This window comes from Melampsora larici-populina, assembly GCF_000204055.1.
Source record: "Melampsora larici-populina 98AG31 unplaced genomic scaffold MELLAscaffold_2, whole genome shotgun sequence".
In the NCBI taxonomy this organism is placed as follows: domain Eukaryota; kingdom Fungi; phylum Basidiomycota; class Pucciniomycetes; order Pucciniales; family Melampsoraceae; genus Melampsora; species Melampsora laricis-populina.
The window spans coordinates 2,833,798-2,905,886 of NW_006768766.1; the positions used below are offsets into that span (position 1 = coordinate 2,833,798).

The following is a 72,089-nucleotide window of genomic DNA, read 5'->3' on the forward strand; positions in this document are numbered from 1 at the left end:
ACTTGAAGTAAATAACTTGAAGTAAATAACTTGAAGTAAATAACTTGAAGTAAATAACTTGAAGTAAATAACTTGAAGTAAATAACTTGAAGTAAATAACTTGAAGTAAATAACTTGAAGTAAATAACTTGAAGTAAATAACTTGAAATAGATAACTTGAAATAGATAACTTGAAATAGATAACTTGAAGTAAATAACTTGAAATAGATAAGTCGCTTGTCAATCTCTTCTATAACGATAAGGGTTTTTGATGAGAAACTTGAAGTTGATAAGTTGATTTTTGATAAGGTGATGGTTTTTGTTGATGACAAATTCGAGATATATGAGTTACTGTTCTATTGATAAGATGAAGTTTGATATAAACTTAGAATGGATGAACTTGATAACTTATCGATAACTCAAAATAGATATCTTTTTTCGATAATAAATTTGAATTACACAAGTTGATTTTCTCTCAATGACTCGATGTTTTGTAAATGAGATTGAATGTGATGAATAAGTTGATTGAATTGAGATGAAAAGACAAGTCGGTTGAGATGAAAAGACCAGTTGCTTGAGATATTGCTTGAGATGAAAATACAAGTCGCTGTGGTTTGTTATTGATTGACTTGAGATGAAAAGAATTGAAATAGATGAACCAAAACTGAACCAAAAACTGAAATTGATTAATTGAAATGAAGATATGAGTCGGAAGGAAGTTACAAGTTTTCACTTGGAGGTTGATTGCCTACAAAAGTTTAATTAGCTAGTCAGTTAGGCTATCCATCTTGCTCAAGATGTAGCAGAATGAAAACTTACACAGGTGCTAATGGAGGAAAGACTGCATCGAGGTATTGTGTGACCTCCTCGGGAGTTTTGCCACCAAGGGCAAGTTCTCGAGCAAAAGCAAATGCTGAACGTGCAGCTTCATTCTCAGCTTGTTTTTTTGCATCCAAACGGTTTGTCTTGAATGTCACTTTCTCCCATTCCAATCAACGGTTAGCCTCCTTGCTTTTCAACACCTCCACAGCCTGGCGTCGCTTGTTGTTGGTTTTGAGCTCCGTAGTTCTCGCCTGGCTACCAGTCATCAAGGCCAGAGCAATGGGATTCTTCATTTCCTTACTACGGACCGTTGAAGGATCAATAGGTGGTAGGGGATCCATCGTGCGAGATGAGAGAGTTGCTCTTCCTTTTCCATTGGCCTTCTTCTTGGGAGGGGGAGCGATTTCCGAGCTGTCGCTATTGAGAGCTAACTCGCTAGGTGTGAGACCATTCGACTTGTTTGCTCTTCTTTTTGCCGGGGCCTTCTTCTTGGGAGGGGGAGCGATTTCCGAGCTGTCGCTATCAAGAGCTAACTCGCTAGGTGTGAGACCATTCGACTTGCGAGTTCTCTTTTGGGATGCTTGTTGGGAAGGTTGAGCTTTCTTCTTGGGAGGGGGAGCGATTTCCGAGTTGTCGCTATCGAGGAGTACATCACTAGGTATGAAATTAGCTTCTACATCTTCATTCAAAAGGCGGTCAACTTCCATCTTGTCAATGTCCATTGGTTCGTTCTCTTTATCATCACCATTTTTCTCTTGATGTTCTTCAATCTCATCACTATCTTCATTTTCTTCATCTTCGGCAGGGACTGAAAAGGCTTTATAGTTGGCAGGAGGTTCAATTGGAGGTGGAAGGGGGCGAAAATCATATTGCTCTTGTTCCTCTTGCTCTTTGAAGGATTTGATGACCCGTTGTAAAGCTGAATACGATTCTTGCTGAGTTGTTGGACGAGTGTAACCATCATCGTCGTGAGCATCGTGAGCATCGTGAGCCAATCCGTTATCAGAATCAGATTTGTTGGAAGATGAGTGGTCAGAAGGCAAGCCATCGCTGTCGTTGCCTGAAGGATGATGAGGACCAGGGTCAGAGTCAGATACATGAGTAATCTCAGTGGGATGTTGAGAAGGTTCAGAAGGTGATTTTAATTGAAGAATCCACGTGCCTGGTAAGTCTTGTTGGGAATTGTCAACTCCAGAGTCCAAGATTCCAAACGCCACAACATTCGGCTTGTCTTTGAAGATGGCGTCCATTTCCTCAAAACACGGACATTTGTCTTCTAAGATCTTGTTAATCGATGTGAGATCTCTTTGGACACCATTTTCATCCGTACCTGCACCAGTCCCATCTCTCCAATTCCTTGCCTTGATATAAGCACTCTTGTACCTACCTAACCAATCCCTCAAAGTTTTTCCAGTAAGCTGCATGACCGATTTGTTTGGACGTGATTGTGAGTGTGAAAAGACTTTGTTTCTTTTGTTGTAATCTTGGTTGATCTCTTGAGCTAGAGTGTTGAGAACAGTTGTTGGGCTCATCGGTAGGCCAGTTACCTTGGTCTGCTTGCCACTACCAAAGATGATGTCGCAGATCTTGGGTTGAGACAAGTATGAAACGATATGAACGTAGTCGGCTTTCTCAAATACAGGACTGTTGACTTGCTTTGATGTTGAGGTTGCAGCAGGTGTTACTTGAGTGGAAGTGGAAGTGGAAGTAGGATGTGATTTCGATTGTGATTTCAATTTGAATGTCGCAGCAGGAGTTTGTTGAGTCACTTCTTCAGGGATCTCGGATTCCTTTCTTTGTTCTCTAGCAGCCTTGAGCGATCGTCTGACTTCGGACTTGCTGGGCTTCCCTTTCTTCTTGGAACCACTTAAATACAGATCTTCGGCAATCTGAGCCTTGGTGCGACGAACTCGAGCAGGCTGAATGAAGAGCGGAAGAAAATGAAAGAGAACAATGAAAAGGATGAAAATAGATGAAGGATAAGGATAGACAACGTACCTTTTTGCTGTCAGGTGTTTCCTTGAACAGTAACTTGCCGGAATCAGAAGGTTTCTTGTCCATTGATTTGGATTGGTTCTTTAGTGGCATGATGGAAATGAAGCCGATGAACATGAATGAAAAGACAAGATTGAAAAGCCAAGATGGTTCAATCGATTGAAATCTTGAAATAAAACTATTGAATAGAAAAGAAATCGGATTGAGAATTGAAAAGCCGAGAGAATTTGATTGAGAGATGGATTGAATAGAAAAGAAATCGGATTGAGAATTGAAAAGCCGAGAGAATTTGATCGAGAGATGGATTGAATAGAATAGAAATCAGATTGAGAATTGAAAAGCCGAGAGGTTTGATAAAGTAAAACTATTGAATAGAATAGAAATCAGATTGAGAATTGAAAAGCCGAGAGGTTTGATAAAGTAAAACTATTGAATAGAAAAGAAATCAGATTGAGAATTGAAAAGCCGAGAGAATTTGATCGAGAGATGGATTGAATAGAATAGAAATCAGATTGAGAATTGAAAAGCCGAGAGAATTTGATCGAGAGATGGATTGAATAGAATAGAAATCAGATTGAGAATTGAAAAGCCGAGAGGTTTGATAAAGTAAAACTATTGAATAGAATAGAAATCAGATTGAGAATTCAAAAGCCGAGAGGTTTGATAAAGTAAAACTATTGAATAGAATAGAAATCAGATTGAGAATTCAAAAGCCGAGAGAATTTGATCGAGAGATGGATTGAATAGAAAAGGGATGGTTGATTTGAGTCTTGAAATGAAACTATTATAATGAACTAAATGATTCAAGCTAGAGACCATACCACACCAGATCAGACAAAAGGTTTCAATCGAGAGAAGATAATGATATGAGATGTGAGGATTTGATCGAGAGAGGATTTGAATAAAAAGGGATGGTTGATCTGTTGTTGTTGTTGTTGTTGATAAGAGTTTTGATGACTGAGATTGATTTTGATGCACCGAAATCGTACGGAGAAGATTAAGTTGAGTGAGTTGGCAAGAGGATATCGTTTTTGAAATGAAGATATGCTTTTGATTTTAAAAAGGCCTTTGTTGATCTGTTGTTGTTGATATGAAACGAACCCCAACGCTTGAGTCCTCCGATTGGTGATTTTCAGCTTCCATTCATTCGGCAGTAATTAGTCCTTTTGCAGTGAATCAGTGAGTTGACGAAAGAATGTGATATGAGTGATTGGATGAGTTGACTTCTTGTTCCACCGCAGGTACGATGAGGATGGACGAGTGGGCCTTGTTTGAGGTTGTTTGAAGTTGTTTGTCACTCAGAGTGTCCCACATCTGTGACATCTGAATGTGACACAGCGATAAGATGGGCTTCTTGACCCCGACTTGTCGGGCCAAAGTCACTTATCTCTGTTGTTATGGGTTCAACAAGAGAGATAAAGCACAAAGTAGACAGTTTCAAGAGAGAGAAAATGAACAACAACCGCTTGTTTTTTTTTGACAAGACGGTTGAAGAAGTTTAGAGAAAAAAAATGGACAATAAACGCTCAAAAAGGTGGTTGAACAAGGCTTCAACTGCCAATTTTTTTTGAGCATTTTGGTCTCACAAGATCAAAAGACGTTGAGCAAAAAAAAAGGAAGTTCTCTAAAATTATAGGCATTAACTTATAATTTTAGAGCTCGCAAGTAGCTCTAGAGCTACTCGCGAGCTCTAAAACATGAGTTATAATTTATGACTTTCGAGTGATGCCTAAAAGTCATTTTAGGTCCATTTTTTTTCAACTTGAACCCGCCTAATATCCATGCATGTAGGTATACTACATCTTTGAAAGTCGGCTGTTTGGTACTGCTCTGGTAGCTCATGAGGAGATTGACACCGAGTGAGAGGTTTGAAAATTGGATGAGCTAAATTCATGCTGGGATAGATCTACATATATCACCTCACCACCAACATATCTACCTTGGATTAGAAAATCCAACATATCCTGGGATCCCAACTGTTGGACAGCATCTATCCAAGGTTTTGATCTGAGGTAATTCTCAGTGCAGAAGGATAACTTGGATAAAAACCTTGGGCAAGCTCTGAGGATTTGCCTTTGATGATGCCATGATGGCAGTGTGTCCAATGAACATACACAACAGCAAGAGCTTAAAGAAGTTGAGCTCACAGGGAAGAAAAGACCATAATAACATCCAAGTGTTATTTCACCACACTCACATACACACATAGGAATGGTAGAGAGGAGAGCCCATTGATGAGGTCAAGACTTTTGAGTTCAGCTGCAATCTATTGATCTCATGAGGAACAAAGTTGAGATCTGGAAAGCCAAAGAGTTTGATGGCATTCCCCGGCTTGGAGGCGCATGAGCTTCTCAAGCTATAGTAAAGCACATAAATTCCTTTACCACACTGTTTGATCACAGAGTCCCCATACTTGAAGTTTAACATTGTTGTTTGTGTAATTCTTGTACCATTGGCTTGTCATACAATAGGTAATATGTTGATGGACCTGTGTTTTCTCTCCTCATCTTGTTCTACATCTTGGAAGAGCTTTGGCAACACCACATGCAATAAATGGCGCCCACCACCAGTATATGATCAAGTTATGTGTGGACATATCACATGACGGGCACACCTGAGCACTATTTGTGACCTTAAGGCTGCATGTAAGCACCACTGAGTGTGTTGAGTGTACCTTGGAGTCAAACTCATCGTAATAGAGACTCTCAAATGTGCCCGGTGTACAAACCCAGAATAAAGGATGGCCTCATATCAGAGAACATGGCTGATCTGAACTGCACACCATGAGATGTAGCCAGCTACTCAGCCCATGGAGATCTTGCTGGCACACCAGATATTCCATCTGACAAATTTTGGTTTTTGACAGAAAAACAGGTCAAAGCTAACTCACGACAAACTTAACATTGTCCCTTGCAGGATGTGATACCCAAATCCTGCATAGGGACTTATGCCAAGTGTGGGTGATAAATAAGAAGAGATTGCAAGAATCATGATAAACAGCTTTTTATGTAGAAAACAAATCTCTAGATATCAGTTTGACAAACATATACAAGTTGTGACTCTCACAGGCCACATTGGGATTGGTGGCAATGAGAAATGGTTATAAGGAGCACTAGAACAAAACATAAAATGATGGGATTTGCAAATGGGTCAATGTGGATTATTAGGATAATGACTCTGTAGTGCATACAACAAAATCTGACTTCAATCAATTTAAATGTCCATGAAAATTTGAGAATGGCTAAAGATATGCAGGATCTGAATCATGGTTTATGCCTGGAAGAAGCAGGGCTTCAATGGCCAAGAGGAAATCAGCAAAGCTTTCATGTAGCAAAAGTTTCCCTTTGGGTCTGTTTTTCCTCTACTATATCTCACAGCCTCTCAGGCCAGGAGGGCCACATTCAGCATAAGTCCCTACACAGGCTTTGGGTTTTACCGCCTGCAAAGGGCTTTGTTAAATCTGGACTCACCGCTCCTTTCCAATCCCAATGAAGTAACAAAATACTGGTACAATCATTTAGCGCATTGAAACTGGTTATATTTCCGTGGGCAGTTTTAAGGAATTGACTCTGGAACTTGTGCAACGTGTCTGCAGACTTTGTTCATCCTGCTGGGAACATCAAAGTAAAGACATACTTGAGCATTTTCATGATATCCTCCTTTGTGTCAATAGGAGTTTGATTTGGCCAAAACATCACGTCATCACAGGGAATCAGGAGTTTCAGATGTGCAGCAGTCAAATTCTCAGACACGGTTGCCAAAAGCTTTTGGGCAATTGTCCAAACCGTCTTCACCATCTGTCTTCAGATAATGAGAAGGTTTGTTTCGTCATTTGGCTGTTTTCAACCCCAGTTGCCGCGCTCTAATACTTGTGTCAATATTTGATTTCTTAACTTCGTGTTGCAAAAGTTAAAGACATCAGGATCACATCATAACTGAGAGCGCTCTACGCTTGTGTCGAATCTGGAATTTTCTACGGCGTGGATTGTACAGCCACTCTTCTGGAGAGGGTATGATCCTAGAGTAGAGGTGCACCTGGAATGTGCAAGTGCGGTAGGATGGTGATGATGCAAAGGAGGTGGTGTTTAGCAGTGCAAGAGCGGTCACTGCACACATAACAATTTGACGTCCAAGAACTGAGAGGCTGGACACAGTCAACACTAGCTTGAGGGAATACAATTAAGAGTTAAATAGTTTTTTCTGCCTTTGACATGTTTGCTGCTCCTGCCCCCCGTAGTTATTCTTCATCAGTGACACCTTGGCAGAGAGGTGATAAAGATATATAGGGTGCATCTCATCGCAAATGACTCAGCCCCGAGCAGTTGGAGCTGTGAAGAGTAGTATGGAGACTCGCCGTCATATATGTAGGCAAGACTTCGAGGTATATTCAAAGAGCACAGGTGACCAAGAGTATGTAACCGGCTTTGTTGGACACGGACAAAATACAATATTTTTTAAAATCATCCCAAACAAAAAAATGGGAAACTCAATCCTCGCCTCAAATTGAGGACATCATTCGAATTCACTAGATAATAGCATCATTGAATTGAATATGTGATAATTACTTTGATTTTCATTTTGATGGAAAAGAGAAATGGCCGGAGCTGTTTCAAAGAACAAACGCCGTGTTTAGAACAAATTAGAACATGCTGTGAAATGATAAATCCTATCCCCACGCAGTTATTTTTAGCATATGCCTTCCCAGTCGCGGTGATGTCGGATGTCGAGTAGAAAGCATTTATCACTTCGTGAAGGTAAAAATTTTCTTGCTCCACAGCGTTGTCTGTCAGCCTCTGCATGTACTATGTGATACATGACTCTGCACAAAGGATACATTATTCACACCACGTCAATGGCGCGACTTCAACGGACTGGGTGATTCATTGGTAATCCCTCAGCAACCAGGGTGTGTGATTTTATTGAGCTTGGTGTCTTCAGACTGCACGAAGAACTCACATTCGGTAGCGATATGAATGCGAACAGAAACATATCAAGTTGGTGAAGTCCTCTCCACGTCGAACTAACAGATAGACGTTGATGCACCGCTGGGATCGCAAATATATACTCTCACACGCGATTCATGTAATACCGGTGTACATCCGACGTTTGCTATTATGGCTTCTTTCCCAAAGATCCAGATCGAGTTGTTTCATCTGTGTCCGAGACTGAAATAGGCAATTTGGCCGACTTGAATGATTTTCTATGATGCTGAACAATCGGTATTGGGGATATGGTCTCATGTCTGTACATTTTAATTATCACGTCTGTTCTCTCGGGACTGCGATTCGGCATGCTAGCCACCTAGCAAGAGCTGATACATAATCTCACAAGCCGACTGGTCAGATACTGTCGTTCTCGAAAAGCTTGTTCAAGTTTTCCCGCCAAATTGCTCGAGTTTTGTGGGAAAACTCGGACAAGCTTTTCGAGAACGACAGTATATAAAGCAGCAACTTCATTCCACCCAACTAACCAAACAATCTTGGATAACCCTTCCCTTCTCTAAACTGCGACATCGTTTCTTTAACTGTACGTTTAACTCAAACAGCCTATTATCTTCACCATTCATCTTCTCCATATATGTATGAATGATCTCTTCTTATGTTCTAGACTCCATCAAGGTCGTATTGTCTTGGCCAAGAAAAATCTTCATGTGAGTTGAACTTTGGCCTCATTTTCACTTGTGCTATAGCATTTTGAAAAACTTTCTAGCTGAGATGTGCAATCTCTGGAATCGTGTTACGTTTGTCCGAAGATCTTGCAAACTATTTGATACCTTCGATACCTGAGGTATCGTCAACTTCGAAATGGACATCCAGTGAGTGCAGCTCTTGACATGCTGTCGCAGTTCGGGCCCACAATTGTATGTGGCAGATCTGCCCCAGTAGTGACGCAGAGATGTACCCCTCGAGTTCGAGGAGCCTACACCATCGCTCATAGCTGAGCCTCTACATTCTACTGTAATTTCCAGCCCGGTTTCGGATTCAAGCCGTGATGACGCTAGCTACGAACCCGAAACGACAAGATCTTCACCGGCTGTCGGCAGGTCTGAGTGCAGATTCAATTCGGAACGAGGTATGTCTTTTGATGAGCTGTCTTATGCATGCTCTACCCTCATATGGCTGGTCTTGCTGCATGACAGGCGGCGATGTGCGATCTTCTATGCCGTTGATGTCAACGATATTTTGAGAGGCATCGCTTCGAAAGAAAAAGACCGCTTTATCCGCTTTGTAGCGAGTGTAGGCTTACGCGCTGTTTCGGAATGTCCGTAGATTCAAATTCACCTCTTCAACAAGACGTCCAACACAATACGTCTACGAAATGCGGGGGGTCTGAACATACTGATCGCCACAGGAGCCCACGCCAACCACGAACATATCTTACCCACACCTGTCCGTCTTACAACAAACTCAGTCCACTAGGACCTGGAGATTCTTCTTCTTTGGCTCTATTACGAGAGTTTTTCTCGCGGCCTGACGACGAGGAAGGATGCACGGATTTTTCAAGGGAAAGATTCACCCGTCGTCCGCCAAACTCACCTGGTCATAGTGAGATGCCGGATCAGCACAAGAGTGGATTGAAAGATGGATCACCTTCAATGCAGAACCGTCCTCAGCTCTCTAGCTCTGCACCACCTAGTCGACCAGAAGTCCTCACACCTAAAATGCATCGCCCGCCATCATGCACTATGTCTGAGACTAACATGGACCGTAATACCCAGAACTTCTCTATCCGTAGACTCCATCCAAAAAGCGAATTACGTCCGCCAGCTATCCCACGATTCCGAAGCAAATCAAACTCCACATACGAGGGGCGAAGTCAAGAAGGTGAAGACGTCAGTGCGCCAGTTGCAAGCAGCTCTAGAGATGTTCCAATGATGAGACCCGTACCAAGGCCAAAGAATTTGATAAGAAAACACGGAGGTGAATCGGATACATTCAGGTGCACATTTCCCTGCAAACTGATTGGCCACTCTGATCATGAAATAAAGATGGTATTGCTTACGATGTTTTCTTCTCGATATGCAATGCAGATGTCCAAATTGTACGTATAAACTTGTGTTCATCATATCGAATAGGAGACGCTGTTAACACTGACTGCAAACATTCTGTCCGGACAGGTAACAGAAGATGTAAGAGTTCAATCAGCTACGAAAAACATGATGCTTCTTGCACACATCGTATGGGTGAGTGGTTCTCGCTTCCCTTACGGGCAACATGAACTGACTTTGCTATTGAAAATACAAGGTCCATTGAGACTGGAGTGTAGGTTTTGCGGAAGGCCCTATACCTATGTGGGCTATCTGTCCAAACATGAAGCAGACTGCCAAAAAATTGATCCTGTGAGCTTTTCCCCATCAAATCTCAAGGCCATTTAGCATCTCCTGACGCGTTGTCAATCTGTAGCGTGAGCGGGTACTGTGGGGGACGCGTGTCCTTCACGAGAGTGATAGCCTCTGACAGACGCGGTGCTCTTGTTTGATATCATAGACTTCTTGGCCTGTTGCGAGATGTGTAAGCTCTTGGGTTGTTGTATTTATAGCGGTCTTGCTTTTTTTTGTATGTTCCATCCTCTCCATTATCTCCATTGAACATGTTATCATTGTACATTGGCCTTACACCTCTGTCAATACCCGAAACCATTAGAGAAGGCTTCATTCTTTGAGTTAGGTTGTCTTTCCGGTCTCACACCCTCATACTACCTAGCAAACGAGCCTAAATAATTCTCTTCAATATCTAATTATCTAATAGGGGGTTTCAAGTCGCGGCTTTTACGTTTTTTTGCAGTAAAAAAAGTTGTCTGTTGTTGCAAAATATGTTGTAAATTCTAAAAGTTCAGAAAACCATTTAGGTGTCCCTAATTGCCTAAAGATACAACAATTTGAACAAGAAAGAAAGATTTTGAGGTGGTTTTAGAGCCTTGACAAATTGAAAAAGACGAGTCAAGATCTCTTGCTCTTCATGACCAAGATTGTCTCTTTGACTTCATCACTATAAAGAAGTCTTCTTTACCTCTTTACCTCGATTGTCTTGATTCAGTTTTAGTTATCTTACGTCCTTTTTCAAGTTTTCTCTCAAATTTATTCTTTAAATCTCAAGGATTGATCAAAGATGATCAATAAGATAATTGTAGACAAATTGAGTTTGATGGATTTGGTAAAGAAAGAAAAAAATGGCACATACTTCAAGGTCAGATTTGCTCCCAACTGCAGATCATCTGGTGCAGCACTGTCCGCATACTATAGTGAGTTGTGTCAAGACTGTGGTAACAATAAGTTTTGGCTCAAAATCTACGGCCGGCCACAAATCTAGATTTTTTGAGAAACTGAATACAATTCCAAAAGACTTCATTACACTCACATTCTGAAAATGATCTCTCAGCCCCATCGAGGACATTTTTTCATATTTTCACTGGCTTTTACAGACTCACAGTCTCACAGAGTCAAAGGCGTGGAGCTACTGATTTCGAGTTACCACTGTCTTGACACAAGCAACCATATAACGGATAAATTTGCTATTTTGGGCTCTTATATTTTACAACAAGTCTAAGTTGATTTGGACAACTTTATAGATACCAGAGAACACGTGGGCATGCCTGCCACGGTTGCACTGTTCTACAATTGAATGGTACACACTCAAATGTGCTGTAAGGTTGTAATTAGCTCAACATACACCTTGCTTGGTTTATTCATAACTGCCACAATCTCAAGGTGCTATAAAGGAATTATCTATCTACATACCATTTATAACCCTCATAATCAACACAAAAGGCTGATTTTGGTATGATAAGTGGTGAGTTGTGTGGATGGCTAAATGCTAGATTCTAAAGGGTGGGTGATAAGAAGATGATTGGATAAGGAATGATAGGCATCAAATTCACAGGATATTATCTTCTTTATATACAGCAATGAAAAATAGATATAACATGAGTGGAAAGTGCAACTTTTGAAGTTAGGTTTTTAAAGGTACAAAAAAACTGAAGCAGATTTCAGACACAACTCCTAAAGTCAAGCTTTCAGAACCTCAAAAACAATAGAAATCCCAAAAGAAGTGCAAGTGGTGTCACAAAGACAAATTTTGAACTCACACTTTTCAAAGTTAATTAAGAAGGATGAAAGGTAGCTGGTAAAACAAAACAAAGGCAAAGGCAACTTGTACACTATGTTGAAATCACATTTTGAATTCAGGCAAAGGAGACTGGACAACAGAAAAAATAGCATTTTTCCACAACTGCTTGTCAAGCTTTTACCACCACGTGTTGAGCTTCTACCACAAGCACTCCTAAAACAAGAGTATGAGGGATTTGAAACAGGAACAAAGACTGTTAGACATTCAAAAATAGGGAAAAAATGGACTAGTATTGAAAAGTAACCAAAGCAACCCAATAAGTGGTGGACCAGAGGAGAACAGCATCCAACAGTACTTATTCAAATTTCAAGTACTCATCTGAGAGACAGATCTCAAAGAATGCTCATCCAAGATGGAAATGAACATTCTGCAGCAATGTACAAAAAAGTTTGAGCAAATCAGCCTGATCACCTGAGCACTTCCAAAATTGTCAATTGAAGGAATCTGAAAGAGAAGCAATCTTGTTTGGAGAATTCAGGAAAGTGTACAATGCTCACATGTATGCAAGCATCAATTTTTGCTCTCTAATTACTTTTTCTTGTTCTTTATCTATGCATCTTAATCACTAATGCTACCCAGAGTAGTGACAATCTTACAACCTGCATTCCACAAAGAATCATCTGGACCACCATAAGTTTGATATCAGAACTATAGATGTTAGTTGGCATCTAGACACAAAAAAAACAACATGAAAGCTTTTGTCAGTCAGTGTTTCTTGATAGCATCTATGATTCCAAACGTCATCTGTGCCCAATGAGATATCTGGAGGACCAGGAGAATTTGACATGTGGAGAAAGGGGAGGAAAAAGGAGCAAAATGAAATCTTTCATATTCTTTGTCTTTATCCAATGTATGCATCAAAGGATGGTACATATCCTCAACATAATGATGCCCCCAAAACAGCCTTGTGAGATATTACTTTTTCTAAAATGAATGGCACCCCTGGCCCGAGAAAAAAATATTTTTCAGCGCCGCAGTCCCCGCAGCCGGTGCAGTGATGCATACAGAATCCAGATCAGCTGGCTGACGCGGCCTGCTGAGCACTGTAATTGGCAATCACTCACCAAACTCCCTCTACGATTGGCTTTCAACACCCACTTCCTCGACATTTTTCCTGACGCCTCAAACCAATTGCTTCATCGATCACACGTAAGTCGTCCTATCAGCTTTCTAGCACACCTATTCCACGTTGACTTATAACCTTTTTTCTTTTTCTTTTTCTTTTTCTTTTTCTTTTTCTTTGACTTTGATTTTGATTTTCTCTTCTTTTTTTGACCATGTAGATCAAAGACTACCCCAACTCCTTGTTCAAACCGACACCGTCATAAGCAAAGATGATACTCACTTTTGAGATGATTTCAAGTGATTGAGGGTGGTTATGAGTGATTTGGGGTGGTCTCGTACTTGGCCTATCTCTGGTACCAGACCACCATTTCCTTTTTTTTTACAAAAAATGTGTCCTTATGATAAGTTTTGCTCTAGGATATCATAACTCATGGTTCCTGTTAATGACTTTTCAAGTTGTAGTAATTGATGCTTATGCTAGTATTTGTTCTCAGTTCTTATTTGTGGTTGTGATGACTCACACTTTTTGTTTTTGTTTTGATCAATGCAAGTTCACTGTGTTCCAAAAGTATGAGCCTACAAACTGAGAAAGTCCCATTAATCTCACTTATGATCCAACATAAATGACGCCAAACAACTTATAGTTACTCAAGCAGAACATGATCCAGCTTATTGTCTTTTTCATTCTTTGTCGCATCGACAAAAAACTTTCAATTATATTGATAATCTCAATGTTTTTCAATCAAATCTCACTAAAATAGAGGATCCAGTATCTAGTTCGTTCATCCTAAAATCTTAACTGAAATGTTAAAAGTTGTTCAAATAAATATGAACAATTTAATTTGATGTTTTGTAGATAAGTTTGGTTTTGAATGGCAAATCAAACAAAAGTTTCCTTCTTTGCATTGATTTCTGAGTCAGACAGCACAAAAATCAAGAGACGTTCAAAAGTATTAAAGAGATTCAATAAAAAAGATACATCGGGTAAAGAAACAATTGTGATATCAATCCGATCAACAGAATGATCGTGTTCGTTAACTAGATAATAAAAAATTCAATTAAATCAATGAGATCTCAATCAAATGCCCATCCCTTCTCCGTGACCTGTAGCAAAACTAGACATATGACGGTCTCTGTTTGAATCGGGGTAGTCTTTGATCTACATGGTCAAAAAAAGAAGAGAAAATCAAAATCAAAGTCAAAGTCAAAGAAAAAGAAAAAGAAAAAGAGAAAAGGTTATAAGTCAACGTGGAATAGGTGTGCTAGAAAGCTGATAGGACGACTTACGTGTGATCGATGAAGCAATTGGTTTGAGGCGTCAGGAAAAATGTCGAGGAAGTGGGTGTTGAAAGCCAATCGTAGAGGGAGTTCGGTGAGTGATTGCCAATTACAGTGCTCAGCAGGCCGCGTCAGCCAGCTGATCTGGATTCTGTATGCATCACTGCACCGGCTGCGGGGACTGCGGCGCTGAAAAATATTTTTTTCTCGGGCCAGGGGTGCCATTCATTTTAGAAAAAGTAATATCCCCTGTGCTTCATGGCAAGCAATGGTACTGTCATGCCTTTTGTTATGACCCTTATAGCACTGCCAGTACTTAGGCACTTATGTACTTAGCTGTTCTCATCATACTTGGCTCAGCGCACAGATAGTGCTTCCTCACTTAGCAATCTAATCTCATTACTAGATCACCCTTGAGGCTTCTCTTGCATCTCATCATTCCTCAAGTCCTATCACCTTTGAGTATCATCTGTCATTAACACAAGCCCTAGTTCTGCTCACAAAAAAATCAAGATATAAATTTGCAAACAAACCATATCCATTTCGAAGATCATATAAATAGTCACAGCTAAGAAGAAATCATTCATACCATTCAAGTGCTCCATAGCAAGGAATCTGATGATAGTCTGATTCAAGTATCAAGCTTTTTTATGATTTCTTAGTTTATTATTATGAATTGCACTTCTTTTCTAAAGATGAAAAAAAGTAAAAAAAAACAAAAAAAAAAACAAGTCCAGCAACAAAAAAAAAGTGGTGTAATAGAAAGAAAAAGATTAGAATCTTTAATCAAAAAAAAATAAAATCAATCTTTTTTTTTGTTGGAAAAAAAAATAAACACAATTGTGAATATATATATATATATATATTGTAATGAAAAAAAATTTATATATCATTGATTCTGTGAAATTATAAAAGAAAAAAAAATCAAACTTGACTATAAAAAAACAAAAGGATTTGAATGATACATTTGTGGGGGAGGGGAAAATGCTTCAACTGATGAAAGAAAATAAAAAGAAAGAAAAAGAGAAGCAAAAGAAAAACAACAACAAATGCAAATCAAAAATAGAAAAAAAAGAAAATCATAAGAAAAAGAAAAAAAAGAAGAGAACCAAATCAACAATATTTTTTTCATGAAATGATTATATATAAATAAAAAAGAAAAACACCAATTTTTTTCTTAATTTTTTTTTGGATTCATTTCATGTTTTTTTTTTTTGGTTTTCGTCATCATCAATCAAGTTTACTTTTCGATTTCCAATCATTAAACCTATCCAAAACCGAATCCGAAAGATATTCTCTTGCAATCAAATTAAAATGACTCTTTCTATTCAATGCATCTTCAGGTCCTAATTGATTTGCAGATAATAATAAATCGTCAGTTGCAATTGAAATTCTTTCATCTAAGAGATGATGCCACATATGATAAGCAAATTGATTGGGTTTGAAGGGTGATGGTTCTGGATCGGTTTCGGTCAAGGTTCCATGAACTTGTTTGAGACCTGGATCGTCCCATAGTGGCATGAAGAATGAGTGATGGTCTAGGACTGTGATGTGTGCTTGACTAGAAGTGGCATTCTTTGCTAGGGCCCATGGTAGGATCACTGAATGATAATTCCTGTTGATTTGATAGGGTGGTTAAGGGAGTTGAGGGAGATGATTGACGCGTTATGAAAAGATTAGATTTCGATGAAGGATAAGTCAATAAATTGCGTAATGTGATGGATAGTAAAAGGAGATCAGCCTCAAGTCTCTCTCATATCACACTTGATACTACAGGAACATAGAGAAGAGAACACGAACCAAATTCCACCGCCTCGGAAAGGTTGTCCTTCAAAAGTACGATATGAATCATACCAAACATCCAAAAACTTAGCACCTCTCTGTGCCACAATCACCGCATTACACAATCCATTCACAAGCGTAGGATGAAGTAAAGTGCCATCAGCCTTTTCGATTCCCATGACCATTTCTTCAGATCCTTTTAACAATTCGTCAAATGAATTTAGGACCAAGATATCCGTATCCAAATAAATCCCACCAAATCTCTGTAACATTTCTAATCTGATGACATCTGTTTTATGTGAGATATCTAAGATTGGATTCCCAAAGATACTCGTTCGATCTTCTGTTTCATGAATCTCTACACTTGGTAATCTTAACATCTCATCCCACCAAAAATTCGTTCCTGGTTCTGGTATTGTACCCTTAATCATATGAGCCATGGTTCGTTGAGGTGATATTTTAGTAATAGCTGATTTGATTGATAACCATTGAAGATAAGAGAATACGTTTTTTCCAGGTGGTACGATGTGTAGGATTGAAGGTATAGGATCGTTGGATGGTAATTCGCTGAGGTTTGATTCATCTGTATAACCGAATCGATTGAGTAAGAACGGAATTTGATGTGATGATGTGGCAGTATGATTCGTAGTAGTAGTAGATCTAAAATCATCTTCTAGATCAAGTAAGCGAGTTGGAGGACTTTCAAAGAAACTTGAGAATGGATGAGGTAAATCGAGATGAAAGAGAGATAAGATTAATAAGATAAGTCCAGAAGTTGAAAGAGTCAAAAAGAATAAAACCCAAAGTCTTCTAAATCTAAAATGAGATGAAGAAAAAGGTAAGGAATCGAAGAAATGATTAATGGATTGAGTTGGTTTTGAGAATGAGTTGATAGGTGTGATAAGTGAAGGTATTGATAAAGGTGAAGTTGATGAAGAAGTTGAAGAAGTTGAAGAAGAGGAAGAAGAAGAAGGATTAAAGTGATGAATCGGAGTTGTTGAAGTTGATATCGAAAGTAATAATTGGTCTTCTTTATCTTTGGTTGGTATTGGAGTATAATAACGAGGTAAGTGTTGTTGTTGTTGTTGTTGAGAATGTGATGAGATTGAAAGTCTTCTAATAGCCATTTTACGTTTGAGTTCTGATTGGTTTGGATTGAGTGGATTGATGGTTTGGGTTCTGATGAGTTGATGATGATTAATGAAAGTTGGAATTTTGTAAACTTTTGGAATCGGTTAATTTAGAACTTCATTTTATTTATAATCTTCACTTGGTCGTAGTTTCGATTTTCGGTTTCAAAATTAAAAAAAAATCAAATCATCAAATACATAAATTCATTCCCAGGACCCAAACACACGACATTCTAATTTCACACTGCGCTCATTTCGGTCGATTTGGGGCGGTTTTAGACTGCGACTCCCGAACTCGGTCCCACAGTTTGCCTCAATGGAATCCGTGAGAGGTTTGTTAGGTGGTGTGCGAAAAAAATACTCTGCAAAGATGAGCATTTGAAAATGGCACTTTGACAGAAGTCCCCAACAGGACCATGTTCAAAAATTGTGTTCATTTTTTATAATCCAATAATCCCCTAAAAATACAAATAGCGTATCACAGGATAGTCTATGGTTGGCGTGGAAGTGCACACAATCAACAAGTGTTGAAGTCTACTCATGTATGTCCTTTTTGTCACTTGGTTTATCTTCTCTGCATCCAACCTGATGATAGATATCTATGTAGTTCTATCAAGAAATCCCATCTTTCTTTTCAGAGGGACAGTATATCCTAACCAACTCTGACAGCTATGCATCTGTGCAACATGTTGTACCACTATTTGAATTATCACAATCTGGCACTCTTTCAGCATGTCAAATTCACTTCAACAGGTCAATTTCCAAAATTAGAATTGCATCAGAACATTGCAATGGCATCTTACACATGTGATTTGGATCCCTTCACAAGCTGAAACTATCAATCAGCAACTCAAAAGATGCTACATATGTATGTTATTGTATTTCTGCATGTGCAGTCATCCACAACATCCTGATTGTGGATGGATCAGCAATGGTAGTATTTGGTATCAACATGAACACTAAATTGGAAGCTGTAGACAACACTATGACCTAAGCTCAAATGTTGGCTTATTTGGATTCTTTGGAAAATCAATGCTGTAACTCTTGATTCTGTGTGTTTTGTATTGAGAAAGGGTATTATTGTTTTGATCACACCCTTATAACCTTCAAGAAATTTAACATACTTGTACTCACTCAATCTTTTTAAAGTCAATTTCAAACTTATGACCTTCAAGAGAATCAATATATTTCTACTCACTCAAAGTTTGGAAATTTAATTTGCACATATTTTATTTTATTTTAAATGTAATCTTTTTACTCAATGTCTTTATAGTCAGTCTAGACTTTATTTATTTTGAAACAAAACAATATCTTTTGATTTCTTCAGATTTCAATAGTTGAACCCAACAAAAGAGAGAAGTTCTTTTCAATTTCCAAATTTTAAGATGGCTTTAAAGTGGACCAAAAGAAGCGTATCACACACAATTTTTTCTTTTTGAGATTGTTGTAAATAAGCATATATCAGTTGGACAAGCAGCATATAACAACAGATAGAACCATTTTTTGAATTTTATAAATTTCATTTAATTGGATTGAACATAGTCGGACAAGAGACACATATCAGAGAGGAAATACAAATATAAAGGAATGTGAATCAAATCAAATTGATTGTGACATATTTGATATAAAACGTTTGATTTGAGCTCCTAGCTAGTCACTTTGGGTGGTGTGTGATTGAGAGGATATTCCTGTCTTGGGAATCTGGCAAAGCATCTTCAAGCTGATGGCAAGGTAGGGTCTCTACCCCTGTGTAAGGCACTGTGCTTCTGTTTGGACTTTGATATTATTGCCTTTGTTCAGATTTCAAGTTGAGCACTGTACTTGATTGAGTAGGCCGCCCACAGTACTCCCAAATTCTCTTAATATCTGCTTCAATTCCAGGCCCCAGGGTCACAAAATTCAGAGTAAACCCAAGACCCCTTGCCACCTGTGCCTAAAACTGATTTGATTGCATTCCAAAAGGTTATTGACTGTGAAATATGTGGTGGTATTGGAACTTGGCTGACCAACAACATTCTTGTCAAATAGACTTGTAACACAGCCTAAAACAGCCTTCCGGTTTTTGGATGATCAAGGAAAATATCACTCCAAGGAGAAAGACCAAGGAATACAATTGGTCATTGAAGAAGACTAATCCAAACCAAGCCAAGAGAAACAAGTTATTAGGAAAGAATCAAGATACAAAAAGAGTGCACATAAGATCCAAGAAAAGGATGAAAAAATGATCTGAGATGATGTGAATTCAAGAAATGGATAAAGAAATTGAAATGTTTTGAAGGGAGCTCAAACAGAATACAAGCCTTCAAACTCAGTGTAATACAGTTGCCAAGCCTTGATCCTTCACTGACAAGTAAAAAACAAATTGAACAAATGCCAATCAATTACATATGTTAAACTCAACAATGTCCCACACTGCTTCTTGCACACTTACTGCTTCTTGCACACTTTGAGGCTGCGCTCAAAAAGGAAACTGGCTCTAAAGCCTTGCTGCTCTTGAGGCTACCACACTTGTAACTAATTGTACCAAAGTGTCATATTGGAATTAAGTCAAGATCTGGACCAAACCATGGCATCATCTAATGGTGTAAATTCATACCTCTTTGCCTTTCTTTTCTTGCTTGCTTGTAACCTGTAAGGAACATAGTCAGAAGAAAGAACAGCTATGCCCACCCTCAATCCTAATTTTCCTGGTTGATCTGGTGGTTGGTAATAGATGTTCAAGTGGAGTGTTCAGTGGTGTGAGTTTTGTCTTTGAACAGTTGCCTGCTCTTCTGAGCTCAAAGGACATTTTGCCACTTGTCCTGTCCTAAAGAAACATGCAGACATGGATGTGTGCCAGATTCTATGGTTCTCAGAGTTGTGCTGGTTTTTTGGTTGGGACACACCTCATTACAAATGTCTTTTTGTGGAGTGTGGGAAAACTTTCATCTTCTTACGGACACGCACTCTGATGCTGAAGCTACGCAATCCAATGCTATCAAGTGGAAGAAAGCATACAATGCTTAGATGAATATTGTGAACAAGATGAAATTATGGAAGGTAATGAACCTGAAAACTTAGTACCAATTGATCTCAAGTTGGTTTTGTGAAAAAATGTGGATGAAAGAAATCCAATCAAATTCAAAGCTAGACTAGTAGCAAAAGGATTCAACCAAAAAGAAGGCATTGAATATACCAAACCTTTTGAACCAACTGCAACTTTTGCAGGTCTGAGGATTGTGTTAACCATCACATTGTGCAAAAAGTGGCCTGTACAATCATTTGATATCACCTCAGTGTAGTTACATAGCACCATGGGTTCATTGATTTATCTCTCACCAACCTCACTCCTGACTGGATACATGAGTGAATCCCCAAAGAAAAAATCAAGTTTTACAAGCACTTCAAACACTATATGGTATCAAACAATTAGGAGTGTCATGCTGGTGGAAACACTTTGACACCATCTGGAGAGCACTAGGATATTAAATTCAGGCTTGTTTACACATTTCTTACTATCCTACTAGTTCCTATTGAGTCATTTGGTCTATTTGTTTCTGTTGTTCCGTGTTACCATTCTGTATTGCCACTAACGCTAATGTGGTGTGTGTGTGAGTCACAAAATTTAAGTGTTTGTTAACCTACGTCTAGATCAGATTGTTCTACTATATAAAGAGATGCCCACATTGTTTTGTTGTTTGCTCACTCAAACTTCTTTACTTATTTTACTCGCCACCTTCCAACAGGTGCAGACTTTCTCTCATTATTTCTATGTGATCTCAGGCCTTAAAGCACCCTTACTCACATTTATTGTGACTCTTTCAGTATCACCATCTATTATTGGATTCACATCTAGCCAATACACCCAGTCCTTATACATCTACCAACGTAAGAGGAAAACTGTTATCATCTGGCTTCACAGAAATGATAGTGCAGTGACTGGAACATCTGACAATTTCCTCTTTGAAATTGCTCAAGAACTGAAAGAGAAACTGTTGATCAAGTGGGAAAACAAATTGGATCAAATCATTGAAGTGAATGTCAATAGGAACAAAGATTGTAGCTTCACTTTGTGGCAGCCAGGTCTAACTATTTTTTAAACTCATCTCTACCTGAAAACAGGACTGTTAAGACCCCAGTGGACATCCAAAAAACACCAGCCTCTCTAGACAATGAAAAAGAACACATGGGTACTTAACATTACTTATTAGCAATTTGCAGTCCCAGTTACTTGTTTTGCAGCCACACACCCAGATATCACATATATGGTGTAGTAACTTTAGTGTAACAGACAGCAAACTATAAAGTTTCACAGAACCTTTTGTCTCAAATGACAAATGCAGAGTAAAGCTAATTGCTGAAAGAAAATGAATACATGGGGGCACAGGATTCCGCGTGAGACTATAGCTACTCTGCTAGTCTACAACAAGATCGAGAAGGAATGACCTAAGAAGGTTCAGTATCAACAAAATTAAAAGAAAGAATCAGATAAAAGAACAACTACTACTAAGTTATGAGAAAAAAAATTAAATACCTGTGTGCTTGAAAAAGAATGTAAAGAGCACGCAGTAAAGAACAGTTCAGTTTTAAGAACAAAAATTGACAGATCTTAAAATGCCACCAAGAAGAAAAAGCAAAATGGAGTAATATGATTTGTAAAGATTGAAATTGAGGGAAAAACTTTTGCTATGATAAAGAGAAGGACTCGCCAATCCTTTTTGACAATGAAAGAATCAAAAAGAGAAAGGGGGGAAACAAGAACATGAATTAGATAGGGAGAGACCCAGAAAACTTTTTCCAACACCGCTTGATTTGACCAATGTAAGTGCTAACCCCTTGTGTGTTAGTACATTTACCAACAATAACCAAGTATCACAACAGTTACACCGTACACTGCTCACGAGTCACACCTACACACCACTTCCTAGTTGAGAAATGATCTTTGAGCAACAACACAAGATGCCATATATAGAAATAAACAGTACTTGAAAGGAGGTTTCTAACACTAATATATGATATACAGTCTCAGAGGTGCCCAAAAGGCTACCCAATAGAGGAACTCAAGGGAATGATGAATGCTTCAGAATTCTACTTTGACTACCTCCATTGCTTTAAAGCTCATGATGAAGTAACCCTCAACAGAAATATAGATGTTATTCCCAGGTTGGTTTTACGCAACAAAAGACCAGCAACTGATTTTTTTTTTAAAAAAAAGAGAAAAAAAGAACCACTACGCTAACTGATATCAAATATCTCCCTTGTTGGAGGGGGCAAATTTTCAAAGCTAACAGAGAACACACAAGTATTCTGATGTAAGTAATAGCCACTGTTCTGTTGGTGATGAGGAAAGAAAGAAAAGAAAATATTAAAACAATGCCTAGAGAAGGCTCTGTATATAATGTTTTTAGTACTCCAACAACAAGAAAAAATACAACACAGCCATGTCCACTTCCCACTTCCCACTTCCCTGATTACAATTAAAAAAACTGTTTCAATCATACTCTGGCTACAAACCATTCATTTGATAAGCCTTCACTTATTTTATTTCTTCAACACTTCCTTCCTTCTATTTTTGGTGCTTCCTCCCATGATAATACATTTGTGGGATACAAAGTAGAAGCCTGGAATCAAATCCGGGTTTTTTCACAATTTGTCTTGGCTGTAGAATTAGTTTGCCCATTTTCCCAAACTAGTCCTCCAGCCAAAAAAACACTGGGGAAAGACCTGTGAATTTAGTCTGGGTTTCTACTTTGTATCCCATGATTGTACTTGCTTCCGCTTTTTTTAAAAAAAATCATCCCCTCAACATACTCTCAACTACTTGACTTCCCCAAACCCCAACACTTTCTACCCTTCTTATCCCCTATCTGACACTTGCTCTTTTGTTTCATATTCCACCCTGTGACTTCAAGGTTTGATTTACAATTTTGGTAGGCTTGTTGGCCTCTTTTCTAAGTTCTTCATTTTTTCTTTCTAAGTTTGTCACAATCATTCACCGGTTTCTTATCCTGTCCTCTCCTACTTGCCCTAGTTTTTTCACCCCATCTCTACTTATAATCTACACATTGTTATGTATACCAATATGTAGCAAAATAAAAAGGGTAAAAAAAGAAAGTTTAAATCTGAGTATATGGTTTTAGACTGTACATGTTCCTCAACTACAACTTCTACAATAATGGAGTGTGTAAATGTTAATAATTTATCAACAGATTGGGTCAAAGTTTTCAATAAGAACTATGGCAGTAGCTCTGCTGTAACCATACCACAGATCCTGAGATGATATGTTGATGTTATTGATTTCATCCTCAAGGAGTATTTTGCCTTAGACTAGTTTATGCATAACCTTTTGACTCATTTGTTTGTTCAGGATGGTTATTCAGTTGTTATGTAAAGAATAGCTGTGTTCAAACCTAACCCGGTTGCACAAAAACCCAGTATGTACACCCGGTCAACCTTTTGGCTGGACTCTGTCAAGAGCTGTCAACGGGTGTACCAGGTTTCTGTGTCAATGGGGTTAGGTTTGATTACAGCTAATATAAAAGGAAACCCCGCTTGACAATAAATTTTGCTCACCACAATGGTGAACTACCTGGCACAATTCTCCTCTGATCCACATTGTCAGCACTGCAACACAATTGAACACATCATGAGAAACATCAACACTACCAGTATCAAGAGGCTAATCATCAAACTCATTAAAATAACAGTTAACACATCTATTCACACTTATGTAGATGCCAACTGGGGTGGCAAGGGAGCACAATTTTCACATGGATTTATCACCTATTTTCTGAACTGTCCAATCTCTTGGACATCAAAAAGCTACATGCCATGTAGAACATGGACTGCAAGCTGTGATGCTGTTTGGTTGAGAAATTTAATTGAGGAATTGACTGGTGTTGGTAATGTAATAGATATGATTTGTGATGACACATGTCCACTATCCATGTTGCTAAAGATAACCCATCTAATAAAAGAACACATCATACAGATAGAAAATTTTATTACATTAACAAACAAATCTAAAACAGGCAAATGTTTCTACATTGGATCAATACCAAATCTCAACATGCAGAGATCTTCACCAAACCATTGGGACCATCACTTAACAGACAAACCTCAAAAAACCTAACACTCACCTGAACAAATTAAAACTACATTCAAATAATTTAAACATGATCCATCAATTTCATTTTATATTTTTCTATTTGATATATTTTCTTTCTTATTCAATTTTCAATTTTGTTTTTTGTTTTGCTTAAATTTCTTTGTACAGACACTGCTTCTGGTGGAAATTAATCTGTTGACAAGGTAAACAATTCCAGCCTGGCTAGCTGGTCCAAAGAATTCTCTGTTGCGGTAAGACAAATTCCAGATAACAGCTGTTCTTATATCGATATAATCTTTTGTTGTTTTCTCTTATTTTTGGTTTCACTTTTTTCACCTCGATGTCTGTGAATTGTCATGAGGGTGGTGGTCTATGTAGTCACATGACTGGCATGACTGCAGCACAGCCATATTTCATGCTGGAGGCAACAAAACTTCTCATCTCTGAATCTGAGCTTCCACATCATTTGTGGAATTCAGTTTGTTTATTTTGAATATTTATTCTTCACATCAGGTAGGAATATATCAATTGTGGAATTCAGTTTGTTTGTTTTTTGTACTCATGCATCTCTGAATATTTTTTCTTCACATCAGCTGATCTGACTGCAATACTGGTGATGGGACAGTGGGTGGCGGCGGGCTGGTGAGACTCGCGCTTCGGTCGGAGCTTTGTGTTGTAGTCTGTTCTCACGCCTACGTGGCACGACCGCGGCGCAGTCCCGATCGGTCCACTATAAGAGCTGGCAGCTCAGCATCAGCTCCGGTTCCACATCTATCTCTTGTGGAACTCGGAGCTCCTGAAGCTGAGCCTGTCTCTTATAGGTTATGATCCCTTGCTCCCATGCGTCTCGCTGAGCATTGTAATTGTCGATTATTTCGACTCTGTCTGTTGATTTTTCAACTCTGTTACCGTCAAGTTTTTGACTCCGTCAATCTGTTACCGTCGATTTTTCGACTCTGTCATCCGTATCACGTCTGTTACCGTCGACCATTCGACTCTGTTATCGTCAATCATATTTGACTCTGTTTTATCTCATCTAAATCATTATATGAAGAACTTCTCCAAGTATGCGATGTACTCCACCCGTCACACGCAATCGAGGAAGCCAACAAGGCTCACCTTCTCAACGAGGATCACCGTCTATTCGTGGGTCATCATCTCGTGGATCTCGTGGCCGAGTCAACACTCGACCTGGTGCGGAATCAGCACCACCAGGAATACCAACTAATCAGCAAGGTGAACGTTCACCTACACTCTCGGTTGGCAATCAAAACAATCCAGTCGGCAATCTACACAATCAAAGCCCACCTTTTGCTGACAATGATCAGACCATGAGACAAGACCCAGAAAATCTGTTCTCCTCAACACCTGTTGATCATAGACAACCTCCTCCTCATCCTCACTTGACTCGGACCCTTCACCCGCAGCCAGTGAGACCCCACCCTTTATCGTTTGATAACTTTATTGGCGAATCTGCCGATCAAGTTGTACATACCAGATCCGACATCCAGCTCTGATTACAACGTCTCGACAAACTCGCTCCCACTGTTGAGAACTTTACCAAGACGATGGCAAAATTGGATAGTGATGGAACCAATTTCCATACTTGGTTAGAGGAAGCAAATGCCAATATTTATTTTTTGATTGGGAAGGCGGACTACCTTAACACTCCTTCAAACCCTTCAAATCTACTTCATCCTGACATTGATCACGCTGAAAACACCATAGCGTATCGTGTAGTTTATTACTCTGTAACGACAGATCTACGAACGGTAATACGCCGTGAACAGCAATCGTTCCTTGCTCACGACGCATATCTCATCCTGTCAAATCAATTCAACAAGGCGGGAAGATCTTCTCAGCTAGCTACCTGGCAATCCATGATGAGTTCTCAAATGGACATCTTCAAGACGTCACTCTCTCAGCATCTAGAATCTTTAGATCGTTTGGCCGACGCCCTGGATCGTGATGGCTTTGTATGGACACGAGACTCGGTTATGAGTTTGGTTTATCAAGCTTCAATGCCTGATAAACCTGAGCTCAATTTTGATGCGGCCAACGCAACTCTTGACTTACGCTGGTCCTACGACAAACGTCCATACAGCAGCACGGAGATCCGAGCCGCTTTACAAACCACTCTTCTCAATCTTAAACGTCATCATACAATTAGGGTATACAAAGTTTGTTCTGGAAATTTCCAGATATCTTTTTCCAGAACACCTGAGACCTCCTGCTCTTCTGGAAAACATGCAGTGTTGGTTGTTCTAAGCTTCAGAATACCATAAGTTTAGAACACCCCCAAAAAAAAACTTCTGGTGTTCTGGGGAAACACTTCTGGAAATTTCCAGAACCATATTTGTATACCCTAAATGGATGAAGTTACCGATTCAATCTCATTATTAAGTGTATCAAAAGAAGATTCAGTTTGTCATTACTGTAATAAAACAGGCCACTGGAAAAATGAATGTCCTAGAAAGCGAGTCTCTTTTGCTCATCACTCCTCAACATCAAGCTCCAATACAACTAGACCAAATAAACACCAACCAAATTTGCCTGATCACTCGAGAAACGATCGAAAATCAAATTCAACTGAATCAAGCTCGAACACTTCAAAAACACCCTTGGCTCACACTGTTTCCGTCGATCCCGCTTATGAAGAAATCCCTATGAATCCAGATGGAACATTTCCAGGATTCTTTTCATCAGAAGGTTATATTCCACCTTCCGCTATGTCCATTCAAATTTCACCAGAAGCTTTTCTCGAAACTGAAGCTGCGGCTCGCGAAAAAGCTGAAGGATCGGACATCCCGATTGAATACTTTATGTGACACTCTTGTCATCATTTTTTTGGATCTTTACTTGTTTTTTTGTGCTTGGTCTTGATTTTCTTATTTGTCCTGAGTGTTGTCAATTTTTTTCTTTCTTTGATCTCGAAGTTATCATTTTAGAACGCCGTTATTTAAGACGTGTTTTTTTTCTAACTTTTTTTTGATCGTTTTTTATGATTTCTGTCTCTGCAATCACAACTTCCTTCCTACGTTGTTTAAAAAGGGGGATCAGTTTTTTTTCTTTTGTTTCTTTGTACGGTTGTACGCGCCTTGTCGTGGGGGGGGTGTTGTAGTCTGTTCTCACGCCTACGTGGCACGACCGCGGCGCAGTCCCGATCGGTCCACTATAAGAGCCGGCAGCTCAGCATCAGCTCCGGTTCCACATCTATCTCTTGTGGAACTCGGAGCTCCTGAAGCTGAGCCTGTCTCTTATAGGTATGCAATACATAGATCTATCTCTTGTGGAACTCGGAGCTCCTGAAGCTGAGCCTGTCTCTTATACTTTGTTCACTCTCGCGCTTGAAGCGTGCGGGAACTGAAGCACGAGAAGCAGCGGCTGTGTGAGACTTTGTTGGGTTCAGTCAGGTTCAGTCTCACCTCTGAATCTTCGATTGAGCCCTGTGCATCGGAAGAGGGGCTTATGTTAAGTCTCCAACCGGCTCGGAGTCGGCTCGGCGGGGGAAAAGTTTGGTTGTTGACGTAAGTATGTATTTATACTGATCTCATGAAGTTTGGTACTTAGGAGTTCCGCGCCAATTTGCTTGAGTGCTATTAAAGAAAACTTGGCCAAGCGTTATGAAATTGAGGGTACTGATATAAGACTGCTGATGGTTTATGAACCTACCTCTTCCTCCCTCACTTGATCACATTCACATCTCTTTTTCGTCAACCTTAACCTTCAGGTAAGTGCTTCAGCCTTTCTCCCACTCAATTCCACTTTCATCGAGCTAGCTCACTGATCTGCCTTTCCACTTTTCTCAACTCGAAAATCATATTGCTTAACATAGAATTCTTTCTGTGGAAGTCATCAACCTTTCCAAGAAACGTGATCCTTCAACAAACTCCTTCATCCAGCCATGAAATCGATAACCATATTATCGTCCATGTTACCCGCTGTTTTCCTCCTTTTCTGTCACCAGCAGATTGTTCAGGGAGAATGCATAGACTTTTGCTTGATCGACAACCAATGTTCCCCGAAGGGTAATGTCTGTTGCTTGCATGGTCAGTGTTGCATCAATGACCCATCCATATGTTACTGTTCTGACTTCAGGTTACAATTTCTAGTCGGAGAGTCACCTGAGACATTTCCCAATCAGATGTGCCCCACAGACATGCCGCTGGTGTGTCTCAGTTGCGACAACGGCGGTTGTTGTTTTTGTCCATAGTAGTAGTGGTGTCCATTGGTTGCATGATGTATATTGTTATATGCGTAGTTCCTTCCTAACATCATGACGTCACATATTGTATTCGATGATTTAACTCATACAACATTTTTTTCCCGCTTGTTGTTCTTTCTTCATCGATTTCAGTATTGTTTTCCTACAATCTCTTCTTTAGATTGTGGATCATAAGACTGGAATCTCGTCCCATTCTTTATCAGACAGGCTTCCAGAATCCACAACCCAGTTGGTCAGAGATCATCTTGCACTCCGTGTAGCTTGCTAGATAGGAATTTCTTTGTCTTCAGATCCACATTATGATCTCCTCAACATTTGTCTCATGTGCGCTCAAGTCAATATTGGCCGAAGTATTGAGCAATCCCACCTAAGCGCTTGCATGCCTATAAAATTCCAGCCCTCCTTGCAGCTAATCTCCACAAAGTTATCTCTTTGCAACTTTATAGCATTGATACTTATTGAAACAAGAAAGGTCAAAGCATCAAAGCAATTGAATATCCAAAGAAATAGAAAGAAGGATTGAATAGATTATCAAGGAGACCATGAGGATGGAACTTTGAGAACCATAGTAAGATTGAAGAAGAGTTATAATCACTATTATCATTTCAAAATGTAATTCAGTAGTTCTGTTTCACTTGAATCAGCTACTTGTGAAAGGACATATTTGTCTCAGTGCATGTGTATCAGCTTCAAGTCTTGGAATAGCACTTTCTGAGAGCGTTGAGAATAAGATCCATTATTTTTGTTACCAGAAGAACACTCATAAAATGCTGAGAACATGTTCTCTGGTACCAGCAGCAGCAGTGTCTTTTCTGTTTATTTTCAAGAGAGTATACACCAGACAGCTTTGGCTGTTAAATTATCTGCTTATCTTTTGTTATTGATTTTCACCTCTTGCAGTGGTGAGACTTTTTCAGTTCATTCATTGGATACTACACTTTTCCCTTGTACTGCCATAGTTCCAGCTTTCCTGAAGATCTCATAAGTATCAGTAGGACATTTTCAAGTAGTTCTGAATCCTGCCATAATTTCTCAAGACAAAGCAGACTCAGGAATCTCCTGGCCTGGCATTTATTTATGTTGGTCTCTAAATGTTAGACCATCACATCATGTTGCTGGGTAAGACATGGCAAGAGGAATCTTCAGAAAGTGGTACCCACTGTTAAACTGATACAACACATCTGAGGATACCATGTTGGCAGTAGAGTTGATCATGTAACAATTCAAAGTGCATATTATGGTTGGCCAGGATTGATTGCTTGGAAAAAAATGGGATTTATCAGACATCATGCTGTTGCAAGTTTCTTTTTGTGACTTCTGTTTGATTTCATCCAGATCTCATTTTGGACCTGGTGAACCAAAGGTCCAAAGTGACAGGTAACAGGTTACAGATGGGCGAAATATGCTTAAAACGGGTATTGCTGCGTTCATATGCTTTTAGAGATTGTCAGCCCAGATTCCACACTGCTGAGTTTTACTTTTTTTTGACAACGCACACACCCCGCTCCTCCAAGCAGATCTCAGCCATCTCATTCAATCTGTCATCGTCCTTACAGAGCCTGTCCGCCAGGAACTTCTTCATTCGATTTAAATCACCTTATAACTCTTTCTTGACGCAGTTTCAACTTAATCGGTCATGCCTCCAAAAAAAAATCAAAAGAAGTCCAACCAGGGCTCAAAATCAGCTTCAAAAGTTGTTTCGAAGGCAGCAACTCCTCAGACGCCTGGTACACCTTTAGAAGCCATCCCACCTCCAAAGCCCAGTACTATCGTGGTAGGAATCAACTTTGGTCAAACTGCCAGTAGCGTTTCCCTCATCAACAAAGTAAGTGCAACCACCAAATGTCATTTGATCTCGTTTTGTTTTCTTCACATATGCTGATTATGCTTCAAACATCTTTTGCCAGGACGGATCGGCTGATTGTATTGCCAACGATGATGGAGAAAGGCAGATACCCAGTGTTGTTTCTTACTCTGGTGCCCAAGTCGTACGTTACGCGGTACTCGATCATTTCTTTCCGCAGTCATTCAACGACTGATTTTGGTTTTCTGGCCCACCCAGTACATCGGTAATCCAGCTCGTCTTCAACTGGTCAGGAATCAGGCAAACACCATCGTCGGTTTCAGAAACTTGTTAGGCAAAACGTAAGTGATTGGATATATTTCATGTCCGTTCGTCTTTGCTTCCACGTCTCACGATCATGGCTGTTTGGATTGTAGCTATGAGCAGGTCAAAGACGTCAAACCTCTTTACAACTCTGCTCCATTAATCAACAAGGACGGTCAACCTGCTTACTCGATCAAGATCCAAGCCGATGAAGACTCGCCTGAATCAGCCCAAGAACATATCAAAACAGTCACTGAGATCAACACTAAATACTTGGAGACCTTGTTACAATATGCACAAGATTTCGTTGGTCGCAAACCAGACGCAGCTGTCTTCTCGATCCCAAGTTACTTTGATGCCGCCCAAATCGAAGCCCTTCGATCAATTGCGGAAGATAAACTAGGCGTCAAGGTCTTACAGTTTATCGATGAAGCTACTGCGACTGCCATTGCATATGACCTGGCCGACCTCAAGTCTGGCCGACGTGAAGCACAATCGAACGTGATTGTTTTGGATATCGGGGGTAGCACATCCACAGCGACGGCCTTATGCCGCCGGCACGGTTTATATGTTCCTCTAGCCTCTAGCACTGATACACGGATAGGTGGAAACCAATTTGACAACCAATTAATGGAATATTTCATCAAAGAGTTTAACAAGAAAAACAAAACCAATTTGAACATGTCCGACGATCAGAATCATCGTTCTTTAGTGAAACTAAGGCTTGCGGCCGAAGTTGCGAAGAAAACGCTCTCAGCGTCGAATTCAGCAAACTGTAGTGTTGACAGCTTGTTTGATGGATACGATTTCAGTGGAAGCATCAACCGTATGCGTTGCGATTTGCTTCTCAACAAACATTATGCTGGAATTGTGACTTTGATCAATGAGACCATTTCGAAGAGCGGATTGGAGAAAGAGGACTTTCACGAGGTTAGTTTTACCATTGATCATCGTGGTTGAATGGTTTGACTGACTGGCATGTCCATTGGTCAACAGCTGATTCTCGCAGGTGGCTCCGCGAAGCTGCCAAAACTTTACGATCTCGCACAAGCCCTCAATCCCCACATCCAAGTTCAATCCGCAATCGAACCGGACGAAGTCGTAGCTATCGGATGTACATTACAAGCAAGACTCAACGTGCAAAACTATCCGCTCGATTCTGAAAAATTCAAAGCCGAATTTACATCTACCTTAACGCCAGAGTGCTCTGCAGTTGAATGTTTATCGAAACCTATCGGTTTACTACTACCATCAGATGACCTCACCTCACCTCATGTGAAAGACGGCAAGCGATTTGTCACACTACTCGATGCCTTTACACCTCTCCCGATCAAACAGTCATTCCAAATTGCATTATCTAAAACTGGACAGAGTGGTCAAATCCCTATTGACATCTGGCAAGGGGTCCAGTCGTTCAAGGTCGAAGAGCCTAAGCCAAACGGACACGGTAAGAATGAGGCAGATGATGAAGAGGATGAGGATGATGAAGACGAAGAGCCTGTACGGACTCGTGTTGTTCACCCAGAGTGTGCAGTTGCTCATGTGGATGTTCAGAATGTTCAAGCTGGAGAGAACATCACAATCGTCCTGACAATCGAAAACAGACAGGGTAAAGTTCAAGTCTCAACTGGCTCAAAGGGTACTGAAAACAGTGTACAGGCTGAGTTCAGCTTAGGTTCATAATCTTGATATCCTATCTCGGTTGGCTGTGTTGTGGAACTCGGCATCTTATTTGTTCGTCCTTTAAAGAAAAATCCTATTTGTCATAGAGGGTACCTGATCTTGGGGAGTGTAATTCAATGTGAGGAATAGATGATCCTAATGAAATTGTGGAAAGTTGCAATGAAGGTACACACTCGTTCATTTGTTGGAAAAGCCGTGTGTACTCAAAACCGGGAGTTGTTACCACATGAACCACACATGTTGGATCCAAGACTTCCCATCTTGTGATTGATGGTTATCTTCTAACCAAAAATGTCTGTTGCCAAGCAGAGGGCATCGTGCATCAAAGTAGATGTCCGGACTCCAATCCTTTTGACACCAGACCATATAGATAACATACAAACAAACGGCAAGATTCTTGGCTTATAGGTGACAGCAAGAATCAATTAATTGCACTTTTTTAAAAAAAATGTCCAAGTCGCTAAAAGCATTCAAAAGACAAAGTGAGAGGAATTTGAGTTCCTCTGAGTCTTGTTGAGGGCTATTCAAAACTATCCTCAGCGGACCACATTTCGAATTTCTTGTTTTTTGCAACTTTTATAAGACTGAGGAATCTGGGTTTTGTGTTGTTGTGATTACAAGATACTGGGTCCGCGGTTTCGTGTTTCTTGCCCTGCCATACACGTATATCTTTTCACTCCAGCAAGACTCATCTCAGAGCATCCGGCTATACATAGTTTGCTTATTTTAGCGTAGAATTTTTGTTCACCAAGTCCACTTGATGCATGTGGATCACTACATATCCAGACGCTTCTCAACACCAATAAGATGTTGAATGAGAGATTAAACATGTGCCAGTCCCACTGGTATATTGAAGCCTAGGCAAGGTTTATCTGCAGGCACTTTCATTTTGATCACCCTCAACAAATTGAAGTATGTTCTGGAACCTTGGGTTGTAATTGAATATCCAGATAGTGTCAATGTAAAATTCATTGCACTTGTTGAAGACCATCTCACAGCATATTAGGCTTTCTTGACCATCCTCAACAAGATAAAGTGTCTTCTGGGATTGAAGATGTGAATTGCTTCAAGCCAGGTTGGAGTATGTTTGTACAGAATATGAAAGTTCAAAAACAAATGGTCCACTAGGGGGTTTCAAGTCAGGATATTTTTGCATGAAATCTTTATGGAATGGCCAAGTTTTGAAATTTTCTGTTTTTTTTTCTGCAAATATACAGTTGACTGTGACAGCATTTCAATTTTTTTTTACATTCATGGTGAATTTTACCATCTTGGAGAAGTTGTTGTACTGTAAAAATGCCATAAAAAATTCGACTTGAAACCCCCTACTGTGGACACAAATATTTGAAGGCCAGATTGATAATTACAGCCAACTATGCAAAAGTCAGACTTTTCAATTTTATGAAAAGTTTGCTGTGTATGGTGGCTGTGAGGTGCCACTTGAGTCAAAACCACAAAATGTTCAAGTTACATCTGAAACATTGTCCAAACGCCCTGTTGAGCGTATTCCATGCTTGAGTCCGCTGCGCTGGCACCACCAACATATTTACCTTGGATCATTTAATACAAGGTATCCTTGGATCCCAACCCTTGGAGAAAACGTTTCCGAGGTTTTGATCCAAGGTAATCCTCAGTGCAAAAGAATACCTTAGTTCACAACCTTGAATAAAGTCTGTCCAAGGATTTGCCTCCAATGATGCTTTGGATTTCTCGACCCAAGGCATCTATGTTGGCAGTGTGGACAACACTTTGTCCATTGTCACCTCCCATGTGTGGTCAATTTGACACAGCCAACCAAATCACCACTTCCACTTGTTGTTTGCTTTATTTTGGCTACAAAGCATTAGCGGTGTACAAACCTACGACCCATCACGAAAACCCATGTCAAAAACCCATAAAAACCCAACTTTTTTTTGGGTTTTTTTCTTGGGTTTTCGTGATGGGTCTCTCTGTAAAGGTTTGAACGCCCCACCTGCCATCACATCCCAAAACATGCCTAGGGTCACAGGCCGCAGGCAGCTCCTGTCCTCACTTGATGCTTTGATACTACTACACGTCTCTCTTCTTGCATCCACCACAACCCTGACTCCGCCCACTACCTAAGTTTCCTTCCAAATTTAATTGCTTGTTTGACGATGGTGTCCTTCATGAAAACCAACCACAACGATGACGATGAAGATACCAATGACGATGATTCAGACGACAATATCGGATACGAAGAACAACTCATCATCTTTGCTTACACTGTCATGATGATATTATCCATGAACCACCGTGACTACATCCAACGGCAGAAGAGACGATTGGAAGACGATGGATCGATTTTAGATGTTCTATTGATGGTACGCGAAGAAGCCAAAAGAAGACGCTACCCACTGCCCAGACATCGCCGACCTCGTTGTAGTCAGAAGGCTCGAACGTTCCAAGCTTGGTTCGATGAGTCTGATCGTACTTGGTTCATGGCCGTAAGCTCAAGTTTCCAAGTATATACAACCTTCTGCGAATTCTATAGTTGATTGTCTTCCTTTTCCAACTTAGGCACGCATGTCAAAGGACGCCTTTACAAAACTTCTCCACCGAATCGGATGGTGTCCTATCTTTCACAATAACTCGTCTTGTAATCAGGCACCGGTCCAGTGGCAGCTGCTGGTTGCTTTGGCTAATTTAGGGTTATATGGAAATGGCGGATCCTGTAGTATGAAGGCAAAGTCATTTGACTTGTCAGGTTTGTCCGAAATCTTCTGTACTAATTTCCTGGTTCATTTTGGAACTGACGTTGGTATTTTGATTTTTGAAAGAGGGCAGCGTAGAGAATTATACTAAACACTGTATCTATGCGATCTTGGAGCTTGAGGAAGAATTTGTAAGATGGCCAGATGCAGATGAGCGAGCTGAAATTAAACAACGCATTGGTCAATCATCTTGGTTCCAAGATTGCATTGGTTTTATTGATGGAACATTAGTACCATTAGCATACGCTCCCTCGAAAAACAAGGAAGATTACTACACTCAAAAGTCCATCTACGCTTTGAACTCACTTATAATATGTGATGACCGTCGAAAAATAATGTACGCTCATCATGGTTGGTGTGGAAGTGCACACAATCAACGAGTTTTGAAGTCAACTCGTGTATGTCATTTTCTTCAGGAGCTTTATCCTATCGTCATCCGAACTGACTATAGATGTTTTAGTTCTATAAGGATATCTCATCTTTTTTTCCAAAGGAGAGTATATTGTAGCAGACTCTGGCTATGCATCAGTGGAGCATATTGTACCGGTTTATAAACGAACACAATCTGGCCCGCTTTCACCTGCTCAAACTCACTTCAACAGGTCACTTTCCAAAATTCGAATTGCCTCAGAACATTGCAATGGCATGTTACAGATGAGATTTGGATCCCTTCACGAGTTGCGACTATCGATCGGCAACTCAAAAGAAGCAAAGTATGTATGTGATTGGATTTCTGCATGCGTGGTCATTCACAACTTCCTCATTGTGGATGGGTCAGCAATGGTAGGACTTCGTATGAACACCAACTTGGAAGCTGTAGACAACACTGTCAGTCAAGCTCGCAGGTTGGCGTATTTAGACTCTTTGGGAGTGTCGCATCGTGATTGTTTGTTCCGTGCTTTTTGTATAGATAAAGGTTATTCTTGAAGTTTTTTGTGTGAGATAAGACAACATCTTTTGAAGTTTTTCCTCACTTTTCAACTCTCATCTCTCAGTTTTACAAGTTAACTTAGACACGTTTTTGTTTTAAATCGAAGATTTCTAGTTTTTTTTTGAAATCAAAAGTTGCGAAATTACTGAACCTCTTTCAGACTCGATATATTTCAAATTTAAGAGAGAGAAACTTGGACTACATCATACATCAGGTAGAGAGCCAATAGAATGATCTTCATCATTCCAATACGTTTTGGTTTTTTTCAATCAAGACTATTCAGAAAACAAAAGAACAAAAGCACTACAGATGAAGGTGAATCATAAAATCACTTCTTCGATTTCACACTTAATTTTATATTTAAGCAATTTCAGACGTGTGCATTTGAGATGCCGTTGAAGAGGAATTAGTCTCAGACAATTGATTTGAGCTATGAGAAGCCTGAACATCTGGTAACGATCGCAAAGCAAGGGCCTCCGCCTCGACGGGGTCCATGTTCCCACGGATAAGATCCACTACCATCTTGCTACGAGCGATTCTTAGCTCTACATTCATCTTTGAGATTGCAATGTTTTCCTTTGAGGCCAATTCCGCAGCTCGGTTGGTGGTCATCATCTTCAACATTTCTTTGGTGAACTGGGACGTCATTCGTTCTTGGGATTGATTAGCACGGTTTTCCATTTCTTCTCGATCTTCTTTCGTGGGGAGACGATTCAGCATTGAAAAAACATCTGTAGACATTTGAGGGGACTCTTTTGTGTTGGTAGAGAAAGGGATATCCCTCGGGTTGCTTCGGAGACGCTTGCTAGACGGATTACAAGGAGTGTTTGGCCGAGACTGTTTGGTTTGAGTGCCTTGAAGGCTCGGTCGGGCTAGTTCTTGCGAAGATGGCAGATCGTCTTCAATTTGAAGACGTGGTGGTGTATCTTCCCACGTGGGGGACACACTGCTCCCGGTGGGACTGTAAAATGGCTCATCTTGATTTAAAATCGAAGTTGATCGCTGTTCCTGGTCCCCTAGCGAATCTCTAGAAGCCAGAGGGCTGGCAGAAGGGCGATCTCAAAGTATGGGCTCCAGCTCCTTGTACCAGGGACATCGACGTAGGATCTGACTATTTCAGAAACATAGTCTTTCAGTATGAAATAAGCAAAGACCCAGATAGACACACGTACCATCAAGACTTCCGCCTTCTTCTTCACCTTTCTTAACCCTCCTCTTATTCCACTTGAACACAGCAAGCTCCTCCTTTGAAACAGTGAACTCGATATCTGCTTCGTGATTGCCTTCTCCAGTCGCTTTTCGGAGATCATCAGCGTGGTGGAACCACGCTACAAGGGCCCCAATCTACATATCGAGATGAAAAGGTAAGACAAATGATGATCCAGTGACTTGAATCCCGCACACTTACTTTCTTTTCACACTCTCTACCTCCTCTGTCTGCATGCCCCTTGGAAACAAGGTAAGCAGCAACTCGTTCACGAACCACACTCTTCTGTTGTGTTCGCCAAGCGTTGTAGTTCTCAAACACGCTGCACCATTCAGCAATTAAATCTATGTCTGATTTACCGTCACTTTCTTCAGGGGTGAACCAACATTTTCTCGGCTTGGTGTCTCCGTTATGATCATTTTGAGTATTGGATTGAGAGTCTGGTGTAGTTTCACTTTGATTCTCGGACTTAGGTGGGGACACTTGCTTGGCTTTGGGTTTTGGAATAGGCTTTTGAGAAGGTGGTGCTGGTGTTTTTCGAGGTCGTCCTCGTGGCTTCTTAGGGGGGTCAGGAGTAGCCATGATAGGATTGGAGGTTGTAGTCTGGCTGGCTGATGGTTTGGACAAGGTGACAACTTGCTGAAGATGTGCCCAATCCGCTGGGGAAAGGGTTGGTATTACAAAGGCAGTTGAAGTTAGACTACCGTGAGAATCTGCCGTGTTGGTGCCGATCGAAATGGAAGGGTTTTGAACAGAGCTTGACAGAGGCGGAGTTGGTGTGGACGTGGGACTGTTGTCTGGAAGGTTGTGGACACTTTGGACGTGTGGCGTTGACATGGAAGGGGTAGTTGAGTCCATCTTGAACTCAACTATCTGTTTTTCTTTGATGGGTGGTCAGATCTACCAATTTCAACCCATGTGAAAAAACCTGTCGAAAAAAACCCAAAAAAAAGTTGGGTTTTTATGGGTTTTTGACATGGGTTTTTGTGATGGGTCGTAGGTTTGTACACCGCTATTGTTTTGACTTTTTAAAATTGATATTTACAGTACTCAAAGTTGTGTATACTTTGCTGTGCATAGTTTTCTTTTCTTTTTTCACAAATTCACACAACCAGGGAAGATCTTAATGACAAGATGAACCGGTAGATAAGGTCCTGATGATTCATTTAGAGAACTATTATTGTTATGACAATACTCATGATGATGCATTCAAAAATCATTGTCATCTGAAGGAAGGCATTTTTTGTAGGCCATGGGCAGAACAAATAAATTGGTTCTAGGATTCAGTTCAATACATCAGACTCTTTTTCTATGGATGGTGATCTGGACAAGGAGGCATAATGAAGCATAGCACATCAAAGGGGAAAGAAAGATGAATGGATTAACAAAATCATTCTGTCCAGTGCAGCGGACTCAGACTCTGCCCGCTCAACAGGGCTTTTGGGGGATGGTTCAATTGCAATTTTCCTTACGCCGCGAGCCCCGAGCACACGCAAGTTGGCCGTCCAAAGACCTAACCTAATGTATCTCACGCACCCACAGGCTGGCCAAACGGGCTGTCAGGCCACCACGGTTTTTTTGGAAGGTGACCTATAAAAGCTTCGGCGGCTCGATACCGTTCGCTCTTCCCAACGCCATCATCACTCTTCACCTCCTTTGCAATTCAGGCCAGACGATCGTCAATGAGTTAATCGATCATCAAATCTCACCCTCGTCCCACCATTCCTCCTCTCGGCATACTTTCCGATCCCGATCCCGATTCCTTATCTCCTTCATCATTCCCTTTCCTCATCATCCCTTTCTCTCTTTTTCTCCGAGTAAGAAACTCCACGCCAGTCAGGTTGCTCCGCACGCTTGCTGAAAGGGTCAAACCTCAATTAAATTTGATTTGACCAAAAAAAACTTTTGGAATTGATAGCCATATTGCGGACTGACCGTTACAGGTGTGGAAGATTAAATGAATAGCTCCTTGAGTTGAAGCTCGAGTACCGATTTGAATCGGAAATGCTTAGTTCTGTCATGGGATTTGGCGTTGGTGCGAACTTCTTAGTTACGGAGCTCATATTCAAATCTTTTCTTTCTTTGTTTTTTTATGATCATAATGTATTATAACTTTTATATTGTATTAAGCATTTTGAAGATAACGAAATCCCACTCTTGATCTTGCTAGAATTTCCAGCAGGATGACCATGATTTCATCCCTGGCCACAAAGCTTTTCTTCCCATCGAATATTTAAGCCGGGCAACGCTGCCCTACTCATCGCTTTCCAGCTCATCTTCAAAAGAGCGTAATCATTACAATTGGCGACTTGAGAGTGAACTTGATGAGACGACCACTTGCTCCCAACCCCTTTCCTGTCCTTGATTTCCGTGGCCCCCTATCGTTCCCAGAACATTCAGGGATTCACGTGACGTGCTAGGTGATATACCATTAAGTCCAACACGATAATGGCTACTTACGTTCCGCCGACACTTATAAAAGTTAACTCCTCAGTGATGTTTGAATTTTTCAATAGGACCTGTGGATTTGTAAGAAGGAGTTTAGGCACCTCCGATTTTAAGGCAATGATTCAAAATGGACAAGCTTGGAATTTGTCTGTGGATCGCACCTCGTGTCAATGTATAAGTATAGATCTTTAGCTGGGCGTATTTTGACCAATGAGTACCACTATTGATCAAGTGATCAAAGTTCATAATGAACAATTAAAGACATATCTTCCAAGCACATCAACATGAAAGGCACATCAATTGAAGGTGTTCTCCAATTAGACCTCTTGAATCAAGTGTAATCCAAGTAGGTAAACCTTCCAAAAAATCCTTCTCAAACAATCTGTTTTGTTAAACAAACCAAACAAATCCATCATCTCAAGCTTCAGTTTCCCAAAACTCTTTCTCTTCAACCAATTCCATCCAGTACCAACCAAATCCTTTTTCTCATACTCTTTACAAATATAAATCAATCCAATTCAATTAAAATAAAATAAATTCTAACCCTTTGATTTTGTTACAAGAAATCGAATAAATCAAGAAAAAAAAAACGAGTTCAACTAAACAAATTCCAATTCTCTTTTGAAAGATTAAATAAATTAAAGATATATATAATGAAATGAAGTAACAAAAATCTTCAACCGTTTGATCAATATGTATGAACGATTTTTTTTTCTGTTGTTTTGTGTATCCTATTTTACAAGATCCCCAAGAAAAAACCAAGAAATCCCCACAAGAAAGATCGCTCCTCGAAAGAATCAAAATAATTTACCTTCAATAAATCAATAAATCATGACCCAATAAATAATTCCAAACCCAAATCCTTTTTCATCACCAAAGATCCAAATCCAACTTTTTTACTTTGATTTTTTCAAACCTTCATCCAAAATACTCACGATCCAAATCAATCATAAACCAAAACCTAGTATCATTCATCAATCTATCCAATTCATCATTCATCGGATCCTCAATCACTCCAATCATCTTTTCATGATCTTTTAAATCTTTATCAATCCTTTCAATTGATGATTCAATCAAATCTAAATATTCACAATTCTTATTAAAATCAATCGAATGTAATCTACCAATCAAATTTCGATTAGATTGTAAATTTATATAACCTGGTATTAATTGTGAAATCCAAAGTATAAATCCTGTAGCTAATCCTAATCTAAAAAAATCAATTCCAATTCCAAAAGATAGACATCAGTTTTCATCAGATTCAAGCATCAAATCTTTCCAAAACAATCAACTCTCAATACTCACGTCACTTTATGATACTCAACATTGATTCCCAACTCTTGCATTTCTTTTCCACTCTCACCTTTCATTTTAAGATGCGGATCTAATCTACCACTAATAGTAGTCGATAAGATCGCTTCTGCATACCTACATCCTTCTCTTGCCCAATGTAATCTTGAAGTATCCATCACAATCACTTTTCCATCTTGACAAGGCCAAACTCCTGCATGCTATCATTCGCAGCCAATTGTTTTCCATTCCAAGTTCAATCACCACCACCAAAAAGAATCAAGTTTATCAATTTGAATGATAAGAAGCAAAAAACAGTTTGTTGAAAGTTGGGATTTCAAAAAAAAAACTTCACATACCATTATATAAAGATAAACATACTGATGTGGACTTCTAAGACCGAAAAACAATTCAGGTGTTTCTTCTCTCCAATGTGTAAGCCAATCATCCAATTCCTTCACTAAACCAAAAACTTCAGGTGCCACATATTTAGCTCGACGTTCATGTAACGGACCTGGATATCGTCTGCTATCTAATTTATCCTGTACATGTGCAAGTACTAAGACTAGTTCAACATGTCTAAAAATTTATCCAAAGACAAAAAGGAGAAACCAAAGATCTTAGATCGACATTCGTTCATGGGTTTTTGATAATCAACTAAGAAAAAAATCACAAACGCTTGAATCAATTTATCTGAATCGTTTGACCATTTTGACGATCTCAAAAGTTTCGCATGATCCGTAATAACTCTTCTAGGTGAACAAATCAAATACATCTTATTACTAAAAATACAAAACCTATTTCATATCATTCAAACAAAATTCATGTTAAACTTCAATCATAAATTTTCTTTCCCAACGAAAAAACTGATCATCATCAACTTACAAATGACTATAAATCACAACCAAAAGCCAAAGTCTACCTTTCTCTACCAATTCGATTTCTTTGGTATTCCTAGTATAATGAAAAGATCAAAGTCAACATCCAAAACTCAACATCAAAAGATCTAGGGTGAGATATGAAAGATTGAACAAACCCTCTTAGACTAGGATCAGTTAATTTAACAAAGACTTTATGTAAATTCAATGTTAAAGAAAGTGTCACAAAATGAGCACAGATACTATGAATACCTACGTAACCAAACATAAAAAAATCAACCATCATCACGATTTATGCATCATAACTCATTTCAAAAGGAAGATGGCTTACCATGATAGATAGCTAGGGTCATGATCCCTTTCACATCTTGATGATTATGATTTCTATTTTTTTGTTTTTTAACAAAGAATGAAGATCACAATCAAAAAGAATTCGAATGTTCTAAACTCAAAATCACATACCTGGTAGGGAACATCGTACATCTCGTCAATGTTTTCGCTTCATCTAAACAAGTTTCGAAAATCGCATTATGACCCAACACTTTAGCCGACACACTCAGTACAGAAGCCAACAATAAATCCGATACAGATCTAATACTATCAATCTCTTCTCGATCCTTTTAAAAAGAAAAGGACACGAAAAAAAAAGGCACAAAAGCATCAAGTTTTCAAACCTCTTTGAAAGTTTTCAAAAAAGAAAAAAAAAACTTGTGGAAAAAGAAATGACAAACTGATTGACACCAAGTGAGTCGATTAGAATGTTTTTGAAAAAATAAATCCCAATAAGCTTGAGCATGATAACAAGTAACTCTTCCAGTTCCAATCAAATCATTAGCTCTTAATTCTAAAGGTTCATTGGGTGATCGCCCATTCAGATTTCGATAACCACTCCCAGGAATCGGAACTGTTCTTCTGTACAGTGTAGGTGGTGGTACTGAATTTAACAAAAGATGATCATTTTTCAAATTGGTCATTTTGGTGAAAACAAAAACAAACAAGATATGAACCGCTAATAGAGTATCTCAGTCTTACCTTGAGCTGTTGAATTCTCATTAACCTGTTGTGATCTTTCTGAATTCAAAGTAGGTTGATCAGATGGACGCCTATGATGGTTTTGATCGGGATGACTATTCTGATTTGATTGATGTGAATTTAAAGGACTTAGATTGCTATAAGATGAAGGAGGTGGAGTTGAATCACGAATCGTTTCTTTTGCTGGATTCATAGACGGATTCAAAAGGAATGAAATCGAATGAGCCTGTTGACCTCTTTGAGGACAGTTGATGATTTCTTCCATTGTCGGATTCAACCCGACTGGAGCAATCGCTTTTGGGATGGTAGGGTCATGACCAGGTGAAGGTCCCCTGAGAGGGTACCCTACCAAGACTCGAGCAGGTAATGATGGTCGTGGTTTAGGTGTGATAGTACTGTGATGATGATGATGATGAGAATTGAGATTATGAATTGAAGTTGAAGTTGAGAATTGATTTGAGTGCATGAGATGATTTGAATGCTGAGATGATGATTGATTGAATCTGGTAGGTTGATGAGAGTTTTGATAGATTGAGTAAGCCGAGGTAGGAGAGAATTGATCGAGTAAACTGATTTGGTTTTGAATGATTTGAATTTGATGATGTTGTCTTTCGATGACGTTCTTTAATTTTTCAGCTCTAGTATCGAGATTATATTGAGATTCGGTTGGATTAAGTTTGAGTTGATGATGAAGATGTTTTGATGATGTCGATGTCGATCGATTCTGATTTAGAACGCTTTCGAAGTTTTGAGAATTAAGCTGAGAAGTTTGATCTAAAAATGAATCATTTAAAGTTGAATGAAATCGAGGTGAGATCGATCTAGGATGTTTTTTGTTAGCATTAGTATTAGATTTCGATGCTGAAGTTGAAGTTGAGGATGAGGTGTTGAAGTGATGATGATGATGATGATTAGTAATCTGGTAAGTATTTTCCTCTTGGTTCGGTTGTGATTCCGATTTGATATTGAAACCTTGATCGATGAATTGCTTTGAATTGTCTTTAATCATCTTTTCCTTTCCTTATTTAATCCCCTATCCAATCCAAATCACATTTACAAACTTTTTCACTTCACTTCACTTCACTCGATTCATTCAATTAAATAGTGTAATCTTCTTTTTTTTTTTTTCTTTTGTAGAGATTTTAATTTTTCTATCAGATTGAAGAGTTTAAAGAATTGTTTTAAATTGTAAGTCGAATCGAATTTAAGTTGTGTAGAGTCAGAGTGGTTTGATAACTTTCTAAATTCTGTTGGGTAAACTAAATCACTTGAAATCCTATCGATCCAATCAATCAATCGATCAAATTGAATTCTAAATCAGATTTCTAAATCGTCACTTTACAAACTCTTGCTTGATCGATCGATTTTCAATTCAGTCTCAATCTGATTCTACCATACTTTCACTCAAACCGATTCATTAATCTTCTCTGTTTTCCATCTCATTACGTTTTGAATTCTTAAAGTTGTTTGGACTTCGCTTCGTTTTCGATTTCCAACCCCAATTTCCTTGATAAATCAAATCGATTCCTTCTTCTATGTATTGTAGTATCTTCAAAATTGTATTTCACGTAAGTATGTATCCGCAGGTGAAATCAGAGAGATGAGGACCCTGGAAAGCTCCTGGAGAACAAACCGTCCTGAGGGGGTTTTCGGATACCGGTGTTTTGTGAAGTCATGTCACATGGTACCAGAGATGTGACAGGTGCAAAAGATGCGCCTCAACGAGGGCTATCAGATGGTACACATGTCTGACCCTGAACATGACTGGTGGCTTGGGAAATGTGTGATTTGTAACTTTTGCCCCCCCAGACCGACGAAAATCCATACCGGCTCGGGTCGGGTACTTACATACGGATATCTCGGTGATTACACGTGGTACAAAACTGAAAGTATATGTAATCGAGAGCCCTGATCAAGGCGCTTCTCCTACCACCGAGAAATCCATGTTAACCCACCTCTCCTCGGGGCAAATAGTGAAAGTGTGAGGGCCGGGGCCGGAATGGATCGAGGACGGTTTGTTCTCCAGGAGCTTTCCGGGGTCCTGAGAGATGCCATCATGCATGCATGTACATTTTGTACAATAAGCAACAATGTGATGCTCACAAAGTGTGATGCAAGGTGATGTATCAATGCCTCGGAGGTCCAAACGCACAACGACTTCCGATGACCCGAAAAGCTTGTTTGGCCCGAGTACCGAGTCACCCTCCAATAAGATTGGTTTTAGAACTTCAGTAGAGTTTCCCCAACGCTTTTCATAAACCGCTAAACCAAGTTGCTCAGCAAGCTAAGCCAAAAACTCAGCAAAACTGCATGCATACAATTTTTTTTTCTGCCAAAAGGCGCTTCAAAGATATTCAAATTGATTAATAAAAGAATCAAATAATTGTCAGACATTAGAAAACTCAGATATAAACTTGAATATAAGGAATAGTAAGGTCTAAGAACAATGCGCTAGTGTAGTAAGTATAAAGTGCAGATGTATAGGTTCAAAATCAATTTAGAGTAGACCAAAGCAACATATATCAAAGAACAAATGGGCAGGGTAATAGAAGAAATGAAGATGGAAATAACGGAAATTGAACTGAAGAAGATAACTTTGAGTGAGAGTAAACTTCATCAATTTCAATTCCTTTCTTTATAGGTCTTATACAAATTTAAATTTTCTACTATATAAAGTTCTTAATAAGAATACCTCTAGAAAATTTTTGATTAATTCCAATTAAAGATCAATAAGGGAGCTGCATAATAATTGAGGAATAATTAAATAAGTGAAATCAAGATATATTTGAGTTTATATTGATATAATTGATGAAAGAATTCCGGTTTGAAACCAAATAGGGCACTGAATATTCAAAGAAGATGTGTCAGTGTGGTTGCTTTAATAAAAAGACTAATAATTTCATATGATCAAAAGTGTTAACTTCATTCGGGTATATAGAAAACCGAAAAAAGAACAGGAAAGAAAATCTGATTGTGTGAACAAATCATCATAAATATAAATTTAATTTTTGAACATAAAATTTGATAATAAATAATCAAGATGATATTTACATATGTAGATTCTTATAAGGAATGGAAATCCAATTGATTTTTGGAAGTGGGTGCTGTATATGATGTTAAATTGTTTTCAGATCGTGGATTGAGTTCCGAAGAGATTGAAGACATAGATGAACGTACAATAATATAATACCGGTTATGAATCTCATGAGGGAGCTGTAAAGAGATGATGGATTATTTAATATTCCGGAGTGTGTCCCGATTAAGAGTAATTGCATGATAAACATTGGAAGAATGTTTTAAAAAATCCAAAAAGAGGAAAGCCTATATACTTGTAAGAAATATAGGATACGAGGAAAGTTCAAAAAGATAATTGAATTGATAAACAGATGAAGAGATGAGTGAAATAGTTATAAGATGATGTTGATACTGACATTTGTGAAACCAATCAAGTTATATCTAATTATGTTATCTGCAAAGAAAATGATCAAAAAGAAAGGAGAAGTTAGAATTCCACAAAAAATGGTCATTATCAATAAGAAAAGCATTTAAGAGAGATGAGACAGTGAAATTAGAAATGTGACAGGCCGGTTATTCACAGGGCATGGTGGTAAATAAGACAGATGAGAGAGAGGTGAGGAATTATTGAAAAGAATAGGATCCCACTATTTAGAGCCCCCTTGGCTGATATCCGGAGGCCCCCGGGTTTCTACCAAAACCCGCGTAACTCAAAGGCACCCCGTCATTTTCAGCCTATATAATGCATGATCGGACCTCAAGGGCTTATCAAGGGCTCCCTAACCGGGCACCAAAACACGAATGAGCCCCTTTTGGAACGTCAATTAACTTCTTTCGAGCCCCTTCACCATTGATGGGGCTCGAAATATGAAGACAACAACTGCAAGGGCTCCCAAATTGCTTGGCGCCCGGACCGGCCCCTGCATGTCGGACATCACTGGCCCTTCGGCCATACCCTTCATATAGAAGTTCCTCCGCTCTCCCTCACAATACTTTCCTTGTCCAATTTTCTTCCCTTCCTCAATTTCCTTGATTTTCTTACTTCTATCACTTAATCCCAACTTTAAACCACCGAACCCTGTAATAACTCAGTTCATACATACCTGTTCAAACCATCTCACTCTCAACACAGATTCCATTCACTTGAACGCACAATCTTTCCAACTTTAACACTTGATATAGTGTACAGTATGGACCACCCAAACCCCGTTCCCCCACAACAGCCGGTGACATTCAAAGCTGTACATGTACATGCACATCCAAATTCTCATTTGATTCAAACAAACCACATGATCCATCCACATCCAAGTCCAACTCCGAGCGGAATCATACCATCACATCTTGACACTTGCTTTCCTACCCCGCAATTACCATACCCTCCCTCCGCTAGGCAAGATATATCAGGTGCACCACCACCACCAACTAATTTGTACTGTCAACCTCCTCCACCTTCTTTGTATTCTCACCCTCCCCCGATTTCTTCTTTTCTTTTGTATTCTCAAGGTCCTTCACCTCACTCGCACTTTTACTCTCAAGCACCTCCTTTTCCTGGCTCGTATTCTCAAGCTCCGCCGAACGTCTCATACTCTCAAGCTCCTCCTCTTACTGGCTCGTATTCTCAAGCTCCTGGCTTCTACGCTCAAGGTCAAGAAAGCTCGTACACTCCACACTCTCGACCTACTGCTCAAGCTCAACACTCGTACTCTCACCAAGCCTCGTATCATCAAACCGCTCCTGGAGGTTCAATGTGTCTACCAAACTACGGAACCCCTCATCATCATTACCATCACCCTCCTATCGAAAATCTACCATGGAAACCACCAATTACTCAATCTCAATCTCAATCTCTTTCTCACCATCCGCCTATGAACCCGCACTTACCTGTCACAACTCACTCGGCTTTATCTACTCAAAATGAAGGGACTGCTAGTGCTAGCATTGATGCCGCAACTCCCGGAGCTCTAACTTTGAATCAGACTAGTACATCCTCTTCAACATCAAACCAATCAAACCATTTGGAAACAACTCACAACGTGCAAACACCTCCATTGGCCTTAAACAATGTTGATGTGGCCGATGTAGATGTAGATGAAGCAGCCCTCGATGAAAGAGACATTGACTGGCCTCCCCTCGGTATGTTTGAGAAGATCACTGTTTTGTGTTCACTTCGCACCTTTTTTTTCACTTCCTTACAAGCTAATGTTATGTTTGTATATGTTCTATTCAACAGGTGCAACTCCTGTTTGCTCACTCACCGGACCCAAAATAGGTAAACAGTTCATTGAAAGGGAGAACGGTGTGATGTACATCAACGCAGTTGCTTGACACCAAGGTTACGCTGTGGCCATCAAAAGTCATAAGAAACTTAGAGAACACACTATTTGAGTTTATCTATGATGCTCCCTGGGCAACAAAGTACCTTCCGTCGCTCAAAAGCGCTCGTCGTCTTCCAAAAAGACTGGGTGTCCTTTCAAAGTGTCTCTCAATTATTGAACCAATGTAGATCGCTGGGTTGTATGTCAAGACGTGAAGAAATCCGACAAACAGACGCACAACCATGAACCATTCGATAATCCTCACAACATGTCCATTTACCAAAGATTCAATCCAACGGCCAATCAACAAATTGATCTCCTTTCTTCAGCAGGTGTTCGCGCAGCTCACATAAGATCCCTCATCAATGTTGAACCGGGTTCTCAACCGTTGTTGCGCAACATACACAATGTTTGGACCTGCTTGAGGGACAATTGGCTCAACGGTCGAACGCTGATTCAGGGCTTATTCGATCTCATCGTGTCCAGTCATTGGGCCCATCGCACATTAACATCACCCAATGGTACACTTCTAAACCTATTTTTCGCTAGTCCCTCCGGCATCCAATTGGCTCGAAGATTCTCAACCGTCTTAAGTATGGATTGCACTTATAAAACCAACCGCTTTAATCTACCACTCTTACATATTGTCGGCACGACAAACACTCATCGTTCATTTACGGTGGCCATGTGCTTTCTAACTAATGAAAAGCAAGAACAATACGAATGGGCTTTAAAGCAACTCGCCAAAATTCTTTATCAAGACGAGGATGAAAACACCACCGTCAAAATGCCCGAAACGTTTGCCACAGATGCAGAGACTGCGCTAATCAATGCTATCGCCACCGTCTTTCCCCAATCAGTGCACATACTTTGTGTATGGCACATCAATCACAATGTTGCTAAAAATTGTGAGGGTAAATTTTCCGATGCGGAATGGACCACTTTTATGAAACTTTGGAATTCATTTGTATCTTCAACGTCAACTGCGGATTACAACGTTAACCTCGAGGCGGTTTCCAAAATGGCCAGAGCTCATGATGTCTTTGCCTATTTGGAAAGCACATGGCTTGGTAGAACTGATAAGTTTGTTACGTTATTCACATCCCAGACGCCTCATTTTGGAAATTCATCCACCTCTCGTATGGAGGGCAGTCATTATCGTGCAAAACGGTTCCTCTATGGTCGCCACAACGATTTTATCACATGCTTCAATGCCTTCAAGCGGTTCGAAGAACATCAAATGAGCGAAATCATGATCTTGGTCAGCATTGAGGAAACCAAGACTCTTCAAGGTCTTCCTCAGTTCTTCAAAGACCTGCACGGTGTTATCTTGCATTTCGCCCTGAAGAGGCTCAAACTCCAGTACGATTTATTACCAGAAGCACTTGAAAGACCATGCACTCACACTTTTTGTGGAGCCTGGGGCCTACCCTGTTCACACGAACTTGCTTCACAAAGAGACAATGTCGATTATCTCTCTCCTGACGTGATTCATTCTCAATGGAAACTAGTGATGGAAGTTACCCCAGATACTCATGACGGCCTCGTGGCTGCGGCACGCGTCAAGTTCCAACAATTACTAGAGCTACCCAAACATACCCTTCGAAAAGTGTTTGGCAAAATAGGCCTGATCCAAACAGGCCAATATTCTCTTGTTCCAATCATGAACGCGGAGGTTAAAACCGACACTTGAGGCCGACCTCGAGCTGCAGATGCCAAAGGGAAGCGGCAAGTCTCTCCTGAAGGTTGATGGAAATCGAATATGGAGCTCGATGATGCCGCCAAACGGCCTCGAGTTGTCAGATGCAGCCTGTGCCTCACTGCTGGACACAAAATCACCACTTGTCCTCTTCGTCGCACGCCTACTTCAGCACCTGCAACTACGGTTGCGTCGACCAGCACAATCTTGTTGTCAAATCCTGCTACGTTGGTCGATTTACCTCTCATTTCCAAAGAACAAGCTCTGTTGAATGATTACTATTACATGATTGATGAGGACAACGTGGACCAATCTGACTCTGCCTCTGCAGAGTCATTTGATTTGTTTGATGAATCAGACGTCGATCATGTGTTAGAACAAGAAGATTAAGTGCCCAAATGTCCTTTCTGCGAAGAACCCCTCCCCGCCAAGCCTTTGAAGAAACTCATCGATCTGAAAGCTGTTCTCTTGGCCATGCCAAATTCTCACCAATTGTCGGTAAGTTTTTCTTACTTTAATGTTAATCATAAGATAAGATGCTCAACTGGTGTGTTTCTCAGTGGACCCAAACGGCCAAATTTTGTCAATTACATCAAGCTGAATGTGAGACTATCCCTCTTGGTGTAAGCAAAGGATGGCCTACTGTCATTGATTTCAACGGTTTGCAAGAGTAAGTACAATCAATTGTGTCCCATCCAAACCAATCATCTCTCTGATGTTGATGGTTTATACACATAGCCGTATCAATCAATATACAGGTGTATTGAGCAATATAATCAACAGGACTGAAGTATTGTCTTACCTCATTTGCGCTGAGAAAAGAGGGCAAAACCGTGGTCATCTTGACAGCATGATTGAGGTCGAGCAGCCTGGATAGTGAGTACTTCACTGATTATGTCGGGTAGTGCTAGTTTCTAACAATTTTGTTCTCAATAGCTATGGATATGAAGGCTATGAAGTGATTGTAAGAAGCCTTGAGGTTATCTTCATCAACGACAAATCATCGCCCCATCACCTTGATGGACATAAAGCTGCGCCTCCCACGCCGGACTCATTTCTTCGACAAGTCCTCATTCACAAAGTCGCGACTTGTTTAATTGCTGAAGATTTACACTTTGAACGCACGGACCCACGAGTGAAAGTGACTTTGGAAACCAGCCGAGGTTTTGGGGTGGCAGTATTTCCAATGCCCCAAGATCTAACCGAATTGAGCAAGAGGAAAATCAAACGCATTACGTCGGTGGTCTCCAGTGCTCGACCTCACACTTCTGCGCCTGTCCGCGTTCTGGAAAAGAGCGCGCTGGTGAAGCCAGCCGAACAAAGAATATTGAAGCAATTGCCTAGTATCATTATACCACACATTAAGTCTATCTACAATCCTCCACCCTATGGCAACTGTGGGTTTTACGCAATTGCTAATGCCCTGCGATGTAATAAAGGGGATGCTTATGTATTAGTTCTTCGACACTTACGCGAAGAACTGTTCAAGAATTGTGACATCCATGAACAGCTTATATTGACTTCCCCCGGAATGCAATCTCGCCGTAAGGTGACTTGACAAACGGCACCAGCGGCTACCAAAATAGTTGATGATCTCCTGCATCGACTTCAGCCCCAAGACACCACTTGTGGTGAAGAGTATTGGATGTGCATGCCTTACTTAGGCTATGTAATTGCGAGTGTTTATGAGTGCCCGGTGATTCTCTTCAATCCAATCAAATCCAATTGTTACACCTTTTTCCCTTATCGCACGGCACCCAACAGGAATAATCCTATCATTCTTGGCTTTGTCAACCGTGGTCACTTTGTCAATTTTAGTGTGGCGGCGGGGGCACTTCCATTTCCCAAAATATATGGTAACTCCCTCTCACCTACAATAACTGTGACCAACATTCCCGGTTGGATTAGCAAGTATCAAGTGCAATTGCGTCTTTGGGCTCAGAGTGAATAATTTGATTCTTATATGTGGTATTGTTCATATAATTCACTGTGCCAACCAGGTGTTTTTGTATGTAGTTGTTACCTGTCCTGTTTCTCATATTTTTCTTGTTTGTGATATTTTTCTTGTTTGTGTATGCCCCACACCTTCCTTCATTCTTTTGTCCTGTTTCTCATCTCTTTCTTGTTTGTGTATGCCCAACACCTTCAATTTTTTATGACTATATGCCCGTGAGGGGCCAAATCCCCCTCCATCTATGCTATCTTTGCCTTGTCAAATTGTCTATGCATTGTCAATTCATGATTGTTTATGCCAATGTGCTTGTGTGCGGAGTCTTCGAGAGAGAGATCCTGCTCTACGGTGATATCTCATCTTGTTCAAGAGCGAGGCTTGCTCAAAGTGAGGTGACCAACCATCTCATGAAGTCAATGTTTAAATCTTTGTTAATTAGGATCGATCCATTACTTATGGAGTCATTGTCATTGGGTAGTCGGTCACGGTCAACATGATGAGCAAGCATGAAAATGAAGGAAGAAATTTAATAAAATTAAATCGAGGCCCTTGAGGAGCCCCCTTGCGGAGCCCCTTCTCGTAAATAGGGCGCCTGATTTATTTGGAGCCCCAGATCCAACCCAAAATGGGGCTTCGGATATTGTTCCGAGGGCTCTAAATAGTGGGATCCAAAGAATAATAGGTACAGGTGTGGTGGTGACGTAGCCACAACAATAGCCACAACGAGCGATATAAGTGTTCACATGTTGGGTGATTTGTGCTTTCCACTTCTCCAAAATATCTTAAATCCCTCATTACCATATTTCAATGAAGATGCTCTTCACCTTCACGATGATCATATATAATTGTGGATGATCACAAACTCCGCTTCTTCCCACTTTTGATTTGTGAGTTTAGCTCAGATCACCACAAACTCCCAAACCTATCATTTTGACTCTACAGTTGCAAAAGTTAAGAGACCAGTTGAAATGCCAACAGGAAAACCAGTCAATCATCTATTACCATCATTATCTAAATCTTTCAACAATTTAATAATTCTAGAGATAAGCACATACATACCAGTCTCAATTTTTGACCTTGAATAGATAACAAATGATCAGGATTACATGCATAGTAAATGGCAACCTGAATCATCATGTACCTCTGATACTATCCCATATATATATGACTGGAGTACCCCCATGGATGGTGTTTAAATTTTGGTGCCTGGCCAGGCAGATTTGACTTAATGGTTAGATATCATTGAGAAATTGATGATAAAGTACCATGTCAAGACCCATCAGCTCCAACATTAGCAGGACATAAAAAGAGCGTAATGAAAATTAAGGAAGATAGGAGAGGAGCTTGGACATTTAGATATGATATGTCATATAAAATAGGAAGAGTACATGTGAGCTCAAAGACTGTTTATTTGTGTGGTAAGAAGTTATGGTGGGTTGAAAAACTCCCTAGCCAAAATTTTCTTGCTCACATGCCAACTTCTGTGGATAACCCATAAGTCCCTCTTTGGCGGGCTTGTTTGCCAAGAGGCCCTTTTCTAGGCTAGGGCAAGAATGTAAAAGACAGGGAAATTGGAAATGTAATACAGAAAATCAAAAAGGTCATACATAAAGGGTAATCTGATATACAGGCACCCTTTGAGCACCCACTATGGTTTCATTAACAACACAATTTTGCATCAGTTTGACACTAAATCATACACAGGTCCACTGTGGGCCTGTCTTAGACTCATGCTCACTGTGATCAATGTGTCAAATCATGCATGAGGGTTGTCTACATCTACGCACACCTAAATAAAGTCTTATCATAGACTTTTAGCACATCAAATGAGTCATGAACAGCCATCCATCCAGCTTTACATCCAACACCTTTACTTGACAACTTCCCTCTGATCTTGAGATACCAACATATCAACAGTGGTTCTTCCCTCTGAAGTTAAACCTTCCAAATCATATTGTGCTTGTTTTTTCAAGAAAAAAACTTGCCCAATTGATTTTACTGAAGTCAAGTAACACAGTCTTGTTGCTCATGATCACCATATGAAACGGGGAGGGGGAATTTTACACCGACTCCTTTCACTGCAGACATTATTCGGGTTCCCCAAGTGGGCAGGGAAAAATGATTGGGAGTATGATTTGTCATAAAATGGTCTATCACTCCACACCTGAGCCATAACACCCACACTACATATGTGTAGCAGGCTCAGTGAATATGTGGTTATCATGTACATACAGTTCTGCTCAGTTATCTGCTCATCAGGACAAGTTATTCATATGTAATACATGCTGTAACTTCTTTCAGATTGAAAAAAGCTTCCAAAAGATTGACTACATACACTGACTCAATGTTTTGGTGTGATCTCATCAACTCAACTGCATGTAACACACTTTCTGTTACTAAGACATAGCTTCAACAATATTGCCTGAGCAGCTACAGAATTATATGTAGTGAATTTTTGGGAAAAAAATTTCAAAGTCAAAAAAGTTACATGTGGTATAACATGTGATTTATTTATTCTGATGGGCAAAAAACTGAGCAGACCTGTATGTACATGATAGACAACTATTGACTTAGCTTGCTGCACATATGTAGTGTGGGTGAAATGGCCCAGGTGTGCAGTATTAGATTCTTTTATGAAAAACTGTACTATTAATCATTTTCCTCTGCCAAATTGGGGAAGTTGAATGATGTTTACAGTGTTTACACCAAATCATCATGTGTAAAAGCAAGTCAGTGTAAAATTCCAAAAAAAGCGGGGGTTCTTAGATTTTTACACCTCTTTCGAATTTTTTATTTCGGTGTTAAAAAATACGGTGTAAAATATCCAGTGTAAAATTCATGTGGCCGGTGGTGAGGTTGAATTTTACATTGAAATCTTTACACATGTTACGGCGGTGTAAAAAATCTCAGTGTAAATTTCAAGTCTACACATGCAAAGTACAATTTTGCACGTCTCATCTTTACACCGGGAATGCCTGTGTAAGCAGGCCATGTGCAAAAATCAAATTTTGGCACGCCTGAATTGATTTTTGCACCGAATATGTTACGCAGACTTGAGAAAAAAAACATGCGAGATAAACACGCAAGACACCATGTTTTGGGTTTATAGTCGACACACAGGGAGACAGCAAAGAAAAGGAAGTTCTTTCATGTCTGAGAAAGAACAATAAGCACCACAGGCTAACCATTTAAGGCATTTGTTTGTTTGTCTGTTTCAAACAAAACTACTCCCTCAACTTCTTAAGCCGCTCGCGGTTCTCCGCTGCAGCCTGGAGCCCCTTTGCAAGCTGTAGCCTTGCGCTTATCCGCTGTTGCCTTTCGTTTAGCCGCTGAAGAGCTGTCATCCGCTTGCGAGGCATCAGCCTTCTTTGTAGCATTGCGCGTGCGCTTGCTCCCTGTATGCAGCACATATGAGGTCAGTGTCCTACAGTACTGCAAAGAACAAAGAGAGTGTAGTGAAGGAAGGCAACTTACGTGGTTGGACCTCTGTGGAGGCTACTGGTGGTGAAAGGGCCTCCTCTTCAATTGACGGATTCAACTTTGGTATGGCCAACTTGATCTTCAATTTGACAGGGTCCAAAGGGGTCTTGATTTCCTCAGAAGGTTGATGAGATAGCTCATCAACCTCAATGTCGGCCTCTTTGGTTCCTATGACATCCACATCATCCAGAGGTACAATATTGCCGTAGAGAAGCTTGTCATTATCGTGCTGAGGTTCTTCACGGTTGAGCCCGACGTAGAGAACGTCATCGTTGTCATTTAAGATTTCTTCATCTGCATCAGCGTCATTGCGAACTGGCAAAGAAGGCTCTTCGGGCAAGGTTGTGGTCAAAATGGCGTTGTCAGTTTCTTCAAGAGAAGGAAGGCCTCCTCCGAATGGCATCGTGCTGGTAGGCATTGTGAAAGGTATTGAGAGGTGTCGATCTGGAAACTTCTTCATCATGTCCAGAAGGGCATGTTTGATCTTGACAGTTTCCGCTTTGAAAGGGACCCGCATGTAACACGTCCAGCTGGTGTTAGCAATACAACCAGAAAGGCTGTCCATGTCGCGGGATATGAGCTGGGAAAATCCTCCATTCTTGAGCTCGTCATAATGCCATACACCCAAGACACCTTCTACTGACCGCACCACTTGGCACCAATAATGGTTACCACCCCAGAAACCACGGGTGACCATCTGATATTTGGCTTCACCTATATCTAGACGCGCTGGCCAGTTGGTGTCTCCCATGTAACGTCCTCGTTCCTTGGAATCTAAGGCCATGATGTTGTCCATGAGAAAATAGAGATGCAAAGGTAAGGATGTATCTTCAATCTTCATACATTGATCATATAACGTCGGGTCCTCTTGCTCGTGGCCTTTTTCCTTAATTGGATGACATCCACGGCATACAAGGCCGGGTTCGGTTAGGACACCTTCAGAGAATAACTGTTTTAGCAAAATGTCCAGTTGACCATAAGCAACACCAGACTCCCTGAACATCGATGGGAAAAGCCGGAAACCACCTAAAGATCTGTTTGTAGCTCGGTTGTGTTTGTCATTGCGATGACATATTAATGTCTTAGTCACGTTGATAGCAAAAAGAGGCCTTGTGTGCGGGTGGTCTACTATCATGTCCATGAAACCATCGGCAGAACAAAACTTGTCGGACGTGTATGACTCGGGTTTGAGAGCTTGGATGGCCTTGTGAATAATGTTCTGCCCGCGTTTCAATAAACTCCCGAGGTGTTTGCCTTCATTCATTTCGCCATCGCAACGTCCGGTGAAATGTCAAATGATGATCGTGGGCAAAGATGTCCCATTGACGTGCGTGTGGTCACTCCAAAGTGGACCCCACAGAGCGTAGAGGGATTCCAGCGTGGCAGTCTGCCAGCATCAATTAAGCGTGCCAATGGGGGTGCCTGACGTATAAGACTTGTAGGTTGTCAAAGCACTTCGATTGATGTTCAAAGATCCTCGAGGACATCCAGGACCTTTCTTCTTGGAGGGTTTGCCGGATTTAGCCTCAGCACCGTCAAGCAGTTCTTTGGTGGTGTCCGGTGCACGGCCGTCGTTTGCAACGTATCGGCGTTTGGTGGGTTTGGCCATGCCTAAAGACGTAACAATATCTTGCCAATTTTGATTGCTGGAACTGTAAGTCACCGAGATACCTTTGCATCTGGCCTCGTAGTCGCGCTCTAAACTCGAAACAAATGCAAATAGTTGAATCATCCCGGCGATGATCCCACACTTGCCATCACTAACACCAACATTTGACAAAATTGTTCAATGTTAGACTCGTTACGATTATATGGTAGAACGCTTTGATAAATACCTACCAGAGCATGTAGTAGACCCGGTGTAAGGATTCTTGCGCATTGGTCGTCTTCGGTAAATCAGCGCGCCGGCGTGGTTGAGCTTGTTCTTTGTCATCTGATTCTTCTTCAGGTAATGGCGGGTCATCTTCAGGAATAAGCTTCCGCGCCCGGAAGAGCATGGCTTGGACATCCGCCGCATACCACCAGTTAATCCTTTTTTTCGCCAAAGGAAATAATCTTTGCAAATCTTTGAATCTTTGTTCAAGATTGGGACGTCCAGACGTTCATCCGGGAGAAGAAGCTCTCGGCACAGTGTCTTCCAAGTACCCTGCGTGTCAAAGGTACATGAAAAACGTAGATTAATTAGATGAATTAAATCAAAACAATGGGACAGTTAATCAATGTCCAAAGAATGGGAACTGACCACCATATTAACCTTCACGATTTTGTGATTTTTCGAAATGCGAGTGACCGCCTGTTGATAATGCTGTTCGCAGCCGTGCAACTTAGAAAAGGCAATTTTACAATCATGTACCTTGAATACCTCCATGTATGCATCTATGAATCCATTTTTCTGAGCTGCAGAAAAATCAACAACCTGTTTGACCAGGCGTCTCTTTTCTCTGTCTGATAAGTCAGTCTTCTGGATTTGTTTGAAGAGAGTGGCGAAATGAGTTTTTTAGTGTAAGGTAGACAGTCCTCCGAGCCACGACAGTAGGATCGGTATCCAGCTCTGGAGCTTCTCATTGTACATCGACGTGGTTAATAGGTAACCGTTAAGGAAGAATTTGTATGTGACATCAGAGAGGAGGCCGCCAGAGTAGGCCTCCCCGTCTTCTTGTTTGAGTACTAGCATTTTGGCCATCCACTTTGTTTGGAAGGTAAAATGGTCATCGTCGTCCATTGTAACCAACACAATTTTCATTCCTTTCCTGTTGGAGGAAAAAGAGGATATATCAGCCATGTATAGTCTTTAGCCACGTCAAAAGGATGAAAGGAATGGAATACAAAAGGATACGAAAATATGAAAGACTGGGAGTACGAAATAAATTCATCAATACTGACCTGGACCAATGTTTGATCTGTGTATACCACCTGTCACATCCTTCCTTGTCATTCTTATCGTCCATCAACCCGTGTTTGGCGAGAATTTCACAGCGCAAATAGCCGAGGCGGTTGGTATGTCCAAAAGATGAATGGATATCTGTTATTGAAGCAATAGGTTGGGTTCCAAGACGGGCACGTCCAACCTTTCAGAGAGCAAACAGCGAGAGTGAGTATGTGCTTCATGCTCTTCTGTGAACACAAGAGGACATTCTTACATACCTTCATACCAAGTGGTCCCAATTTCGGATCATTCAACACGGCCTCTTCCAGCTTTTCCTTTGCAAGAGGATCAGCCTTTTTGGGGTCAGGCCATTGGTGGGTGTGTTGTCCTTGGTGTTGCAACAAACACCATTTTTCGACCGTGTCCTCGTCAACCCGACAGCGGGCATAACACGCCAAGTGATTCACAAGGCCAGGACATCCAGAGACAGTTGTTAATGTTCAATCAACTCACAATAATTCCTCGACTCAAAACTATTGAGTCAGACTTACTTAATTCAAATTAGTCCTTGCGTATCCATCCCTGAGAAATCAATCAAATGCCAAAATGCCAAGCGCGTCTAAGGTAAAGCAATAGAGACGCAAGATCAGTAAAGTTCACTCAGTTGATTGACGGAAGGGGATAGTGATTTTGTTTAGTTTATTGTTTTTTCATTCTTTTCTTTGTTCTCACTTATAACTTGTCGAGCGTGTTGTAGAGTTACTCTTTCCCCATCTTTGGAAAGAGAACCTTTGTCCCCCATTGATCGCATACTCAAGCTTATTCTCCTATTTGCTTCTCACTCATATCTACTGAACCGCTATAGGTACATTTCTGTGTTCACTTCATTTATGTTTGGTTCATTTCATTTACTAGTCTCTTATGTTGTAGGTCAGCGCACATCCACAAGTGTAGGATTTCGTGGTAGCCATATCTAACATTGAATCTTTATCAGGTAATTAAAATTGATCTTTGGAAAGAGAACCTTTGTCCCCCATTGATCGCATACTCAAGCTTATTCTCCTATTTGCTTCTCACTCATATCTACTGAACCGCTATAGGTCAGCGCACATCCACAAGTGTAGGATTTCGTGGTAGCCATATCTAACATTGCATCTTTATCAGGTCAGCGCACATCCACAAGTGTAGGATTTCGTGGTAGCCATATCTAACATTGCATCTTTATCAGTTTCTTATCACAGGTGTTGTTAGAGCTATTTCAAAGCACTCACACATTTTCATGGTAGCGAGAGAGACGTATCTCATTCGATCCGTAATCATCCTAATTGGATGAGTGATAACGAACAATTTGCAACATCCGCCGAAAATCTGCCTCCATCAGAAAATCACTCTGAATCCGAGGAAGAAGGCGACCAGACTCTATTGCATATATCTCAACTATTAAATCCACCCAATTCTAATCCTACTACCTATCTTGATTCAATACTTTCACATCCACAAGTCCACATCATGTCAGCTCCAGCAAACCAGCCACCAATGCAAGGCACCAACAAACAACTTCAAGCCATATTTGTTAATCAAGCATTGAGTAAGATTCGTCCTGAGAAACCTTTATCAGACGAAAATTACTTTGTGTGGTCATCAGAAATTCGATGTGGTCTGGATTCAATGTATTATCTAGAATATATTGAAACAGACGACATTAGTGATGAACCCGGTTCAATTGCTCACGAAGTCGCTCGGAAATTTCTCACATCATGGCTACTCCAACAGTTAGATTCAACTAACCGAGCTAGGTTTGAGCCCAAGATTACCACCTACTCCGCCACGGGAGCTAAAACCGAAAGCTTACCAGCGAAATTATGGAAGTCTATTGATGAACATCATGCTGGGAGATCAAACGAAATCCGACTATTATTGGAAAGATCCCTCAATCTCATCACTCAATCCTCTTCTACTCCATTACTAAAACACTTGGAGAACTTTCAACTTGCTGTGACTAAATTCAAAGGTGCTGGAGGTACCATATCCAATGACGACATGGGCCAAAAGCTGCTAATTTCCCTCAACAACGCCCATTTTGAGGACGCGAAGGCCATTGCGGACAAGGACATCTTGAATTACGATGAAGTTGTTACTGCCCTGAAGAAACGCATGACGACTGTAGCTATGCTACGAGGAAATCGACATGAACGACAATTGCCTGTTTCAATCCTGCCCGAAGCCAGCGCTGTATCTCGGGCTAATCGATTTGCGAACAAATGCACCAAGAAGCGATGTCTTGGCATAAATCATTCCCCAAATGAATGTTTCAAGAGACCTGGGAATGAACATCTGCAAAAAGAATGGATAGCTGAACGTATTAAGCTTGGTCAATGGAAAGGGGAGGTCCCGCCGAATCTTCCTGAAGCTTCGGCAATCACCGCCCTCGAAGAACCTTCAATCGAAGATCTCGAGGCATCTTTCAACCGTATGAATGCATCAGCTAGCCACGCCACTGCCGCCCATCTTTCGCCAACTGAGTCATCTGCTGAGCGGGATGCAGAAACCGCCTTAATTGACACAGCGGCTTCTCATCACATGTTTAAACATCAAGCTTCCTTTAGTACCTATGAAGATATAATTCACCTCAAGGAATCACTGAATCTTGCGGGTGGAACGAGCACGTTGCCAATTCATGGTCGGGGATCCGTCTTCATCAAGGGTCCTGCCGGTAACACGTTTGAATTTGATGACTGCTTACACGTGCCGGATCTCAAGCACAGCCTGATTTGTGGAACTCTCTTGCTCAAAGAAGATTTCGTTACCGTTAAAAATGGCGACTCTTTCGCTATTTCTCAAGCAGGCAAAGTGGCATTTGTCGGGAACTTCATCAAGAACGTCAACCTCTTACAAGTCAAAGTGAGGAATACATCACAACTCTCGCCAGCACAAGCATCATTTACTGACGCTACCTCCCTCCATCGGCGTCTAGGCCATCCCAACATCCACTATCTGAAAACTATGTTAACGGAAGGCAGTGTGCTAGGGATTGGGGATGTTAAATCTGTTACTTTTCCTGATTCATTTGATTGCAATGCATGTGACCTTGCGAAAGGTCACAAAGTTTCTCATTCGTACACTCGAGAACGTAGCAAAGTCATGTTGGAAAATATACACATCGACTTGAGCGGTATCATTCGAACGCCCGCGTTATGTGGGAGCGCCTATTTCATTCTTTTTACCGACGATCATTCAAGCTATCGAGATGTAGCAGGTCTCTCTTCCAAATCAGCGGATGTCGTGTTCGAAAAGATCCATCAGTACATTGCGTTAGTTGAACGGCAATGTGATGCCAAAGTCAAGAATCTTACTTTAGACAACGGCACAGAGTTCATCAATGACTTATTGGTACCGTACTGTGAAGCGCGTGGCATCTACATGAGGACCACCGCTGCCTACACACCAGAAGAAAACGGTGTGGCAGAGCGGGGCAACAGATCAGTGAAGGAGAAGTCCCGAGCCTTGATGATCAAAGCTAATATGCCAATTCGATTCTGGCTCTATGCGGTCAAAGCCGCTGTTTATCTCATCAATCGCACAGTTTCTTCTTCGCTTCCAAAAGGGAAGACGCCTTATGAGTTGAAACACAAGAAGAAGCCTGACATGACACACGTAAGAACCTTTGGCTGCTTGACTTACGTTTTGATTCGCAAACCGCTTCGAAATGGAGGTTTTGGTCAAGTCGCTAGGCCTGCAGTCCTTATCGGACACACACCTCACAACCACAATTATGAAGTCTTCATAGTCGAGTCCAACACCATAGTTTTGTCTCATGACATTACTTTTAAGGAACACATTTTCCCTTTTCGCAAACTCAAATCCTTCGATATCAATCATCTCTCAGCCGACGATGAGGATAGTGAACTTTTACCGGATCCTTCCACCCTTGTTTCTCCTAATGAGCAGGGTGACGACGTACCAGTCCCTGGTGGTGAAGGAATGCACCAGGACCTAGAACCTCTACTGAATCTTAATCAAAATGAGGATATGAATCAGATCAACAATCAACTTGAAGAGCTCGACTTGACTCATCAACAGGATGCCATGCCGAGAAGATCGGAACGGAACCGCCAACCTGTAGACCGATACACGCCGTCAGCAAGTTACGCTTTCTGGGAAGACCCCTCTGCTTTCACCGACGTCTACGATTCTTTTGGCTATGCTTTCGCGACGGGTCCAATTTTTCGTTTGATTAAAGAACCAGCTACCTACAAGATGGCCATGAAGCTTCCCGACAAAGACGACTGGACCGTTGCCTGTCAGAAGGAAATGAAAAACATGTCGGATCGGGGCGTGTGGCGTTTGGTTCCGCGACCAACTGATCATCCGGTTGTCGGTAGCAAGTGGCACTTGAAAATTAAGATGAATGTCGACGGCACCATCAACAAGCGGAAAGCTCGTATTGTCGCAAAAGGGTACACCCAGACTTATGGTGTAGATTACTTTGACACCTTTGCGCCCACAGGCAAGCCAGTATCTTACCGCGTACTGGTGGTTTATGCCACGATTTTTGGGTTACCTATTCATTCCATGGACACCATCGCCGCCTTCCTAAACGGTAGGCTCAAAGAACGAATCTTTATGGAACAGCCGGAAGGTTTTGAAGAAGGAGGTGACGCGGATCTTGTGTGTGAATTATATCAGACTATTTATGGCCTAAAACAACTCGAGAATGGAATGACGAGTTCAAAACTAAGTGTGTGGCGGCGGGTTTCAGGCAATCAGTCGCAGATGAGTGTGTCTACCTTCGGTTCCGAGAGAAGGACATATGTATCTTTTACTTGCATGTGGATGACCTAGCCATCACCGGCAATAACATTGAAAGTTTTAAGGCCGAAATCATGACTTTTTGGGCAATGGAAGATTTAGGGGTATCAACGTGCGTGGTTGGTATTCAGATAGCTCGAAAAGGCCCGAATCACTACGCTCTGGGACAAGAATCTTATGCAAAGTCAATCTTGGAGAGGTTTGGGATGAGTGATTGTAAAGCGGCATCAACACCTTTTCTAGGCGGTACTAAATTGAGAAAGTCAACTGATGAAGACGTGTTGTCCTTTAAACGATCCAACCTCCCTTACCGACAGGGGGTGGGAAGCCTTATGTATTTATCCCAATGCACCCGGCCGGACCTAGCTTATGCGGTAGGGTGTCTATCCCAGCATTTAGAGAATCCTAACAAGCATCACTGGGAGGCCTTCCAGCACGTATTGCGTTGTTTGAAAGGAACCACGTCCCTCTGTATTCATTATAAATACGACCTGACCTTACCAACCGAGATCTCCGGTAACAACAGCTGGACTCTACCGACCTATTTTTCGGACGCGGATTGGGCGGGAGACAGGAGTACAAGGCGTTCAACAACTGGTTATGTGTTTTTAATGGCGGGAGGTGCGATTAGTTGGAGGAGTAGGCTGCAGCAGACGGTTGCAAAGTCTTCAACTGAGGCTGAGTATCGAGCAGCGAATGAGGCGGGTGACGAGGTTATTTGGCTCAACTTATTATTAGAAAGCATTGGTATCAAGCAATCTTTGCCCTTTCACTTAAATTGTGACTGCTTGAGCGCTATAGATTTATCTGAGAATGCAGTTTACCATGGCAGAACTAAAGCAATAGAGATTCATTTTCACTGGTTACGGGAAAAGGTTAAGGAAGGTATTTTTTTGCTCCGGCATGTGGATTCGGAGGACATGTTGGCGGACCTATTGACTAAGCCATTACATCCAGGTCCGTTTAGAAGTTTCAGAGATAGAATTGGGTTACGAGAGTTAGAAGAAGATATACATTTCAAAGCTGTCGATTGAGGGGGGGTGTTAATGTTCAATCGACTCACAATAATTCCTCGACTCAAAACTATTGAGTCAGACTTACTTAATTCAAATTAGTCCTTGCGTATCCATCCCTGAGAAATCAATCAAATGCCAAAATGCCAAGCGCGTCTAAGGTAAAGCAATAGAGACGCAAGATCAGTAAAGTTCACTCAGTTGATTGACGGAAGGGGATAGTGATTTTGTTTAGTTTATTGTTTTTTCATTCTTTTCTTTGTTCTCACTTATAACTTGTCGAGCGTGTTGTAGAGTTACTCTTTCCCCATCTTTGGAAAGAGAACCTTTGTCCCCCATTGATCGCATACTCAAGCTTATTCTCCTATTTGCTTCTCACTCATATCTACTGAACCGCTATAGGTACATTTCTGTGTTCACTTCATTTATGTTTGGTTCATTTCATTTACTAGTCTCTTATGTTGTAGGTCAGCGCACATCCACAAGTGTAGGATTTCGTGGTAGCCATATCTAACATTGCATCTTTATCAGGTAATTAAAATTGATCTTTGGAAAGAGAACCTTTGTCCCCCATTGATCGCATACTCAAGCTTATTCTCCTATTTGCTTCTCACTCATATCTACTGAACCACTATAGGTCAGCGCACATCCACAAGTGTAGGATTTCGTGGTAGCCATATCTAACATTGCATCTTTATCAGGTCAGCGCACATCCACAAGTGTAGGATTTCGTGGTAGCCATATCTAACATTGCATCTTTATCAGTTTCTTATCACAGGTGTTAGAGCTATTTCAAAGCACTCACACATTTTCAACAGTGCAATTGGGAAACCTACCCAATAACCAACAGAATCAACTTAGTTATTTGTCATATGATGATAAGTTTGAGATGACGTACTTTGCGAGATATTTCTCTATTCCCTTGTGCCCGGTGGGAGGCGATCCCGCCAGTTGGAAGCCTTTCTCAGAGCAAATCAAAATCCCAAGGCAGTAATAACGTCTAATAGTCCACTCATTGTTGTGTTCAGTCCGCATTGTGTGAGTCCACGCAATGGTTGCAATCCCCTTTTTAAAGTTAGTGATTTGATCCTCGGCATTCTTCACAAACATCGTTTCGCCGTTAGGATATATGGGATATCCCTGTTCGTCGAGCTCACTGCCTTCATCAATCCATGTGGTGAACTTCCGTTTGTTGAGGGGAAGCTGCAATTGCCGGGTTTTGACTGGCCCAACGTCTTCATCGTCAGTAGTTTCACTAACATGAGATATGTTGTTGACGTCTTCGAAAACATCTTGGATATTGGTGACTAGTTCAGATTTGGCTGACATTGTGATTACGCGTGGATCTTTATGATATCAACTACGACTAGATTTTAATGGAGTAGTTTCTAAGGAACTTGATTGTAAGGGATCCAAAGAAGATTCAGAGCAGTCTGAAGTCGAAATAATGGTAAATGGAGAGCTAGGAGTGGTAGTGAACAGATTTTCCAAAGTGATATCGTGAATAGCTTCTGAGGTATGATGCGAAGACACATATGGGCACAAGTCCTCTTCTCCCTCTCCCGTATTTTCCAAGGGAGCGGCCGATGAAATGGAGAATGTCTGCCCCATGGTGGAAGTGATAGAAACCAAGTTGAAAGTACAAAAGCCTTAATTCAAAAGTACAAAAGCGTCAAGGAATGCTTTAAATGTAACCAATAGGAAGGGACAAAAGCGTCATCAAGAGATGCTTCAAGTCAAGATCAAAAGAGACTAGGAACTAAAGGTTGTCAAAACCAAGAAACGGTTGTCAAGAAAAGCGAGAAGTCTTTGAAATGTTCGTCGTGCAATCCAAAAGTGGTTGGAATTCCTATTTACAATCCGGATTGATTCTGTTCATATGATCAGAACCGTAATCATATCACGTGGGCCTCCACTCCATGGATATGTGGATATGTGGGAATGTGGGAATGGTGAAAGGGCGGCATTTTGTTTTTTTCGAAAGGCTTTTGCATGCCTTTGATACCTTGCCAAACATCAGGTATATACGTCTGATGTTTGGGTTGTGTGGTGTCCGTTTGGCATTCCATCATCTGAAGTTTGTGCGTTGAAGTGTCGGTCAGATGTGGTGTAAAACATCGGTGTAAAATTGAAGGTGAGCTCAGCAGAATGGGATTTTTGCACCAACCAGATCTTACACATGGCAATTTAGTGTAGCCGGCTCGGTGTAAAAATACACTTCGGGTCGGGGCCCGTGATTATTACACTGACTTTTTTTACACAGCCGTGCCATGTGTAACAAATTCTGTGTAAAATTCAATCTCGCCACCGGCCACAAGAATTTTACACTGTTTTTTTACACTGTTTTTTTAACACAGACAAAAAAAATTGAAAGAGGTGTAAAATTCTAAGAACCCAACCACCTTTTGGAATTTTACACCGACTCGGTTTTACACAGAATGATCCGGTGTAAACGAGTCTGTGTAAAAATCACCTACCCCATATGAAACCTGTAGTCAACAGGCATCAATCTGTCTAGTCACAAGAGCAGTCATTAGTGATGAATGAGTTGCATGAGTTGGGTAAGATCCAATACTTTGATCAGTGATTTTGCCATTAGCTGTAGCTTGTTCCAAGACCAGATCGTCTTTGGTAAACCAGACAGTAAAGTAGCAGCTCATAGTGGATTTCATGTGTTTACCAATTTAGTTGTTCAACTTACATGTATGATTAAATGTTGAGGTCAGGAAGGCAAAACTTACAATAAAACACTCTTATGATGATAGTAGATTCTCTTACAACACAAAGACACTTTTGAGCAGAAGGGCATCAGGATTGTCCAAAATCATATGCTTCCATCTGCACCCCCGTTTGAGCTGTCCCCTGGATGTCAGTGCACACAGACGTCACAGTCTGTGGCACATACTCAGGATTCCTGGCTGGGCATACATTTAAATAGGAACACCCTTGAAATTCCATGGGATGTCCCAAATTCCAATTCTGATCCAGGCGCCTTGAATTGGTTTTGTCAGGATACCCCTTCCCCTGCAAAAACCTGGTTGCCTAGGACATCTGTGTGTCCTTGTGGTGTAGTGATCTAATACAATCTCAGTTTCAGTTCAATCTTTCAACTTTTGTTTGTATGAAAAGTTAAAGATTACAAGCCCTTTAAACCCTAACCCCTAACCCCTAACCCCCAACTGCCAAGTTAATCAAAATGAACAATCATTGTAGGGAAGACATAGGATATCCATATCTTTTGAAACCATGTATCAGTTCACACCCAAAAATTCAAAGAATCTTGCTGTTGTGATCAAAAAGGAGACCAGAATGCTGAATGATAAAAAAAAGCTTTATATTTCTTTCACAAATCAAATGTTGTACTATATACAGTCGATCCAGAATAGCTTGATAAAATGATTTTTTTTTTTAATTTCACAGCAATACAGCCCAATACAGGCATTCTTATAAGCATATGTAGCCTACAGTCGAGAAACCCTTGATTGAATTTGGGCTGCTTACCGTTTCACCTCTTTACCCTTGATCCCACCACCTCTTTCCCATCGATACCTTCCAATACCTCTTGTTTCCCATCGATACCTTCCAATACCTATTCCAAACCACCAGTATACCATCATGCCCACCAGAAAAACAAAGAAACAACTTGCTGAGGAAGAAGAGGCCAGAAAGAAAGATTTGTGAGTATTTTGAACCGTTTCCTTCTTTCGATACTTGTTACTGACCATCTTATTTGTAGTGCGCGACACCGAGCCCGTCAGGCTGGGCCAGAAGGCCTTAGTCCTGATCCCGGCAGGACTGGGACTCCTTGTTATTTTGACAAGTGAGTTCCTTTTCTTTTTTTCTCTTTCATCGTCTTCAAGTCTGATCAGCTTCTGTTTGGTTTTCAGACCCGGTCATCATTGGGAGGACCGTCAATACGGCAGACGCCAATACCTCAACACCGATTTAGTCCACATCGATCCCTTCGCCGAGCCAGGCTTCCAGGAATTTCCTTGCCCTTTCCAATTTCGTCCCGGTGAGTTCTTTTTTTTAAATCTCACTTCCTTCTCATTTCAATATCAACTGACCTTCGATTGATTTGTAAAAATCAATGTTGATGCTGGTATCGCACCAATACTTCTTCCAATAGCCCACCAAGGCTTTGGAATGCCTATGGCGGCTGTTGGAGAACATCAACACGATTTAGATGTCCATCGGGACCCTCTCTTTGGCGTTCAAGAGGCCAGAAATCGAGTTGCTGAAAGTAAGCTTTTACCTTATCTATCAGAAGCTACTGAAAAGAAAACAACTGATCTCTTTATCATTAGATCCACATCGATATGTGGATCTAACTCAATCACCAAGCCCAGGCCCTGGAGAAGCTGATCACCAAGTCGAACCCGTGGAGCGCAAACCAATCCCGGCCAAGTTCTACTTCAACCTTTTCCTTGCTAATCCCCTCACTGACGCCGACAAACGATCCGGTGTGCCCATCTCGTACATCGAATATGGCATCCCGGTCAAGACCCCTTTGGACATCATGATCCAAGTCGATGGACAATCACTTGGGCAGGTCAAGTCGTCTCTTTTCGATGCGTGCGACAGCCACAAGAAGGGATGTGGCAAGATGTTGAGGGTAGCTGACAGTGAAGGAAGAGTGATACTTAAGGGTTACGTGACTACTGGTGGCATCTTTGGTAAGAGCATCTCCTATCGTTTGAGTAAATTTACAGTAAATTTTCGGTACATACTCACTCGGTACAGTATCATCAGATACAGAACAGTAGAAATCCACTATCGTTGCATTATTTCGGACAAAGTACAGTCCGTACGGTACAGAAATGCCTTGTTCCCACTATCGTACATTCACAAAAAACTGCAAATCTCATACTTGAGGTTTCAAAAACTTATGATTGGAGGATGTTCTATCAGAAAACAATCATTTCAAGAACAAACAGCTTGAAAACAAAACAATTGATCTAATAATGAGTGATTTCAGAACAATTACTTTGAAATCGGCCGATTGATTTGATAACAATCGATTTGAAAACAAGAAGATTGGTTTCTGAACAATCGGGTTGAAAACAAGACGGATGAGTTGATAACAATCAATATGGAAACGATCGATCTGAAACTGATTGCTTTGAAGATGACTTTTTTAAAACCAAACAGTGTATCAAAATGACTGATCTGAAAAGATCAAGAATTGTACAAGATGTGATAGGTATTGTGATGTACCTAGATACCGGTGTATGTGGTGGGACAGAGGGGAGAAGTCGAGCACATTTGCAGATACAGACCTCTGCAGAATTGGTAGAGGTCCAGTAAATTTGCACAGAATTTTGACCGATTCTGTAGCTACCGATGTGTGTTTTTGACACGATTGGGGATTTTGACCCTTGGTACGGTAAAATTTACCGTACCGAAGCCCTTTACCGAGACGATAGAAGATGCTCTAAGACTGCAATGCCAAAAATTTCATCCGAGGATATTTTGAAGGAGTTCCAAGCCATGATCATCTTGAAGAAGGGGAAGGAGGTTGGCTTCAGTCTCTTCATGGACAACCCAAAGAAAACCGCCAAAAACGATTCCAAAGTAAGCCCTTTTCGTCTTTCTTATTCTTCTCATTCTCAATTTGGTATTGATTTTGTTTAAATCAATTGAACAGACAGTGGATTTTAATCGGGCGTTGCAACACCAACTTCCAAATGTGTTGAACAATGATCAAGTCGATGAGATGGAGATGGCGTAAGTTTTTTTTGATTTTTTCAATGTTTCAATTGATTCTTATCAATCTTCTCAAACAGGCTATACACGTTGAACCGGATGTTCAGGCCCTTCGAGTGACTCTAATGACGATGTATGGCTGTGTTTCAATTGGAGGTAAAGAGTGTATGGGTATTATCAACCCAGCCAACACCAACGAGGCAATGCATCTCTCGCATTTGGCGATGGACATATGGGCAGAACTCCTTGTAAGTCACTTTCTACCCCTAAAAATTGTTCTTTCAAGATACTGACACTGATTAATGTGCGTTGATCATTTAAATTTAGGCCATTCATAAGCCTGGAGTCACCTTAATGAGACCACCTACCGGACCCGAGTTTCGATGGTTGCCGATCAGCAAGTTACATTCCAGAAAGGCTTCAACCGCCAGCTCTGTTCAGTCAACCTCTCAAGTCCCAATAGTCTCACACCACAAGTCTACACCCCGATCAGATTCCCCAGCCCCAAGGCCACTCCCTCACTTTGACTGTTACCTTGACTATTGTTCGATTGAGAAGGACAATCAAGAAACTCGCGATTTGCTCAAGAAATACAACATCGTCAATTTTGAGATGTTTCTATCCTCTGAGCTTAGCTGCGCAGTGATGGCAGGTTTTGGGTTTGGCTTTGGACAACGTGTCCGACTCCATGAAAATGCCATATCATATCGACAGCATCTCAAGGATGAAGCTAATCCTACTTTCTAAACCTCACATCCCACCTCCAATCAAAAAAAACATGTACTGGCCTCCTTGTGTTAAAGAGAAACATTTTTATGCTGTAGCCACAGTATACTATAGCAAAATGACTCGCTATCTATTATTGTTGTTTGTTGTGAAAGAAATATGCTGTAATCAAACTGTTGTTTAGTAAAAAACAAAGCTCCAAGTGTGATTGAGATTCCAAATGAGAGTGGATTTTAAAAAAAAGCTCCAAGTGTGATCGAGATTCCAAATGAGAGTGGATTTCTGCAAAGGTAATCCTTATGCCTCTCACTCAAATCAAGATCAAACCAATCATGGGATTTTTCTTGTTTTACGTTTCTCAAAATATCTTATAATCTATCTCATGTTTCTCAAAACATGAGATAGAAGAATCTCATTTCCTTGAGTGTTCCATCAATTCGATTCACCTCCACAATTTTACAGTCAATTTCACTGGCGATTCTAATAAGACAATATCTTTCTTTGCATATTTTCAATATCTCGATTTAAGCAGTACAACAACATTTTTTTTAAAACTCATTGTCATCATCTTTAGGTCTGTAACCACCAGTCTTGTAAAGATTGACAATGAAATAGCTGGTACAAACTTGGCTCATTACTCTTTTCAAACATTTCAACTTATCGATAGCCTCAGCAAAAATCCCGTTCCGACGAAGGGCATCCTTGAATACCTTGAATACGCGCTCGATTGGGTTGAAGTCAGGAGAGCAAGGTGAAAGATAGACCAATAATACCCCAACTGCCTCGCACAACGCTAGTATTCCACCACGGCGATGGATAGTTGCGTTATCCATCACCAAAACCGAGTTTCGATTTGGGAAGCGACCCATGACAGGGAGCTTGAATAGAATTGAGCGCATCAGCTCATTATTCATGATCGATTTTGATAGAAACAGTCACTTACCAAGATGTGTTTCAAAAAGGCCTGGAACTCATCTCGACAATAGCCATTGACCTTGGCGTTGACTGCGAGTAAGCCCAATTCACAGATGGCAGCCAGCACAGTATAGTGATTCCCCGCCCTCGTACGCTTCAAAGACTTGGGTCTTTCACCTTTCTTGGACCTAACGTGGTTTCGTTCGACATCCTGTGGTCGAAGCCCGGTCTCATCTTCATGATGGATGAAAGGATAATCAGATCAAGTATTGAAGAAGATAGAAGTGTTGGAATAATGAACTGCTTACCTAAGAAGACCAGACACTCTGGTGGAAGATGGGCAACTTGACCCGAGTATGCTGCTCGTAGCTCGGTTGATTGGTTGCTATCAACCTTCGCAACCTTGTGAACGGTGAGGTAAAGTCGCTCCTTGAGGTCGTTGGCAATAGTTTGTCAACAAGCGAGTAGATCGGTATGATCATACATCGCTTCCTGGACCTCGTCCAGGAACATGCACGGATCGGCTTCGATAAGTTCAAGCATGAACTGTCGGTCTTGATCGGAATAAATAGTCGGACGTCCTTGTTTATCATATGAATTCGGATCTCTGATGACCGCATGAGTAAGGTCGTAGAGTTCTTTCCAACGTGTGAAGGTTTGCGCTGAGATCGAAGTGAGGAGATCATTGTTGATGGAGGCAACCGGTTGACCTGATATGAACTTATTGAGAGCGATAACCTTCAACTGAGGGGAGTATTTGACATATGGCATAACGGATATGAGAAAGATAATGGACTA

At 40.7% G+C, this 72,089-nt stretch overlaps 9 protein-coding genes across 9 annotated transcripts; 4 read left to right on the top strand and 5 right to left on the bottom strand.

Moving 5' to 3' along the window:
- Positions 1-1,236: 1,236 nt before the first annotated feature.
- On the bottom strand, positions 1,237-2,225 carry MELLADRAFT_89266 (uncharacterized protein; the record flags this gene model as incomplete). The annotated part of the gene is made up of 2 exons (XM_007404563.1): positions 1,237-1,289; positions 1,352-2,225. 2 exons carry the CDS (start codon positions 2,223-2,225, stop codon positions 1,237-1,239), a joined length of 927 nt encoding a protein of 308 aa, XP_007404625.1.
- Positions 2,226-8,222: 5,997 nt separating this feature from the next.
- MELLADRAFT_115124 (uncharacterized protein) lies at positions 8,223-10,630 on the top strand (the record flags this gene model as incomplete). Its single annotated transcript, XM_007404372.1, has 9 exons — positions 8,223-8,322; positions 8,404-8,446; positions 8,549-8,611; positions 8,765-8,868; positions 8,936-9,735; positions 9,827-9,837; positions 9,914-9,979; positions 10,041-10,135; positions 10,200-10,630. 5 exons carry the CDS (start codon positions 9,056-9,058, stop codon positions 10,251-10,253), a joined length of 906 nt encoding a protein of 301 aa, XP_007404434.1.
- A 4,864-nt stretch (positions 10,631-15,494) lies between these two features.
- MELLADRAFT_59238 (family 32 glycoside hydrolase) lies at positions 15,495-17,173 on the bottom strand (the record flags this gene model as incomplete). The annotated part of the gene is made up of 3 exons (XM_007404562.1): positions 15,495-15,879; positions 16,065-16,719; positions 17,110-17,173. 3 exons carry the CDS (start codon positions 17,171-17,173, stop codon positions 15,495-15,497), a joined length of 1,104 nt encoding a protein of 367 aa, XP_007404624.1.
- Positions 17,174-25,330: 8,157 nt separating this feature from the next.
- On the top strand, positions 25,331-28,391 carry MELLADRAFT_101976 (uncharacterized protein; the record flags this gene model as incomplete). Its single annotated transcript, XM_007404373.1, has 5 exons — positions 25,331-25,693; positions 25,829-26,417; positions 27,673-27,790; positions 28,291-28,312; positions 28,362-28,391. 5 exons carry the CDS (start codon positions 25,331-25,333, stop codon positions 28,389-28,391), a joined length of 1,122 nt encoding a protein of 373 aa, XP_007404435.1.
- Positions 28,392-30,007: 1,616 nt separating this feature from the next.
- On the top strand, positions 30,008-32,466 carry MELLADRAFT_41764 (uncharacterized protein; the record flags this gene model as incomplete). The annotated part of the gene is made up of 5 exons (XM_007404374.1): positions 30,008-30,313; positions 30,396-30,476; positions 30,551-30,633; positions 30,709-31,525; positions 31,592-32,466. 5 exons carry the CDS (start codon positions 30,125-30,127, stop codon positions 32,276-32,278), a joined length of 1,857 nt encoding a protein of 618 aa, XP_007404436.1.
- Positions 32,467-40,056: 7,590 nt separating this feature from the next.
- On the bottom strand, positions 40,057-42,240 carry MELLADRAFT_76551 (uncharacterized protein; the record flags this gene model as incomplete). Its single annotated transcript, XM_007404561.1, has 7 exons — positions 40,057-40,806; positions 40,902-40,985; positions 41,268-41,465; positions 41,772-41,840; positions 41,923-42,016; positions 42,096-42,148; positions 42,227-42,240. 7 exons carry the CDS (start codon positions 42,238-42,240, stop codon positions 40,515-40,517), a joined length of 804 nt encoding a protein of 267 aa, XP_007404623.1.
- A 9-nt stretch (positions 42,241-42,249) lies between these two features.
- On the bottom strand, positions 42,250-43,948 carry MELLADRAFT_76552 (uncharacterized protein; the record flags this gene model as incomplete). Its single annotated transcript, XM_007404560.1, has 3 exons — positions 42,250-42,381; positions 42,496-42,698; positions 42,797-43,948. Coding segments are annotated over 3 exons (1,344 nt in total), but the record flags the coding sequence as incomplete, so codon positions are not given.
- An 11,068-nt stretch (positions 43,949-55,016) lies between these two features.
- Positions 55,017-57,504, bottom strand: MELLADRAFT_89273 (uncharacterized protein; the record flags this gene model as incomplete). The annotated part of the gene is made up of 6 exons (XM_007404559.1): positions 55,017-55,171; positions 55,251-56,510; positions 56,712-57,016; positions 57,096-57,219; positions 57,276-57,402; positions 57,499-57,504. The coding sequence occupies 6 exons, from the start codon at positions 57,502-57,504 to the stop codon at positions 55,017-55,019; spliced, it is 1,977 nt and encodes a 658-aa protein (XP_007404621.1).
- Positions 57,505-69,694: 12,190 nt separating this feature from the next.
- On the top strand, positions 69,695-70,397 carry MELLADRAFT_89274 (uncharacterized protein; the record flags this gene model as incomplete). The annotated part of the gene is made up of 2 exons (XM_007404375.1): positions 69,695-69,898; positions 69,978-70,397. The coding sequence occupies 2 exons, from the start codon at positions 69,695-69,697 to the stop codon at positions 70,395-70,397; spliced, it is 624 nt and encodes a 207-aa protein (XP_007404437.1).
- Positions 70,398-72,089: the final 1,692 nt, after the last annotated feature.